The sequence below is a fragment of the Cervus elaphus genome, chromosome 13 (genome assembly GCF_910594005.1).
Source record: "Cervus elaphus chromosome 13, mCerEla1.1, whole genome shotgun sequence".
NCBI lineage: Eukaryota > Metazoa > Chordata > Mammalia > Artiodactyla > Cervidae > Cervus > Cervus elaphus.
The window spans coordinates 41,062,312-41,134,400 of NC_057827.1; positions in this window are offsets into that span (position 1 = coordinate 41,062,312).

Consider the following 72,089-nt stretch of genomic DNA (forward strand, 5'->3'; position numbering starts at 1 on the left):
ATGACTGAGTGACTAAGTACACAGCAGAATATTATATTTTTAGTACAAATATCCTTACATTTATCTAGTACAAAATCTTTTACCTGGTTTACTGGTCACAGTTATAAAACCCATCTCCAGTTCTACATTCTCTTTCTCTCCCATTCTCGTATTTACTCTTTACTGCATTACGCTATGTTCTCCAAACCCAAGTGAATCTATTTAAAATACTTGGGCCAGGCACATTTCCAAACTGTTGATTCTCTCTGTACACTTTATGCAGAACAAGCAACATAGACCCATTGTCTATACAAAACAAGCTTAAATAAGAATGGTTCCTTTGTAAAAAGATTTATTCATTCAATAAAAAGTGATCTAGGTTGGTCAGAAGGACCTAGAAATCACACAGAATGAATAGTTCTTCACGTAATTCCAAATTCTTTTGTACCTAAGCTCTTAGCTGCGGTCAGGGGCACTTTGATCTTCAGCTGAGGAAGGAAGTCTAGCTTAGACTTCACAGAGTTACTGAGTGATGATGATCCTTTAATAAACATGGAGACATTTTTAAAATTTCTACTGACTTAATCAACATATCACTCCTTACTCTTCAAATCTAAATTCATATTTGTAAAAGGTGTACTTTTTATTGGAAATTTAGACAGTTTGGAAATATTGTTACACTGCTTATTTAACTTATATTCATAATAATATGCAAAATGTTGGGCTGGATGACTCACAAGCTGGAATCAAGAAAAATATCAATAACCTCAGTTATGCAGATGCTACCCCTCTAATGGCAGTAAGTGAAGAGGAACTAAGGAGCCTCTTGATGAGAGTGGAAGAGGAGAGTGAAAAAGCAGGCTTAAAAGTCAGCATTCAAAAAACTAAGATCATGGCATCCAGGCCCATCATTTCATGCAAATAGAAGGGGAAACATTGGGAGTAGTGACACATTTTCTTTTCTGGGCTCCAAAATCACTGCTGATAGGGATTGCAGCCATGAAATTAGAAGATGCTTGCTCCTTGGAAGGAAAGTTATGACAAATCTAGACCACATATTAAGAAGCATAGACATCACTGCGGACAAAGTTCCTATAGTCGAAGCTATGGTTTTTCCAGTAGTCATGTAAGGATGTGAGTGTTGGGAGTGAGAGTGAGTGCTGAAGAATTGATATTTATTAACTGTGGTGCTGGAGAAGTCTCTTGAGAGTCCTTTGGATGGGAAGGAGATCAAACCAGTCAATCCTAAAGGAAATCAGCCCTGAATATTCATTGTAGGACTGATGCTGAAGCTGAAGCTCCGATTCTTTGGCTACCTGATGAAAAGAGCCAGCTCATTAGAAAAGACCCTGATGCTGGGAAAGATTGAGGGCAAAAGGAGAAGGGGGCAGCAGAGAATGAATTGGTTAGATCGCATCACTGACTTAACAGATGTGAATCTGACTAAACTCCAGGAGATAGTGAAGGACAGGGGAGCCTGGCTTTGGAGTCTCAACGAGTCAGACACGACTGAGCAACTAAATAGCGACAACATAAAACCTCTCAAGATTTTATTTTCAAAGTTGAGTCTTATTGCCTGTCATTTCCCCAAGTCTTACAGGTTTGTTATTTTTGTAAAGTGTTATCATAGGTTTTCTATTTTGTTCATCACAGGTTTGGAATTTGTAAAGGCAAGTGTCATTCTTTCTATTTTACAGATTTAAAAAATAAGGCATAACTTAAATAGTTTATCATTGGTTATAGCTAGGAAGTACTTATTCTGATTCCTATTCAATGCTATTAATTATGTAGTTATTGTCTTTTCTGGGATCTTATTTATTTGGGTTCACCCATGCATATTTTTCTTTTAGGTTGCTTATACAAAGATAAAATAATTTAAAATATTAGTCAATTAAAAGCATCTATTTAAGTGCTTCTTATGAGAACCATGAAGACATAAATAAATAGAACAGAATATAGATTCATTCTGGTTAGGATATATTTCAGTTAAACACAAGACAGAGACCCTTTAGCAAAGTTTTGCCATATTGTTATCTAGCAGGATATTCCACCATTTGCAGTATGAAATATGCCTTGGTTAAGTAACTACCATAAATAGGTAGCAGAAGAGAATGTTGTAGATGCTGGTTCAATCTCAAACTAAACTTGTTTGCTTAGAGAGGTTTGCTTGATCTGTTCTTTTGTTTGTTTTTATGGACTCTTTGTACTTGCTTTTTATCATTTAAAATCTTGAAGGTTTAAAAATATGTGAACCCATTTTGTGCATTTCAGCATTACTCAAGTTCTGAAGCTTTTAGTCATGTCATGTTGTCCATGAAATGTTTGATAGATGTGCTCTTTCCCTGAGCATTGTATTTGCTTCTACAAACATATCTCAAAGTATAAGGGATTTGTAATTTTCATCATAACTGACAGGACTGGCAGACACACTTCTCTCAATTGACTGGGTGCATATTTTGTTATACATAAATTATGAAAGCAGCATTTATTTCTTTACAATTTTACATGCTCAGGGCAGCAGAACAGATTCTAATATAGACTTTTTCAAAATTAAATGAAAATAATGTTTAAATTATTTTAGAATGAAACACGTTTCAATTTATTGTTGAAAGTACTTGAAGCAACGGGAATGATAAAGGTTAGTCGAAATGCAAAGCTGATAAACACTTTAAGTTAAAAACAACAGTTTGTGCTAATAGTGTACATACTGGTTTCAGTACACAGTGTTAAGCTGCCTTAACATCAAAGAGTATTCTGCTTTGTAGATTCCAGGTAGTAAACTGCTTTACGTTTCACGTTTCAGCTGGGTGCAAATTGAATCAGCTGAGTTGCAAAATCGAAGTTATCATAAAAGTGGTAACTGACCACTAACTACCATGTAATGCTGTAAACATAACCCTGTCATGAAACTACAAGACAGCCTGTTCTAGAACATGACAGACAGTTAGGAAGAACAGGGAAAGTCTGTGTATTTGTCACTAGGAACAAGAAAGATAAAAGGAACATGATCCTGTCTGTTCGTTGTTTGCCTCACAGTTTTAAGACACGCACTGTGCTCTTAATGGCAAATGCCTAGGGGAACGGTGCCTTTGTTTTAAATTACAGCTATGTATGTTTAAGAGATTGTATCGGCATTTTCAAGGAGTTGCTTCTCTATATTAGGTATTTTGTTTTAAGTGCAGCAAAAGGCCAAGCTCAAATTCATTCCTAATGAGCCATGTGTTAATGTCAAAGTCTCTGCTGTCCACTCAAATGCCAAATAACACATCTGACTTTATAATGAGCCAAACAGTTGTCTCTTCATAATCTCAGATAGCCTTCTATGAGATAGCTGCATCCAAAATTTATAGAACAGTGGTGGAGGGTGTTGCTGGGATGGCTGAAATCCAATCAAAGATGTAAAGTTTCTCATATTATGTCAATATTGTTGCCAAGTCTTTACCATTGAATCTCCACATTGAATAAACTGATCCAGAGAATTCCAAATGGAATGATGCCTGAATTTGATCTACTCTGTACACTAACTGGGTCAAGATCAAAACCAAATGACAGGCATCAAGGCAACCAGCCAGCAGTAGGGTGGTTGGAATGAAGGTAAAAGTTTGAAATGGCATTGCCAAACTTCTCTTTTCCCTGCAGAACAGTCTTTCCAATTAACCAACTAATTTTACATACTTCTAGGTTCTGAGTTTTGATTGGTTTCTGATTTAATGCTTGCTGACTTTCAAAAAGTTTAATGTTTATTTTGTCTATTCTCTAGGTAATATGCTATACCTATTTCTCAAGAAAATGGATACCTTCACATAGTCATGGATAATGAAAAGGATATTGAGAAATAAGAGGGTTTTAGGATGTTTTGGATAGAGTCATACATACACATTGCAACTGTGAGTTGAAATCAGATAATTCAGGGAAGTCTATAAAATAGCAAGGCATTTGTATTTTTATTTCATTTCCTAGTGAGCCAGTTGTATAGTTCCTAGATTGAATTTTTTCTCAAGTATTTATCCTTAAGTATAATAGGGAAATTAGAATGTTCACACATTAAGTTGAAAATATTTTACTTTAGTAGTGATAGAAATACATAAGAATTCATCAGAGGAAAATAAGAGATAAGTAGGAAAAAAATAACCTTAGAAAGAAATACAGTTAAATGTTACTGTCTATGATTGATGATATTATAAGAATTGTTATCTACTTTCTTGGCTTTTCCAAATTATCTGTAATGAGGCTGCATTTTTACAAGTTTTCAGTTGAAGTAAAAGAATATGCAGCTCCTGACACCACACAAATTAAGCCCAAAGTGTGTTCTGCTCAATGAAAGAAGGGGGAAAACATATTAAAATCATGTCACTGAGTACCTTTGCTACATGCTTTAGGGTCTTTGCTGTTGTATTTTTGCTTATTTTTAATAAGCTTTATTTAAACATCTTCTAGTAATGTATTTACCAGCTAAAGTTGTAGTTTAAAAAAACACAAATTCATTTAATGTATTCATTAATGATAAACTATATCATTTAAGATGATATAAAATATATCAGTATCTAGGAATTAGTAACAAACCCGATGCAAAACCTGTACAGTGAATTTGTAGAAACTGACAAGCTAATTATAATATTGGTATGGAATTCCAAAGGAGCAAAACAGCAAAGGTGGATTTGAAAAGAGCAAAAACTGGAGGACCTACACTGTCAGATACCAAAACTAATTACAAAACTATTGTGATTAAGACAGTATTGGCAAAGAAGAGAATATGATTGTTGAAAAGATCGATTTGCTTCAAAGCTAAAAGTAGGAATTGGCATAGTGATGCATCTCCAGATTGGGGTGGGGTGGGGACTAAGAAAGAGCAAGAGAGAGCAAAAGTAACAGAGAGCTTCACAAATCTATGTCTTTGGCTCTAATTTCTTTCTGGAATTACAGATGCATGTATCCAGCTATATAGTAGGTCACGTTACTTACCTCAAATTTAGCATGGTCCAAAGAGAACTATTTCTTTTACTTTTCTTACAAGCATATGTCTCTATCAAATCAGTTCAGTTCAGTCGCTCAGTCGTGTCTGACTCTGTGACCCCATGGACTGCAACATGCCAGTTATCCCTGTCCATCACCAACTCCCAGAACCTGTTCAAACTCATATCCATCAAGTCGGTGATGCCATTAAACCATCTCATCCTCTGTCGTCCTCTTCTCCTCCTGCCTTCAATCTTTTGCAGCATCAGGGTCTTTTCCAATGGGTCAGTTCTTTGCATCAGGTGGCCAAAGTATTGGAGCTTCAGCCTCAGGATCAGTCCTTCCAATGAATATTCAGGACTGATTTTCTTTAGTATTGACTGGTTTGATCTCCTTGCAGTCCAAGGGACTCTCAGGAGTCTTCTCCAACATCACAGTTCAAAAGCATCAATTCTTCAGCGCGCTCAGTTTTCTTTATAGTCCAACTCTCACATCCATACATGATGACTGGAAAAACTATAGCTTTGACTAGACAGACCTTTGTCGGTAAAGTAATATCTCTGATTTTTAAATATGCTGTCTAGGTTTGTCATAGCTTTTCTTCTTAGGAGGAAGTGTCTTTTAATTTCATGGCTGCAGGCAACATCTGCAGTGATTTTGGAGCCCCAGCAAATAAAGTCTATCATTAGTAAATGATTTTACATTTCATTCAACCAAATATAGGGGCATTACCTTTATTTCCTTTACTGTCCTAATTCTATACTGTGTCTAGTTGTGTAAACTGTATCATTATAAAAATGTCAATGTAGTCAAAATTACATTTATCTCTTGCATAAAACAAGGCAATAATTTCCCAGTTGATTTCCTGATGCTACTCTTGTCCACCTTTATATAATCTATTCTCAGCATAACAGACTCACATTTAAAAAAATATAAATCATACTCTATACAAAAATATTAATAATAATAGCAAACATAAGAAAATAATTGACAACTTTCCAATCTCTGTGCATTTTATTTTCACCTCCTATATTGCTACACCCAGATTCAGTAAGATACTTTATTTTCTAATTCCATGAATGTTTCTACCTTAAATCCTTTGAACCATCTGTATCCTTTACCTATAATGTCCTTTACCTTGATCTTTGTTTGGCTGTATACTTACTGTGTTAATCACAGTACATGCTATTTTCTCTACCTATCAGTCCATTTAAAGTAAAATCTTGTATACCTAAGCTATTTAATTTTCAATGCAATCATAATCTTATCATAATCTGATATTTAGGTACTTCTTTGTTTATAAAACACCCAGTAGAATGTAAACTCCTCATAAATAGGACCGTTGTTCTTAGCTGTGTCCCTGGCACCTAAAATAGTGCCTACCATGTGTTGTTTTTCAATATTTATTGTTAAAAGTTGAATGAATGATTGGTTGCAATGAAAAGGCATACTTTGACAAGACCGATGATTGGATTGGATTTTGGTCCTGGGGTAAATAGGAAAAAGTCAAGCCAGATCAAATATTAGAATAGCCACACTGAGAATAGCTAATGAAATATAAAGGTGTGTAATAAGAATATACAAAAACAATATTCTCATTGCTTCTGTAAAAGGAAGATTACTTTTCCTTTTGCTAATAAACAAGAGTTAGAGGGTAGACCTTGTTTCCCTAGTATTTGCACATTGCAGACCTAATGTTGGTGGCTATATTTCTATCTTCTAAATCTCTACATTTGCTAGAACATTAGTAATCTAGGTCTCTTTGGGAGCATTGGATGATATCATGAGTGAGGTCTGTAACTTTACTAAATATATTATCTCTAAGGGAAGTTATACAAGGCCAAAGTGCATTTAATTTTTAAACATGTGAATTGAAGAATCCAGTATTAATGAGGCCTTCATGATTCCATATATTAGGTAGGAAACTAAAGAATACCAAACATTAAGAATGAACTTTAGTTTCATACAGTACACTGCTTTCAATACATAATTCTGAGCTGCCTTAACATCAAAGAATATTCTGCTTTGTAGATTCAAGGTACCAAACTGCTTTATTTTTCAAGTTTCAGCTTGGTGAAAATTGAATCAGTTGAGTTGCTTTTTTTTTTTTTTTAACAAAACTAATATTTAGATTGACTGTAAATTTTCAAGGAGTTTTCTTCTGTGTGTTCCCAGCACCTTAAAATAGTGCCTTGTACTTTTTGTAGACAGTCGATAATTGCTCATCAGGGGATTTATTTGCTTTTTGAATGGATCCAAACTGCTGGAAGTAAAACTGCAAAATTACATTTGATAATGGAGAAACTTCTCAGACGTTTATCATGTTCCTTGAATCACAGCCTCTCTCAGCTTCTTTCCATGGGAGGAAAGGCATGGGGAGAGTGGCAATTATGCCAGTAATGTCAGGGTTCTCTTAGGTGGATGAGAGGTTTCAGGATCTGTGAAGAGTCTGGGACCTGTTACCATTCTATGGATGCCAGTGGAAAACACAAGATGCTTTAAAAGGCCCAGATCCTGTCAAAGTCTTTATGTTTTTACAGTGTGGATAGAGGACTGCCAAATTAAGAAATGCCTGCTGGGAAATTGGATTGATTATCAGTACTTCACAAAATCATGTATGGAGCTATATTTTGATACTTTGCTCAAGTCAGTTTTAACATCTTAGCATGAAATTCTGATGAATTGTATACACTGATTTTATTTTTTCTCATTGATATTTTCTCCGTGAAGGCAGATGCCAAAGAGAAACTTATAGTGTTCTTCCTCTTTCATAAATTTGTCTCAGATTGGAACAAAATAATTACAAAATTGTTCACTTATTTTGAGCAGCTGCATTGGTATAGAATCTTGATACTTGTAGTTTTTACCATTTTACTAACCCAATTCACTTGTATTAGGTTTCTGATTTGTCTTCTGTTCAAACTTAAATAGATATAATAAGTACCTGCTGCTTATTCTAACTGGGATTTAAATAGGATGCCCTGCTTTCACTGAATCTCCTTTGCAATCCTAATAATGAAAAATAGTATATAGTAAACATTACTTATTTTCTTTTCATTATAAAAACCATATCCTGTTCATACTGTATTTTATTTACTGTTTGTATTTCCACTGTCTAATTTAAGAATTGCTGATAAACCAATTAAATATGAATATTAAAGCAGTAGAAGAATAAATGTTTTAGGATAAGCAGCATTTTAACTAGATTCAAAATTATGATTCAGTGTTCATAAATTAAACTTCTTCCTTTAAGAAAAAAAGGAGTTGTATTGTGTTATGACAATGCAAAGTAAATGACATTAAATATATGCTTTAGATTTACAATCTAAAAACTAACTTGTAATAGAAGACAATTAGTTCAAGAAAATGCTTAGTTTCAGTTATAAAAGTATAGAGAAGATAAATAATTATCAAGTACATCTAAATCCATGTAGTATTTTACCAAAGACTACAGTTGAGGATATGGTAGTACTATTAATCATAATGAGCTGTGAATTACCATCTTTTGATTTTCTTTCTTTTTCTTGTTTACTTTTTGCCTAGCCATTGTTTTTGTATTCTCATCCTGTTTTTATTTTCCATATGGAGATAACCCAATATGAATTTCCCTTCTCATATGAAAGACACAAATATTTGCTAAGAAATAATGAGTGAGATCTTACTAGCTCTTATATAATATGTAAGTATATAGACAAGGATTTATTTAATCACCATAAATATGTCCATGTTTACATGTACCTTTAAACAGGGATTCATGTGCATTTAAAAAATAGCAATATGATTTTATAATTATTTTCTCTTTAAACTAAGAACACTTAGAATAACATTATTTTCAAATATACTCTGGTACAAAAATTAACTTAGTAATTAAGATTAACTGAGCAAAACAAATGATATTTAGTAAGGTTTTTGTATTTAATACTGTTAAAATTGTAATATACTATAGTTTCAGTAAATCCACTAAACCTCATATTTTAAGGTGCAACTGCTTCATGGTATAGCTCACATTTTACAAAGCATTTAAGTCAAGTCTAACTACTTTGTGGGATGAATTAATCACTTAAGAACCATTATGTGGAATATCATCCAAATATTCTTCTTCCTTAAAATCAGAGGATCAGCCTTGGCAAAAATGTTTCAGATTATATGCAGCACTTCAATGTATGATACTTGCTTGTGACTGCCATGTATTGTTAACAATTCCTGACATCTTTAATAAGGATCTCAACCTAGATCTCAATTAATGGCATATAAAATGACAAGTATAGAGGATTAGAGGAATCCACTTTCCTTATGATTGGCCAAGACTTAAAAGGTCCTTGTCATTTCCTGATAAACTTACACAATAACCAAAAAAAAGAAAAATAACCCTCTATGTATTTCTTCCTTCTTTCCCAAGAGAGGCATCAGTTCCTTGTAGAATGAGCTTTAAAAGTTGATACTGAATTGTCCGTATCTGAAATCTATTTGTTATGGAATTATCATAGTTATATCCCAATCACCAATTATCTCATTAGTGCTATGTTTTTTGACTATGTCTCAGTGCCCAATCTATTCCTTGTACTACCGTTGTCGAGAGTTCCCTTGTTAGACTTCCCTTGTTCAAATCTCTTGTCTGCCTCTTAATAGCTATTTGACTTCTGGTGTTTTATTTAATTTCTCTGCATCTCAGCTTTCCTATTTATAAGAAGGAGATGACAGTGGTGTCTAGCTGCTATATTTGAATTTTTGTGTCTTCCTCATAATTCATGTGTTGAAATCATAACTCTCAAAGATGATGGTATTAGGAGGTGGGGCCTTTAGGTGAGAAGTGTGTAAGTCATGGTGGCGGAACCTTCATGGGTGGATTCTGTGCCTTAAAAACAGGCTCCAGTGGGATCTCTTGTCACTTCTACCATGTGAGGACATAGTGAGAAGGCAGGAGACCAGGATGGTACTCTGACTAGAGGGCAAACATGCTGCTGACTTGACCTAGGGAGTTTTCAGACTCCAGAACTGTGAGCAATAAATTTCTGTTGTTTATAAAATACACAGTCAGTGATATTTTGTTTCGGCAGTCCTAATTGGCTCAGACACTAACTAATAAGTTGGTTGTGAACATTAAATGAAATAATATGCATAAAGGACTTAGCAAAGTGCACAGCATATACTAGGTCCTCGTTAAATGGTATTATTCTTCTCAACTCCATTTCCAGCTCTTTGTTAAGTAATATTCTTGGACTATCATGTAATGATACTGTGGCTCTGGAGAAGACTCTTGAGAGTCCCTTGGACTGCAAGGAAATCCAACCAGTTCACCCTAAAGGAGATCAGTCCTGGGTGTTCATTGGAAGGACTGATGCTGAAGCTGAAACTCCAATACTTTGGCCACCTCATGCGAAGAGTTGACTCATTGGAAAAGACCCTGATGTTGGGAGGGATTGGGGGCAGGACGAGAAGGGGATGACAGAGGATGAGATGGCTGGATGGCATCACCGACTGATGGACATGGGTTTGAGTAAACTCCTGGAGTTGGTGATGGACAGGGAGGCCTGGCGTGCTGCGATTCATGGGGTCGCAAAGAGTCAGACACGACTGAGCGACTGAACTGAACTGAACTGGAAAGCAAAAAAAAAAAAAAGATATTTGTCCCATGATGAGAAAGTAAGAGAAATAATAAACTAGTAAACTTCTGTTTAAGGTGCAAATTACTTGTGAATTAGCACTGAACATTTTTCACCATAAACACCTCCTACTCTGGATAGAGCATCATCTTGGAAAAAGAGATTTCCTAGCTCCTCCACATAATAGCTGTGACAGTGAGCAAGATATGTAATCTTTCCCAGCACTGTTTTCTCCTCGCTGAATAATGATCATACTCTTTCTTTTACAGTGCTTTTATGGACGTTAGTTGAACGAGTTTATACAAATATTCTGGTACAGTTTCTCATATATTTAGTAAAAAAGTATCTTTAGTAAATTGAGGAAGTACAATGAGTCAACACATAGTTGCACCAGGGTTGGGATCTGCTTTGCATTAAGGTCTTCAAGTAACAGTCCCTGATCTGTAAAAAGAGCCGTGTGGTACTTATATCCTTATGTTTCCCTTTTCCTGTGTATGAAGGCACACATATGTGCATCAGAGGGTGAGGATAGGATATATATTTTATATATTCATGTATATACATATATACCACTGGACATAGGGTGAGACCACAAGTGTCAATTGAAACCCCACATTCTTCCATAATATTGTTGGAAATTGAAACTCATAAAATCCACAGAGAGATGGTGGCAAGGTATCTGACAAAGGATGAAGTATTAGTAATATACCTTGTTTATCTGGTAATTTTTCCTCCCGTTTCCTATTTTTGAAACTGGCAGGTATCATGGGAGTCTTTAAAAAACTTATCCAACTGAGTGAGTATTACATCTGGATATATTCTCATTCCCATCATATTTTTTAAATCATTGGTCATTCAACTTTTCTAACACTCAGTCAGCTAAAAACAAAGTCTGTCTTAATTTATATTACTCTGGGACCTTAGGATCTATAGTTTGGGTGTGGTAAGGCATTAATTTTTATGTCCAAGCTATCAGCTCATTGATTTCCTGGGTATGCATTGCAATTAGAAGCTTGCAAGCGGAATGAAAATTTCCATAGAATACTAATTTACAAAGTTCAAATGAATAGTGTACCTTGTGAGGCTACATGGTTATAAAGAAGCAGATATGACTATTCACTATGTTATTCACTTATTCAGCAATTTGTTTTTTTTACCACCTGTTATGTGCTAGGTATTGTTAAGCATATTGCAGATACATCTGGAAACAACACCAACCAAAACAAGCTCCCTGTCTTCTTGGAAGAGAGAGTTAATAAGTACATAAGCATATCATAAATAAGAGTGTTTCAGAGGGTGATGAGTGCATGAAAGATGTCAGGGAGGGTGACTGGATAGGAAGAAGGGGAATGGAGAGTTTTCTTTAATAGAGTTCAGTTCAGGTTTCTTTGAGGAGATGACATTTGAACTGAGAACTGATTAATGAGATAGGTCTGGTCATCTGAGGATCTGGGTTAAGAGTCTTCCAGGCAAAGGGAGCACTTAGTGAAGCTGGTGAAATAAAAATGACCTTATCTCGATAAGGAGTAGGAAGAACCTGTCTGTTCAGTGTAGAACCTCTCTGTTCAGAACAAAATGAGGGAAGAAGATCTTAGCAGGAGATGAAATTAAAGGGGTCGGAGACATATTTTGAGAAGTCTTCTTAGTTATGAGGTGTTTGGGTTTCTTTCTAATTACTGTTGTTGTTCACTTGCTTAGTCTTGTTTAACTCTCTGCAACCCCATGGACTGCATCATGCCAGCTTCCGTATACTTCATTATCTCCCAGAGTTTGCTCAAACTCAGGTCCATTGAGTCAGCTATACCATTCAACCATTTTATCCTCTGTTGCCCTCTTCTCCTCCTGCCCTCAGTCTTTCCTAGCATCAGGATCTTTTCCAGTGAGTAGCTTTTTGCTTCAGGTGGTCAGAGTATTGAAACTTCAGCCTCAGTCCTTCCAATGAATATTCAGGGTAGATTTCTTTTAGGATTGACTGGTTTCATCTTCTTGCTGTCCAAGGGACTCTCAAGAGTCTTCTCCAGCGCCACAGTTCAAATGCATCAATTCTTCAGCTCTCAGCCTTCTTTATGGTCCAACTCTCACATCTGTACATGACTACTGGAAAAACCATAGCTTTGACTTTACAGACCTTTGTCGGCAAAGTGATATCTCTGCTTTTTAATGCACTGCCTAAGTTTGCTATAGTTTTTCTTCCAAGGAGCAAGTCTCTTTTAATTTCATGGCTGCGGTCACTGTCTGCAGTGATTTTGGAGCCCCCAAAAGTAAAATCTGTCACTATTTCCCCATCTGTTTGTCATGAACGATATCCATGCATCATGCCAATAAGCTTGTTGGTGTATGCCAGTACTTATCTAAAAATGCTGGCTCTCTCCTTGCCCAAATAAGGGCATATGATATTCATAAAATTTACTAGTATTAGATACTGAACTACTAGATCATTGTTTTATTCATTCAGTAAAAACTTATTATAGCTAAACATATGTTATACAATGTATCTTTTAGAATATTACAATGTAGAAGAAAAAATCACATGGTAAATCACATAGTAAAGGTATTACAAATTTAGTTGTAGAGAAAAGTATGGGCAAATTACATAGTAAAGATATTTACAAATTCTTTGAGTGCATAGTATAAACAATTCCACTGCTGAAAGAATAGAAAATCAACCTTAGGAATTCAGAAAAGTTAGATTTATTTGTATCTCTGTCCCCAGTCCCAGTGAAGATGTTAGATTCCTTTAAGAAACACACAAAGTATTTTTCATGGAGAACTTCCTCAATAAATATTTGAATATGTATGTAAATATATTTTTGTTGTTGTGCTGAGGCCTCCCCTGGTTTGCCTGCCTTCTGTAGTTCCCAATTATACTCTTGCTGGTATAATCAAGACTTGGTTCATTTGATCTCTTATTCAAATGGTAGAGTCTTATCTACAGTTTTTTGGCTGTCTGCTCAGTGTTGCCTTCTATTTAGAATCATTCATATTCACTGTTAATGTGGTGGTCTAACTGATATGCAAATCTCTTGAGACATGCTAGTATTTCACACTCATGATTTTTCTATAGTTAGTATAGCAAGGTCTAGTGAATAGATTTTTGTGATGTGTTTCCTGTTTAGGTACTAGAGGGTTTTTGGCTTAGAGATTCTGTTTGTGTTCCCACCCCCCGCCCCAACTTCTTTTTATACTAGTATTAATTAAGGGTCTAGGCAGATACTTTGAAATGAAATGTGTACCTGACGTGTGTATCTGAAAATGAAATTTTACTCAAAATAAACATTTGAAAACATTATGATGCATTATTACATCAAAATTAACAGTATTTCTTTACAAGCCACTGTTAATAACACTCCTTGTTTAAGATTTTATTTTTTTCTGATAGAAATTTCATTGCACTTATATAATGTGTATAATTGTAGTGGAAAGAATTCTGTAATTTTTGTTTTCTCTGCCATTTAAAAATAATCATTTTACTTTGGCTTTCATATCTATGGCCATCCATATAATAGCACTTAAAATATTATAAGTAATCTGTAATATGCCAATATTCACTCAGATTATAAAGATCTTAATGGGCATCATTCATCCATTCTAGTTGTACTGATTCAGAGTGTTTTATTTTTCTGGAATGTAAATTGTGGTCGGTAAACATTGGTTGAAGTTATGGATAAATGAAAAATGTACTAAAACTTCTATCAACCTCAGTAGCAAAGTATCGTGGTATTGTGTTTAAAAACAGCAAATTATAGGGACTTCCCTGGCTGTCCAGTGGTTAAGACTCTGTGCTTCCTGTAGGGGGCATGGGTTCAGTCCTTGGTCAAGGAAATATGATTCTGCATGCCTCATGGTATGGCCAATAAATAGATAAAGAAATAGATTTTAAAAACTAGCAGTCTTTTTTTTTCAGAACTTCAAGGATAATAACTTTGTAAAGGCTAGCAATTCATTACTTTCTAACTTTCATAAATACTGATATTTGCATTTATTACAATTAACATTTTAATTATCTTAGGATTTTCTGATAAATATCACTAAGTTCTATTTGTTTATGATAATTTTTTATCTGAATTCATAATTTACTTCTTTGAGAATTTTGACTTTGCCAATTGCATATTCAGTTTTCCTAATATACACCTTTGGCATAATGATTATTTTCTGTTAATTTAAAATATAATGCGTAGATGTAATAATTTTTTTTTATAGTCTTAATTCTCACCATTTTCTTCATGTGTTAGAGTACGTGTAAAACATCACGTCTTATGTTATTATTTCCCATATATGGTGTTCTTTGTGCAATATAATGTTAAAATTCTTTGTGAGCACTTAATATTTCTTCATTAATTTTAAGCTTTATTTTATGTATTACTTTTTTACCCATTTCTGTTTTTTTTTATTTTTAAATGTCATAAATATGCATTTGTATGAGTCTTTGTGTTTTTTTAAACAATCTTTTTCCTCATATTGCTTTCCTCATCATTCTTCCAACCTACCCAGCCTCTATCTCCAAATCTGCCTTCTTAAGCAGTCACTGTTACTCTGGCTTATATAAAACTATGCATCATGTTTAGCATACAGACATCTGTAAACATTCAGGCACACAATGTTTAGTTGATATCATATACTTATTTTCAAGCAATAATATGTTATACTCAATTAGAAATAAACACCTGTTTCCATAGCAGTAGTTATAGTGAAAGTCTCTATTTTTAACTCAAATAACACATTTTCCCAGTTGCATTCCCAATAATTCCTTGTAAACAGCCAGGAAGAATACTTATAATTTATTACTTCTGCATAAGTGACTGCTTCTGTTAGAGAACATAAAAAATAATATATTGAAATAATAGGTATGCTGATGCATTGAAGAAACTTTTAGGCCAAAACTTAAAACTCACAGAGGCAGAAAATAGAAAAATTAAAGGCTAGCCACCATGGTTACAGCATTACATGTTTTTACTTTAAGAGATTGAATTTCTGAGCAATTGCATAGTCAGTTCTTCCAAATTCAAAGTAACTATGTAAAGAAGAATGTACACAAGAATAAGAATTTCTTTAAAAAATGAACATGATTTATACTTTAGATTTTAAACAATGAAATCCTTATAAGCTTTGTAACTAATATACATTTTAATATGGCAAGTACATGAGAAAATAATTCTATTTCCAGTATTTCCTATTATTTCATTTAATGCTTTAGGATTTCAAAAAACAACCATGCAGAATAGGGGTATCTGGTTAACATTTAAATGTTTGGAAATGGATAAACATTTGAAAATTATTCTGGATATGTATATGCATATAGATTTTTAAAATAATCATATTGAAACCAAATTAATAAAAAAAAATCACACTCTCCACTGGAGAAGGAAATGGCAGCCTGCTCCAGTATTCTAGCTTGGAGAATCCCGTGGACAGAGGAACTTGGCAAGCTATAGTCCATGGTGTCGCAAGAGTTGGACACACTTAGCAACTATACCACCACCACCACTAAATGAATACCTTCTTTAGGATAATAAAAATGGCTAGTGGTTAAAAAAAAAAAAAAGAAGAAATATGTTTTCCTGGTTCTATAACCCTAAATTGACTAAAGAAATAACTTTAAGAATTCTTACCCAAAATAGACTTTGTGCATGCTCAGTCACTCAGTGGTGTCTGACTCTCTGTAGCCCCATGGACTGCTGCCTGCCACCTTCCTTTGTTCATGTAATTTTTCAGGCAAGAATACTGGAGTGGGTTGCCATTTCCTACTCTAGGGGATCTTGCCCTGGCCCAGGGATCAAACTCTCATCTTTTGTGTCTCCTGTGTTGGCAGGCAGATTCTTTATCACTAGCCCCACCTGGGAAGCCCCAAAATAGATTTTATGTTTTCATAAATCTTTAGGAAGCTTCCTTTTAGAAAGGAAGCATGGAAATTATAAAAGCAAAACAAACTTGCTTACATAAATAACTAAACAACTGAAGTATTCATTTAAGAGGTACTATCTGCCAAATTTTGAGGAATATAAAGAGGGATGTGGGGGACAGGGAAAGGAGTCTGATCTCTGGAAGTTTAAACAGTCAGTCAGTGTTTGGAGATATGCATGGAAATGAACAAAGTAATTCAAGGCTTTGAAGGCCTAATTTTGAAACTGTCATGCAGTGTTTTATTTGTATCACATACACACTGGGGGATGTTATATACATATTTCTTTGTAGGCCTTTCTGAACTCTTTTTTTGGCAGTCATTTTAAGTAAGAGGTCATGTTTCAAGAACATCATAAAATGGTCTCTCACTGCTACAGAAATATTGTATGGTATATTAAATCTACAAAAACATGTTTGACATGAATTTACCTTCATTTTTCAGTTCTCCATATTCAGCGTCTTTCCTACTCAATCAGTTGGTGCTTTCTCTTTTGAATAAAGTCACTTTTGATAAGATATGAGAAGATGTAAGCTCCAGGGACATTTTTATTTTAAAAATCAGAAAACCTTAACAGTAAAGGATTGGTCCAAACAATGAAAATTTCTGAGCAGAAGTAGTTCTTCTGTTTCCCATTGTCCGAATTCCTCCAAGTTTCTTTATTATATAAACTTTCTCATCCAAATTTTGAAGTAAACTGAGTCATTCCTACCAATAAGCTTAACTAATGCATAAATAAATCACTACAGGCAGATTTCAAGCTTTTGTGCTTTAAAAAAAAAAATTGACAAAGGGCTCTTTACAGAATCTTTCAGTGTTTAAGAGAGACTGGCTACCCTACAAACTGATAAAGTCAGTCCATCTCGTTTTCTTTTGAGAGGTAGGCATTCTTATCTCACTAGTCAAACTGGTTGATAGAGCCTAACCAGAGTTCAAACTGATCAAAAAGTAGTTGAAGCAGAATGGGAAAAAAATAATAACAGGTCTTCATTACTCATGGAAGTAAGTGGTTCACATTCTTTTCCTATTTTTATAATATTATGGTTACACTGGGACAGGTGTAGGTAAGCAGAGAGGAATGATATTAAAATCTCTCATTAACTGTGTGGTTTGAATAAGGAAAATAAAATATAAATCACTTTCCTTCATTACACAACATATTGCAAGAAAAAAAATGTTGGAGCAACGAAGAGCTTGTGTCTTTGCAAGAAAGAATAGTCAATATTTGCAATTCTACCTCCTAGTTTTCAATAAATAGAAAAAGATGTCATAGTTATGACTGATTTCATTTCCAGATTAGCTCCAGTTTTCTGAAATGTTTAAGTTAGGCATATAATTAACATTTTATATCAGCCATATTGTTATATAGTTCGCTAGGGTAGATGCATAAAAAGAAAAAATTGATTAATATGTACATAGAGTGATTCTGTTGTTCACTGAGGTTTCAACACATGCTAGCCTGGTGGCAGTCACTTCACAAGATGTGTGGCATGTAGTCAGGACACAGAAATGATTAAAATGAAATTCCTACTATTGGGGAACTTCTGGTTTAGTTGCAGTAGTAGATGCCTACAAATACGGAAGCAGTTGAAGTACAGAGGAGGCAGAGACATCATAGTATAACACCAATCTAACACAACTGAACAGCCACCAGGGTTCAGAGCTGGACAGTAGCTTTATAGCACGTACCACTTTATGTTAACTTCCTAAAATGTAGTTTGTGTTAATAAGTTTTACATAAACTTGAAAGGAAAGTGAAAGTCGCTCTGTCCTGTCTGACTGTTTGTGACCCCTTGGATGGACTCTTTGTCCATGGAATTCTCCAGGCCAGAATACTAGAGTGGGTAGCTTTTCCCTTCTCCAGGGGATACCCAGGGATCAAACCCAGGTCTCCCTCACTGTAGGCGGATTTTTTACCAGCTGAACCACAAGGGAAGCCCAGGAATACTGGAGTGGGTAGCCTATCCCTTCTCCGGTGGATCTTCCTGACCCAGGAATCGAACCAGGGTCTTCTGCATTGCAGGTGGATTCTTTACCAACTGAGCTATGCGCACGTGTGTGCTCAGTCACTTCAGTCGTGTCCGACTCTCTGCGACCTCATGGACCATGGCCCTCCAGGCTCCTCCGTCCATGGGATTCTCCAGGCAAGAATACTGGAGTGGGTTGCCATTTCCTTCTCCAGTGATAAAGTATGAAGTGAGTGAAGTGAAGTCGCTCAGTTGTGTCCGACTCTTTGCTACCACATGGACTACAGCCTACCAGACTCCTCCGTCCATGGGGTTTTCCAGGCAAGAGTACTGGAATGGGTTGCCACTGCCTTCTCTGAGCTGACCTATAGGGCTATACAAATATTGAAGGTAATAAATAATCAGTAGTAATAATAATAAATAATCAGTAGTAATAATCAGTCATAATAATAAAAACAATTCTGTATGAAGCTTGCACTGAGATAGACTTTGTTCTAGATAGTTGTTATACATTAACTCATTTAGTCCTACCCTATGGGATGATCACTATTATATACCCTTCCTTCAGATGAAAGGACTAAGGAACAAAAGCAGCAAAACATCTTTGTGTAGGATTATAATCCTGAGATTTGAGCACAGGCAGTAGAACTTAGCCACCATTCTAGACCTCCACTCAGTAAGATGATTGGAGCAGCTACACTTAATATTCAGAATTCTTGAGTAAGCACATCTAAATACACTTAAATACATTATTTTATAATTATGATTTACACTAACAAGTTACTAATAGATCAAGTAACTGGTTTACTGGCTAGTTACTAGTAAATCAAGTTTTACAGCCCATACATTTTATGTCTGTATAACTCCTAGGCATGAACTTTGTTGTTTTTTAAGTTTTCATTTTATATTCGAGGGTAGTTGATTAACAATGTTGTGTTAAGTTTCAGGTGTACAACTAAGTGATTCAGTTGTACAGGTATATGTGTCTGTTCTTTTTCAGATTCTTTTCCCAGTTAGACTGCTATAGAATATTGAGCAGAGTTCCCTGTACTATACAGTAGGTCCTTGTTGGTTTACCATTTTAAATATAGCGGTGTGTAAATGTCAATCCCAAATTCCCTACATACCCCTTCGCCACCCCATAACCATAAGTTCATCCTCTATGTCTGTTTCTGTTTTGTAAATAAGTTCATTTGTATCGTTTTTTAATATGCCACATATGAGTTATATCATATTTCTTTTTATGTATTAACTCTATGATAATCTCTTGAGTCTGTCCATGTTGATGCAAATGACATTATTTCATTATTTTTATGGCTGTGTAATATTCCATTGTATATATGTATCACATCTTCATTATCTATTCTTCTGTTGATGGAAATTTAGGTTGCTTTCATGTCTTGGCTATTATAAACTGCACTGCAATGGACACTGGGATGCATATATCCTTTCAGACCATCTTTTTCTCCAGGTGTATGCTCAGGAGAGTGGGATTGCAAGATCACATGGTAGTTATATTTCTGGTTTCTTAAGGAAGCTCCATATTATTCTCTATAATAGCTGCATCGATTTACATCCCCACAGTGTAGGAGGGTTCCCTTCTCTCCACACTCTCTCCAGTATTTATTATTTGTGGTTTTTTTGATGATAGCCCTCTGACTGCTGCGAGGTGATACTTCATGGTAGTTTTCTTTTGCAGTTCTCTAATAATTAATGATGTTGAACAGCTTTTCATGTGCCTCTTGGCCATCTGTGTATCTTCTTTGGAGAAATCTCTCTTTAGGTCTTCTGCCCATATTTTGATGGGGTTGTTTGTTTTGATGATATTATACTGGTGAGCAAGGCAGACAATCCTTATCCTCAAAGAGTTAACAGTTCAGTACAAAGTAATAGGGAAAAACTAATTTAATTTAAAAAAGCCAATTTGTCAAATGCAGTGACAGAGCATAGATAGAGGTTATCCCAGCCAGCGTGATTTATTTAGTGCTTGACTTAGTATAAAGGAATATTAGTGCTTGAGTTTTTCCAAAAAAAGGCAGTTTTGAGCTAAGACTTGCATGCGTGTAGAATTTAAGTGGGTGTGGAGTAGGTGGTATAAGGAAAAATAGGGAGTAAGAGAGACAAGCAGGAAGAAGTTCATGAGACTTTAGAACCTTAGAAATAAGAGAGGGCATGATGTATTCAGGAAATTCTGAAACTGAAGGAGTACACACTATGCCTCAAAGATATTCTTGTGATACAAAGTAAGGAAGTCCTTGAAAAATGATGGAGGCCTTACGCAAACGACACAAGGGTCAACTTGAAAGGAATCCCACTGGCCAAATCTGAGACAATCTTGACAAAAGAATACATGTTAGTAAAGAATTGTACCTATAGAATAAAATAAGGTTCCATGACTCAGTATCGATACATTAATGAGTAAATAAGTAGAAAAGGAAAACTCTTCCTTAAAGTATACTTTCAGATAATAAATGTAGAAAGCGTGATGGAATTAGAAAAATCACTATTCAGAAATTGCCATAACAGTACTTGCTTCAGTGCTTCAGGCAAGATTCATCAATGGATGTTACATTTAAGGAGCAAAAATATCATAAACAGGATGTTTACCTATCCTCAACATATATCCCCATAAGGTATTTGTTAATTCAAAGAGAAAATAGAGAAGCTGACAGCACCTCAATGAAGCGAGCAGTGTGTACATCACCTGCAATGGGACAAGTCAATGTCATATGCCTCTTCATATGGTACACCTGGGGGGCTACAGAGTCACTTCTGTCCTCTATCTGCCAGACATCCATAGCTTGCATCAAATCAAGGTGAAACAGCAGAGAAAGCTAGAATGAGGGACATTGTACAAAGTGGTCCTATATTCTTTAAAAGTGTCAAGGTCATGGAGGATACTTAAGGAACTGTTCCATATTAAGAATAAAGAGATCTGAAAACTATGTATCAAATGTGATTATGTTGTAAGGAGAAAGCCAGTTCTGACTCTGTGTTGGAAACTGTTACTTTGACTTGCTTTTTGTTGCTTTTATTATTAAAATCAAACTCAATGGCTTGCCTGGAGGACCCTGCCCCTCTGCTTGACTGTAAACCAAAGTGCCACTTTTCAGCTCATATCAGTTCAGTTTAGTCCCTCAGTCATGTCCAACTCTTTTCGACCCCATGGTTTGCAGTACTCCAGGCTTCCCTGCCCATCATCAACTGCTGGAGCTTACTCAATCTCATGTCCACTGAGTAAGTGATGCAATCCAACTATCTCATCTTCTGTCATCCACTTCTCCTCCTGCCTTCAATCATTCCCAGCATCAGGGTCTTTTCTAATGAGTCAGTCCTTCCCATCAGATGGCCAAAGTATTGGAATTTCAGCTTCAGCATCAGTCCTTCCAATAAATGCTCAGGATTGATTTCCTTTAGCATGGACTGGTTGGATCTCTGCTGTCTAAAGGACCCTCATTGCAGCACTGTTTATAATAGCCAGGACATGGAAGCAACCTAGATGCCCATCAGCAGATGAATGGATAAGGAAGCTGTGGTACATATACACCATGGAATATTACTCAGCCATTAAAAAGAATTCATTTGAACCAGTCCTAATGAGATGGATGAAGCTGGAGCCCATTATACAGAGTGAAGTAAGCCAGAAAGATAAAGAACATTACAGCATACTAACACATATATATGGAATTTAGAAAGATGGTAACAATAGCCCTATATGCAAAACAGAAAAAGAGACACAGAGATACAGAATAGACTTTTGAACTCTGTGGGAGAATGTGAGGGTGGGATATTTCAAAAGAACAGCATGTATACTATCTATGGTGAAACAGATCCCCAGCCCAGGTGGGATGCATGAGACAAGTGCTCGGGCCTGGTGCACTGGGAAGACCCAGAGGAATCGGGTGGAGAGGGAGGTGGGAGGGGGGATCGGGATGGGGAATACGTGTAAATCTATGGCTGATTCATATCAATGTATGACAAAAAAATAAAAAAAAAAAAAAAGAAAGAAAAAAAAAAAGAAAAATTAAAATAAATAAATAAATAAATAAAGGACTCTCAACAGTCTTCTTCAACACCACAGTTCAAAAACATCAATTCTTCAGCGCTCAGCTTTCTTTATAGTCCAACTCTCACATCCATACATGACACCTGGAAAAACCAAAGCTTTGAATAGACTGACCTTTGTTGGCAAAGTAATGTCTCTGCTTTTTAATATGCTATCTAGGTTGGTCATAACTTTTCTTCCAAGGAGCAAGCGAATTTTAATTTCATGGCTGCAGTCACCATCTGTAGTGATTTTGGAGCCCAGAAAAATAAAGTCTGTACTGTTTCCATTGTTTCCCCATCTATTTGCCATGAGGTGATGGGACTATATGCCATGATCTTTGCTTTCTGAATGTTGAGTTTTAAGCCAACTTTTTTACACTCCTCTTTCACTTTCATCAAGAGGCTCTTTAGTTCTTCACTGTCTGCCATAAGAGCGGTGTCGTCTGCATTACTGAGGTTATTGCTATTTCTCCTGGCAGTGTTGATTCCAGCTTGTGCTTCATCCAGTCCAGCATTTCTCATGATGTACTCTGCATATAAGTTAAATAAGCAGGGTGACAACATACTCCTTGACGTACTCCTTTTCCTACTTGGAACCAGTCTGTTGTTCCATGTCCAGTTCTAACTGTTGCTTCCTGACCTGCATACAGATTTCTCAAGAGGAAGGTCACGTGGTCTGGTATTCCCATATCTTCAAGAATTTTCCATAGTTTGTTGTGATCCACAGAGTCAAAGACTTTGGCATAGTCAACAAAGCAGAAATAGATACTTTTCTGAAACTCTCTCGCTTTTTCAGTGATTCAATGGATGTTGGCAATTTGATCTCTGGTTCCTCTGCCTTTTCAAAATCCAGCTTGAACATCTGGAAGTTCACGGTACACATACTGTTGAAGCCTGGCTTGGAGAATTTTGAGCATTATTTTGCTAACATGTAAGATGAGTGCAATTGTGCAGTAGTTTGAACATTGTCTGGCAGTGCCTTTCTTTGGGATTGGAATGAAAACTGATCTTTTCCCATCCTGTGGCCACTGTTGAGTTTTCCAAATTTGCTGGCATATTGAGTGTGGCACTTTCACAGCATCATCTTTTAGGATTTGAAATAGCTCAACTGGAATTCCATCTCCTCCATTAGCTTTGTTCATAGTGATGCTTCCTAAGGCCCACTTGACTTCTCATTCCAGGATGTCTGGCTCTAGGTGAGTGATCACACCATTGTGATTATCTGGGTCATGAAGATCTCTTTTGTATAGTGTAGTGTATTCTTGCCACCTCTTCCTAGTATTTTCTGCTTCTGTTTGGTCCATACCATTTCTGTCCTTTTTTATGCCCATCTTTGCATGAAGTGTTCCCTTTTTCCTTCATCTCTTTGCATAAATCCCTGAGGAACGCTTTCTTATCTCTCCTTGCTATTCTTTGGAACTCTGCATTCAAATGGGTATATCTTTCCTTTTCTCCTTTGCCTTTCACTTCCTTTCACAGCTATTTGTAAGGCCTCTTCAGACAACCATTTTTCCTTTTTGAGTTTTTTTTTTTTTTCTTGAGATCGTCTTGATCCTTGCCTCCTGTACAATGTCACGAACTTCCGTCCATAGTTCTTCAGGACTCTGTCTATCACATCTAATCTCTTGAATATATTTGTCACTTCCACTGTATAATTGTAAGGGATTTAATTTAGGTCATACCTGAATGGTCTAGTGGTTTTCTCTACTTTCTTCTATTTAAGTGTGAATTTGGCAATAAGCAGTTCATGATCTGAGCCACAGTCAGCTCCTGATCTTGTTTTTGCTGACTATATAGAGCTTCTCCATCTTTGGCTGCAAAGAATATAATCAGTCTGATTTCAGTATTGACCATCTGGTGTTCTCCATGTGTAGAGTCTTCTTTTGTGTTGTTGGAAGAGAGTGTTTGCTATGTGTTTGCTATGACCAGTGCATTCTCTTGACAGAACTCTATTAGCCTTTGCCCTGTTTCATTCTGTACTCCAAGGCCAAATTTGCCTGTTACTCCAGGTTGACCAGTTCATAGAGAGATAATTTGTCCCAACCCACCTGTGAATAGAAGAGTTTCACACACCCCTTCCAAAGGCTGGTCATTTCCTTGGAGATGTTTTGCAAGACTGAACATCCTTTCACTTTACTTCCCCACTGCCTCTCCCTCTCTAGTCTGCTTTTTGACTGCTTCTTTCTCATTGCTTCTTTCTGATCTATAAAATAACCTGGCATCCAGACACCACTAAGGTGGTTATTTTGAGGCACTAGCCTGCCATTTTCTCAGTCTGCTGGCTGCCCGATTAAATTCTCTTCCTTGCCTCAACACCTTGTCTTTTGGATTCATTGGTCTATCATGTAGCAAGAAGAATGACCTTGGACTTGGTAGCAATGCTTGATTGAATTCAGGCCAGGTCATTTGTTTCTCTTTTCTTTTGCCCTATAGGATATTAGTTAATAATTGTTGACATTCAAATGCTTTATTGCATTAATGTTAATTTTCTGGTTTTCATAATGATATTATTGAATTACATAATACCATTATGTAACATAACATCATTCTGTAAGTGAATGCCACTGACCTTAGGAGACACATTTTGAAGTATTTGCAAATAAAATGGGGTTTGCTAAAAACCCATTTTCAAGTATTTCAGGAAGAAAATAGAATCATAACAAATGGGGGAAAGGTTAAAATTTGGCAAACTTGAAAAATAAGTGTAACAGAAAATCGAGGGTTAGTTTTGTTTTGATTTTTTGTAAGTCTAAAATTATTTCAAAATAATAGTAGTTATTGTTTGCAATGAGAATCAGCTCACTGCTTAAACTTAATTCCTTTAATATTGTATGCAAAGTCAAAGTTTTATGTTATTTCCTGTTAAATGAACTTGAACTATTTTTATATGTTAAAACTTTGAAATTTATTTCACTTGTAATTTCTTATTTTGCTCCATATTTTCCCCTATCATTGCTTTATGAATCAAAAAATATAGAATATATAATGGTGTTTATAATAAAATAATATAATAAATTTCATATTTTACATATATACATTCTACATATTTCACACATATACTGCATGAATAACTGCATGCATATGTATTATATATACATGTGTCCAAAATTATTATGTATCTATAAACACACATTTGTTAGCCAATAGAGAAGTGAGACATCTAAAAGGATCCCTGATATAGGGAATGTATACTTAATGATTACAGGAGAACAATGAACGTACAATTGTAGTTGATTGATTTTTAAAAGAGAAAATAGTAAAAAAAGAAAAAAAAAGAAAAGTAAATAATGAGAGAGTTTTGTGACTTCTGTCATCAGTGAGCCATAGTTCCATTATTAAAGCAAAATATCTTAGAGACCCACAGTTTGGTTTTCTGAGATTATTTCAGCATCGAAGTAACCTCCTTTGAAAAGTCAGTACTCATACATTACTCTTCCCCTTTAATAAAACAGTATATTAGAATAGGAATGCTAGGATTTATACTACTATTAGACTTCAGTAATATATATTAAATGTAAGTCCAGGAAAATAAGAATAAGAGTCATATGTGGCTAACCTGTCTGTAGAAACAGAAGCGTCTACCAAAGAATATCTCATCTTGTATATGCCTTGGGTGCTACTTTTCCAGACCGTTTGAATGTTTTGAGGATTTAAGAATATAGCATCAATTAGGAAAAAAAAGGAAGAGATGTAGAATTGTTTCCTAAAACACACGCATTGTTTTAAATGCCCACATTTCTCTGTGGTACCACATGTAACTTGGTAACTCCTATTTTCATCTTACCTTTGGTTATATATGAAAAGCAACACTTTAAAGAAGTGAACTGAATCATTATAATTGAGTCTGTATGTATGTGTGCCCATGCATACATCATGCATGTGTGCTGAATAACTTTGCTTCAGAATACAATAAAATATTTTATAGCAGAGAATAATTTTTTGCAACTTAATGTCCATCTGCTCATATTTGGATATGAGCTTGAAAGACACAATAAATCAGGCCATGCCCAAGACAAAGGTGGATAAAGAGATACAGATAATGATGTATTCTTTCACGTTCAAATAATTTATCCAAACTACATAGGGTTTTAAAGATTGCAAATATATATATTATACTTTATTGCATAGTCAAATGTTATATAAAATTTAAAATAATAAGTTATATAATGATTAATATTTATGAAAATCTACTGAGGAAGACATTATATCCTGGCTTCAGGGAACAGAGAAACAATTATCTCTAGCTTAATTGCTTTCATTTTAGTGGAATGAAGATATACTGGACTAGCAAAAGCACACGGCCCTCTTCTTTAATTGAACTATGTTACTGAGTATTGTGGCTTCCCAGGCGGTGCAAGAGTCAAGAAATGCAGGTTTGATCCCTGGGTCAGGAAGATCCCCTGGAGTGGGAAATGGCAACTCACTCCAGTATTCATGCCTGAAAGATTCTCTTGGCAGAGGAGCCAGGTGGGCTAAAGTCCGGAGAGTTGCAAAGAGTTGGACATGACTGAGCATGTGCACACACCCACACATTGAGTACTGATTTACCCACCTATTGTCTAGTAGAAGTCAAAATTTGCCTCTTGTTGGTGTGTGGGTTGGAAAAGAATTTCCAGACATGAGACAGAATGAGAGGGAAATAAAGTTTCTTAGAGTGGGAGACGCTGTGAACACAGTGGGCCAGTTCAAGGGAGAGCCAACGTTGAACAGGCGTCCTTAGTCCATTTTTATACCCAGGGTACAAGGAACAGGATAGAGGTCTTGTAGGTCATGCTGATTTGATGAGGCGCTTATACTGGGTGGGGGAAGAGGAAGGCAGATACCTTCTCCCGTTGGGGTAGGAGGGGAGACAGATTATACTGCTCAGGAGGACCTGAAATTCATTAATAGTTACAAGATGGGGGGAAGGAAGGACAGTAAGGTTCCCTTTCTTTTCCATTCCTGCATTCCAAGGTCCTCCTTGTTTCCCCCCCAACCCCCGTTCTTTAGTCCTTGGGACACCACAAGGTAGAGGTTATATATACGATGGGGTGAGATGTGTGTGCAGGGGAAGAGAACCTATGAGGAATGTGAGAATTGCGGATATAGAAGTTTCAACTGAAAATTTCACGGAGTATCTTGGATACAGCATTCAAAAAGTTCATTTGCTTTGTCTTAGACCTTATCTCACAATGGCCTTATCTGTATTCCACTATTTAGTAAAGGGGTTTTGGGGGCAAATCACTTAACCTCTCAACCTCAGTTTTCACGAATCAGTGAATTTGGGATAAGAATGGTGTCAGTTTCCTAAGGTTGGAGTGTGGAGTTAAGGAGATAATATTACACAATAATATTACACAATAATCTGTATTACACACAATACAGAAAATCTACCGAGGAGGACACTGGCACATAATACATTTTATATCTTCTCATCTGACACATACACCATATACCCCAGGTTGCTGTCAAGTTCCTAAATTTTATAAAATAATGCTTAATAACAATTTTCATCTCTGTGAAAAATGAAGTATTTCCCATCATATCGGTAAACAAGGATGTCAGGATCATTAGTGACTCAGTGACTGCAGCCCTCCAGTGTGAGCTGGCAAGGAGATCCAACCAGTCCATCCTAAAGGAGATCAGTCCTGGGTGTTCATTTGAAGGACTGATGCTGCAGCTGAAACTCCAATACTTTGGTCACCTGATGCGAAGAAGTGACTCATTTGAAAAGACCCTGATGCTGGGAAAGATTGAAGGTGGGAGGAGAAGGGGATGACAGAGAATGAGATCGTTGGATGGCATCACCAACTCAATGGACATGAGTTTGAGGAAACTCTGGGAGTTGGTGATGGACAGGGAGGCCTGGCATGCTGCAGTCCATGGGGTCGCAAAAAGTCAAAGACTGAGTGACTGGACTGAACTGAACTGAACTGAACAGCCGGCTGGATTCCAATCCCTCCAGTGAGCCCCAAGAGAGATCAGGATGCAAAAAAACAAATCAACCAACAGGCAAACACAGAATACTGGCCCAGGGTAGCTGAGATGCATATGAAAGGAATGATTTCAGTGAACCCAGATTCTTACATCTTCCCAGCACATAAAAGTGTTTAATTCCTTAGCTTGGGATACCTGGTTTTCTTTAACAATAATCCTTTGATGTTCAAGCTACCTGCTCTTTGTTGTAAGATAACTTCTGGGTAACTTGGCTCCTCTCCTTGTCTCCTGGAGCAGTTTTCTCAGAGTTACTTGAGATGCTGTCTCCTGGGCTTGAAGTCCTAAAAATTCCCACCGCATAAAACATAATTCAACTTTTAGGTTTTGACTATTTTTTTAAGTTGACATCTCTTATTCCATATCACTTAAAACACATCACTTACCAGCCGTATTCATATCTCTGTAAGTAAATGGGTAGAAATAATCAATTGAAGGGAATAATTTTCCCTGATAGGGAAAGGGGAGGAGGGAAACCTTTGATTTTCTGTTAGATTTCAGACTAAAAGAAAACACTAATTATAGGATTGCAAAAAAAAAAATAAAAACATTGTGTGAGTAGGCATTATCTTTAATGAATAAATTGCTTGAACAGTGAGGACAGTATTCAGCTTTGATGCACTGGCAAATGGTTTGAATAAGCACTGAGAAAAGTAAATGGAAGGCAACCTGAAAAGAATACAGGAACTTGAAGCCACAAACACCTGTTAAATACTCTGAGCAACTTCAATGCTGATTATGTCCTTTGGTTTGGCACCCTTTGAATACATGGCATCGAAGCGGTTTCCTGCCAAGTGATCTAGTTAAATGAGTGTACTGTGTTTTCTATCCCAATTAAAAGCGAAGGGCTGGTGGCGTTTTTATAGCGTCATGGAGCACTTCCTTTTTTATTTAAATACCTAAAAGTGAATTCTGTTTTTCTCTCATCAAAAAAAACCTTAATCACAGTATCTTAGGCCAACACCTTTGCTTCCTTTTCTCCTCTGACCACCTGCCCGACCTATTTTCTTATTATTGACTATTTGTTATTCAGTTAAGGAGCATTGTTAGCAGTGCAGCCCAGCAGCCCAGGAACACTCAGTTCTATTTAAAACAAAAGCCTACTGTTGAATTCAATGTCAGAGCTGAGGTTTATAGCAGTGAAGAATTGCCTTGATAAATGGCCCTGACATTACAGTTTCCACGACTCCACCTTCACTGTCATCACAACACAGCGTAAGTGTTAAAGCATGGCCATTGCTGCCTCCCCAAAACATATTAACTTGATGCTTACTCTATCTCTGGATCCCATAGGCACAATAAATGGAGAAAATAACGCATTTACAAACTGATAAAACCCAGCAAAGCTAATAAAATCAGACACTTATAGCTTGGCTAATCGTGTCCTTTGAAGGGCATCAAATAACACATCATGTACTGCTCAGGGGGAAATCAAATTAGGTGCAGCAATGTCCCTTCAGAACTAATGCATTTGAATAGACAGGAGCTATTGTAGCTAATCAACTTGTATTGTAGGCGCTTTATCATTAATACAGTTAAGTGGAGCATTATGCAGTTTTTGTATGAAAAAGAGGAAAAGTTTTCCTTAAATTGTTTGCATTCTAAATCTTTTTCTTTATTTTTGCTTTGATTTTATTTTGAATAAATGTGAGTATCACAATGTGGTAGGCACCCTGCAGCTAGTGTTTAAGTATCACTTAGTCCATTGAGTACTGACCAAGTTACTCAGTTTCCAGAGACATGGTGCTTTCCATTTACCCCTCTTCCTACCCCCAGAATATTTCAGTTCAGTCAGTTCAGTTGCTCAGTCATGTCCAACTCCTTGTGACCCCATGGACTGCAGCACACCAGGCTTCCCTGTCCATCACCAAATCCTGGAGTTTTACTCAAACTCCATAATTCCTTAGAGTCGGTGATGCCATCCAACCATCTCATCCTCTGAACACTCATCCAGAGTGTTTAGCTCTGTCTTTAAATCAAAGTCTATGAAGGCAAAAAGTCTATATTCTTTATTCTCAAAATTCCTGAATTCAAAATGAATATTATTTTAATTATGTGCCATTTCTCTTCCATTAAAGTTATAAATTACATATGAAAAAAAATGTCTGCTTACCAGGAAGACAGTTAAGACTCACAAGACTAGAAGTTACTTTTGGAAAGAGGTCTTTAGAACCTAGGAAAAGGATCTGGGAGTAAAGGTCTTACAGACAATAAGTCAGTATCCTAAGATATGTGTCAGCAGTCTATGGCTTCTGAACCAGATCTGTCCCACCTGTTATTGTAAATAAAGTTTTATTGGACACAGCCACAATTAATTTGTTCTTTAACATTTTGCCTCTGGCTGCTCTCACATAGTTGTAATCAAGACCGTGTGGCCTGCGAAGCCAAAACTATTTATTATTGACCTTTTATAGAAAAAAAAATGGTGACCTCAATTTTAAGGGCATAGCTTTATGGATCTTGTTAAAGGAAAAAGGACGAAAGAAAATTAAGCATAATTTCCTTAGTGATAATAAGCCTATATTTTTAAGTGAAATCAAATAAAATCTTTGTCACAAAACGTCCAGGAACCAGCGAGTCCGTACGGATATAATAAATAATTTGATAAATGAGTGGAGAGAATAGACAAAACTTCTGGCAGAAGAATTCCAAATCATTTATGTAGATCTGTGCCATTAAGGAGGCAAGACATTTATTTTTCAGTCCTTTGATGTGAGTTGCATATAGAGACTTCCTCTCAAAGAATATAGAAGAGAAAGAAGGGGGATAAAAGAGTAACCTTATAGTCGGAAATCTGACAATGCTACTTCATCCATGTGATGAAAAGTCAGTAACAATGGTGCGAAGTCATCCTGATGGTATGTATCCTTGCTATGATGTGATGAAGGTGACATTTTATATCTATGATTTTCCTCTCAAAAACACATAACCTCAGGATAATCATGAGGAAAGCACCAGACAAATCTCAAGTGTGGGATATTCTACAAAATACCTGATCAATACCCCTCAGAACTGTCAAGGTTATTAGAAGCAAGGAAAGTCTGAGAAACACTCATAGTCATGAAGAATCTAAGTAGACATGACAACTAAATGTAATGTCATATCCTGGATGGGATCCTGGACCAGAGAAAAGATGAACATAGACTTTAGAAAATCTGAATAAAATATGGACTTTATTAAATGTATCAATATTGGTTAATTAATTGTAACATATAGTTCACACTCAACGTAAGATGCTTTTAAGAGGGGAAACTCAGTGTGGCATGTATGGGAACTCCATTTACTATCTTTATAATTTTTCTGTAAATCTAAATGTTGCTAAAAATTTAAGAAGTCTATATTTTAAATGTCTGGGAACTAGGATAGTATTTGATCATTTTCCATCTCCAGATCTTTTCTGTGATCTTTTCCAGAATCTGTGATCCAGATCTTTTCCAGATCTTTAACTCAAAATATATAAGGAAGATTATGAAGAAAGTGGGCTTCCCTGGTTGGCTCAGCTGGTAAAGAATCTGCCCTTAATGCAGGAGACCGAGTTTGATCCCTGGGTCAGGAAGATCTCCTTGAGAAGGAAATGGCAACCCATGCCAGTGTTTCTTGCCTGGAGAATTCCATGGTCAGAGGAGACAGGTGGGCTACAGTCCGTGGATTCACAAAGAGTTGGACACAACGAATACACACATGCACACACACACAGACACACATGAAGAAAGCACAAAACAAGAAATTACAAAAAATCTCAATCAATGTATAATATGAAACTCTTTCATAAAATGCTTAAGTATTGTAAATACTGCAAACAAAAATTAATTTTATGTAGGGAACTATACACCTGGACCCCAAAATAAATTTTAGCTTCTCTAGTACTATTTTTTGATATGTTCACTATACTAAGAAACTGCTAGCAGGTTTTAGTGACTTGACCAGCTCCTCATAATTATTTTCTAAGCAACAATCACACTTGAGGACTCATGTCTCAGCAAGGGATAGAAAGGAAAGTGACCGCGTCTCTTCATTCACTCTGTTTCCCTTACCCTCTCTTTCCTGCACTTCTGTTTAGGATTAATCCCTTCTCTTATCAGCACTAGAGAGTTGTGACCCCTAGTTGATCCCTAGCTCTAGTTGGGGAAGGAACAAAGTTATACTTGTATTTCATGGTATAGTTTCCTCTTTAGGAAGTTAGTAGAACATTGGAAGCATTGGAAATAGATATGCTGATTTTACAACATTTATTGTTAAAGTACATTGTCTGTTGTTTTCATTCTGAGTCATCAAGAATATGGGAAGAAGTTGATTTGTTCTGTTACACTTGCATGTTGCTTTTAGTTTGCAAAATGTATTCATGTTTATATTTCTGGCAACTTAGAAGTTACACTAGAAGTGCACAGCCAATGTAGATCTTGAAATTGTACATCTACCAATTTTTTTTCATATTATGTGATTTATTCAAAGTTACTTGAATAATTTCTTTCTGTTTTCATACTTTCAAAATAGGTCTGAAGACCTTAATGATGTCACTAACAGTATTAAGCCATCATTATATAAAAATTTATGTTTTCTGATTCCTGTTAATACATGACAGCTATAATTAATAATAAAAATAATATTATAGATGTTATTTTAATTCCTTGGATAGCCAGTTGTAACTCAAAAATATTAAATGGCTTGTTGATTGTCTTATAACTAGCAAATGGCACTATAGAGGTTGAGCATATAATTTATATGCTTTGGCATATAATTCATGCAGTTACTTATACAAGAAATAAGCTTAGTTTCAAGAAAAAAGAGAGGGAAAAAAATCAAAGGAATGATAAAACATATAGAAAATAGATTTGTTGTTCAGTTGCTCAGTTGTGTCTGACTCTCTGCAACCCCATGGACTGCAACACACCAGCCTTCCCCGTGCTTAAGCATCTCCTGGAGTATGCTCAAAGTCATGTCCATTGAGTTGGTGGTGCCATCCACCATCTCATCCTCTGTCATCCCCCTTCTTCCACCTTCAATCTCCTTCAGCATCAGGGTCTTTTCCAATGAATCGGCTCTATGAATCAGGTGACCAAAGTGTTGGAGCTTCAGCATCAGTCCTTCCAATGAATATTCAGGATTGATTTCTTTTAGGATTGACTGGCTTGATCGCCCTGGCAGTCCAAGGGATTCTAAAAGAGTCTTAAAAAAAAAAAAATAAAAGAGTCTTATCCAATGCCACAGTTCAAAAGCATCAATTCTTCAGCACTCAGCCTTTTTTATGGTCCAGTTCTCACATCCATACATGACTACTGGAGAAACCATAGCTTTGACTAGGTGGACCTTTGTTGGCAAAGAATGTCTCTGCTTTTTAATAGGTTGTCTAGATTTGCCATAGCTTTTTTTCCAAGAAGCAAGCGTCTTTTAATTTCATGGCTACAGTCACCATCTGCAGTGATTTTGGAGCCCCCCAAAATAAAGTTTCTCACTGTTTCCATTGATTCCCCATCTATTTGCCATGAAGTGATGGGACCAGATGCCATGATCTTTGCTTTCTGAATGTTGAGTTTTAAGCCAACTTTTTCACTTTCCTCTTTCACTTTCATCAAGAATCTCTTTAGTTCTTCTTCATTTCCTGCCATAATGATGGTGTCATCAGCATATCTGAAGTTATTGACATTTCTCCTGGCCATCTTCATTCCAGCTTGTGCTTCATCCAGTCCATCATTTCTCATGATGTGCTCTCCATGTAAGTTAAATAAGCAGGGTGACAATATACAGCCTTGATGTACTCCTTTCCCAGTTAGGAACCAGTCCATTGTTCCATGTCTGGTTCTAACTGTTGCTTCTTGACCTGTGAAGAGGTTTCTCAGGAGGCAGGTAAGGTGGTCTGATATTCCCATATCTTTCAGAATTTTCCACAGTTTGTTATGATCCACACAGTCAAAGGCTTTAGTGGAGTCAATGAAGCAAAAGTAGATGTTTTTCTGGAATTCTCTGGAAAATAGATAGTAGTTTAGAAAGTCATTTAAGTAGAGTGACAAGGATGATGGGAAGTAGAGAAGAAATATTTTGGCATCAGAATTATGAATAAACTGAGGCAGCTCAACCCAAGACACACAGAGCCAATATAAAGAATAGGGAACTTTTAAAATTAATACCTTGTTTCTTTCATATTGATTTGTTTATATTTAAAACATTTCCTTACTGTAACTACCCTACTAATATGATATAGACAGAAAGCAACATGTATATACTTTATGATTTCAGAGATGAAGTCAGAGGGAATAGACTGGTCATTAGAATGCATCTCTGTGCTGATAGAGACAGAGTTGTATTTTTTTTTCATAGAAACTACATTTTTTATTTCAAATAACAGACAACCTTCTTTGAATAATTTTGTTTTTGTGCTCTGAAACATTTTTATGGCACAACCTTGTCTCCTTGTTAGATGGTAACATCTAAATTATTCAAAAACAAGACTTGAATATTATTATAACATTACAAAAGTAGTTGACCATTGGAGGAAAAAGAAAAGGAGAAAAATAGCAAGTGGCCCCTAGATACATTTTAAAGGTATGTTGCATGTGAATAGAAGCTTGCCAATTAATATGTAGGAACCAGTTCTTAGTAGTTTCAATAGCTCTGGAAAGCTATCATATCTAGACCTGTTAGCAAGAAAAAAAATTTAAACACAAATGAAAAATTCAAATGTTGTATCATTCAAATAGTCAGCCATCATGGGTTATGTTAGTAGACTTTGCAGCTACCAGCAACCACAATTTTGGAATGTCACCTTTTTTAGCATGTGCATATATAATCTAAACATAATGTTGTCTAGAAAGGGAAATAATGATGCACTAATATCACAGATTTGTATTAATCTCCTGTATCTAGAAATATTATCCCCAATTCCTTACCATAGTTTACAAGAGAAAAGCAGAAACTTGTATCCAGGTTATAGGGAAATATAGTTTCCACAAGAGGAGACTTTTGAAATGATTATATTTCCCTGAAATAAATGAAATTTTCACCACTTCACTATAAGGGCCATTATTTTCATTTAAGTCTACTAAGAATCAGAGAGAAGCATATCCATAAAATCTAAATAATTATTAATACTAATGTCTTTTTACGTGTCCTGCTGAGATGAATTAGGTTTATTTTTCACACAAAAGCTCTTTCTTCTCCCCTGTGACTAAGGTTCATTGTCATCTCATTTCTCTTCGGCAACTCAGTGGACATTACTTGAGGTTAAAATCAAGTCAATTAATCAGGAGCTTCAGCTGGTTACAGAGAGTGGGAGTGTTCTGCTTGCCAGAACACCTGTGCTTGTCAAATGGCCTTGGAGCTTAATTGTTTCCAGGTGTAGCAATCCTTGTTCGGCTAACTCAGAATTGAGGATTTCTGCTGCCAGAGGACACACTCTATAAGTTGGAGTTAACTGGCAAGAGAATTAACCCTCAGTGAGGAGAGGCATACGTGCTGCTAATCATTAAAATGGAAACTTGCGGAATGTTCTTTGATGTTCAGTTGAGGAACAATCTTTTCTTATTTAACTAACAAATCCTAACAGACCCAGTCCTTACAAACTTCAGGTGTATTTACATATGGTGGTGCTAATTTTATGACGTTTACTCTATAACTATTCACCAAGCATCCTCTGTGTTTAAGGAACTTTAAATACAGCAGTGGGTAAAACAGAGATCCTCTGTGGAGGTTATATTCTACTGGGAGACATTTATTTCTTTATCTCTCTCTCTCCCTTCCACCAGAGTTAGGAACATCCTTAAGTTAGGCGGACATCTCTTTCACAGTCTAGTCTCATGAAATAGTCACACTATTTTTATGCTAGCTTTGATGCTTGGGATGGATTATCAGTTTGGTCTTGAAATGAATGGATTATCAGTTTGGTCTTGCTCTACAGTTTAACTTATTTTATGTTCAGGGTATCAGTTCAGTTCAGTCGCTCAGTCATGTCCGATTCTTTGTGACCCCATGTACCACAGCACACCAGGCCTCCCTGTCCATCACCAACTCCCGGAGTCCACCCAGACTCATGTCCATTGGGTCAATGATGCCATCCAACCATCTCATCCTCTGTCGTCCCCTTCTCCTCCTTCCCTAAATCTTTCCCAGCATCAGGGTCTTTTCCAATGAGTCAACTCTCTGCATCAGGTAACCGAAGTATTGTAGTTTCAGCTTCAACATCAGTTCTTTCAATGAACACCCAGGACTGATCTCCTTTAGGATGGACTGGTTGGATCTCCTTGCAATTCAAGAGACTCTCAAGAGTCTTCTCCAACACCACAGTTCAAAAGCATCATATCAATGTATGACAAAACCCACTGAAATGTTGTGAAGTAATTAGCCTCCAACTAATAAAAAAATTTAAAAAAAAAAAACAAAAAAACAAAAGCATCAATTCTTCGGCACTCAGCTTTCTTTATAGTCCAATTCTCACATCCATACCTGACCACTGGAAAAACCATAGCCTTGACTAGATGGACCTTTGTTGACAAAGTAATGTCTCTGCTTTTTAATATGCTATCTAGGTTGGTCATAACTTTCTTTTCAACAAGTAAGCGTCTTTTAGTTTCATGGCTGCAGTCACCATCCGCAGTGATTTTGGAACCCAGAAAAATAAAGTCAGCCACTGTTTCCACTGTTTACTCATCTATTTCCCATGAAGTGATGGGACTGGATGCCATGATCTTAGTTTTCTGAATGTTGAGCTTTAAGCCAACTTTTTCTCTCTTCCTCTTTCACTTTCATCAAGAGGCTCTTTGGTTCTTCTTCAGTTTCTGCCATAGGGTGGTGTCATCTGCATATCTGAGGTTATTGATATTTCTCCTGGCAATCTTAATTCCAGCTTGTGCTTCCTCCAGCCCAGCGTTTCTCATGATGTACCCTGCATATAAGTTAAATAAGCAGGATGACAATATACAGCCTTGACATACTCCTTTTCCTATTTGGAACCAGTCTTTTGTTCCATGTCCAGTTCTAACTGTTGCTTCCTGACCTGCATACAGGTTTCTCAAGAGGCAGGTCAGGTGGTCTGGTATTCCCATGTCTTTCAGAATTTGTTCAGGGTATCAGAGAATAAGAAACCCTACTTTGGAGCCAAGAATTGATGGCTTTGAACTGTGGTGCTGGAGAAGACTTCTGGGAACCTGTTGAACAGCAAGGAGATCAAACCAGTCAATCTTAAGGGAAATCAATTCTGAATACTCCTTGGAAGGGCTGATGCTGAAGCTGAAGCTCTAGTATTTTGGTCATCTAATGCAAACAGCTGACACATTGGAAAAACCCCTGATATTAGGAAAGATTGAGGGCAGGAGGAGAAGCGGGCATCAGAGGATGAGATGGTTGGATGGCATCAGTGATGCAATGGACATGAACTTGGGCAAACTTCGGGAGATGATGAGGGACAGGGAGGCCATGGGGTCACAAAGAGTTGGACATGACTGGGCAACTCAACAACAGCAACAACTTTGGAACCTGGTTTCTCTCATATTTTCCTATCTGATTTTCCAGAAATAATGCTCGAATTCTTTTTTACTAGCCATCATATATTTATTTCCCAGTTGATTTGGGAAAGAAAATGTATCATTTTAACTACTCTAGTTCTCTCTGGTTGCACTCCACTTTATTTCTGAAAATAATAGCCAAAATATGTTTACATTTTAGAGGGTTACTATTTATGCCTTCTCCAGTGAAGAATCTGTGGTTCCTCTGTGTGTGTGTGTGTGTATGTGTGTGTGTACTCAGTTGTGACTGACTCTTTGTGACCCATGAACTGTAGCCCACCAGGCTCCTTTCTCCATGGGATTTCCCAGGCAAGAATACTGAAGTAGGTAGCCATTTGTTCCTCCAGGGGACCCTCCCAACCCAAGGATTGGACTTGTGTCTCCTGCATTATCAGGAAGATTTTTTTCCATGAAGCAGTAGTTTTAGCAGCAGAAGCTTTGGAGAAGATCTTTTGAGTTCAGACTCCTTTATTTCATTTTCCCCCTCCCAGATGGTATTGCTAGGGTATATTCTCTGAGGGTGGTAAAACAAGGAAAAGGAAGGTTATATCTAGGCAGTCAAGAAGTCCATGTGATCAATATTCATGAGGAGGATTGCTGATTAAAGATTCTGGCTCTCTGCTCATCTATTTTTCTTTTTTTTTATTTTTTGCTAGGTGAGTATGTACCTCGTAGCTTGTTCATAGCTAACAAGAGATCAGAAAACTGGAAGTAAATCTTACCTCTGATTAAGCCAGAAGCAGAAACATCATAGGATCGCATCTCTTTTTTAAAGATCTTCATTTATGCTATAACAGTTCTTCCCTTCTAGCAAATTCTGTGTGAATTAGCATATGAGAAAGGATGGCTGTGATGGCAAATTACATCTCATTGTAAGGTTGGAAATGAATTAGTTTCTAACTACATTGATGTGAATCTGTGATTATCTCAACAACTCTTTTAAATACTGAAAAAAATAGTTTTTTTTTTATTATTGTTATCATAAATGGCATCCAATTCTTACTGGTATGGATTGCTTTTAAAGGCCATGAAACTGTTTGCTTCTCAGGTAGAGAAGTTTCTGTTATTTTTTTTAATGTATTTTCTTCCTAGTATATTTTATTCTTATTTAAGTGTTCACTGCATTTTCAATTCTGAAATATGTTTCAATGTTTAACTTAAACTGATTGTTCCTGAGAGATCTACTCAAGTCATATATATCTCTGCTTATTTTTTTTTTGTTGTTGTTGTTGTTCAGTTGCTAAGTCATGTCCAGCTCTTTGCAATCACATGAATAGGAGCACAGCAGGCTTCCCTGTTCTTCACCATCTCCTGGAGCATGCTTGAAGTCATGTCCAGTGATTTGGTGATGCCATCCAACCATCTCCACCTCTGTCATCCCCTTCCCCTGCCTTCAGTCTTCCTCAACATCAGGGTCTTTTCCAGTGAGTTAGCTCTTCTCATCAGGTGTCAAAGTATTGGAGTTTCATCTTCAGCATCAGTCCTTCCAATGAATATTCAGGGTTGACTTTCTTTAGGATTGACTGGTTTGATCTTCTTGCAGTCCAAGGGACTCTCAAGAGTCTTCTCCAGTATCACAGTTGGAAAGCATAAGTTCTTCAATGCTCAGTCTTCTTTATGGTCCAGCTCTCACATCTGTACATGACTACTGAAAAAACCAACTTTGACTATACAGACAATTGTCGGCCCAGTGATATCTCTGCATTATAATACACTGTTTAGTTTTGCAATAGTTTTTCTTCTAACTGTCTTTTAATTTCAGGGCTACAGTCAACATCTGCAGTGATTTTTAATTACTATATTATTGCTCTCTACTTGAGTTCAGTTCAGTTCAGTTGCTCAGTCATGTCTGACTCTTTGTGACCCCATGGACTGCAGCATCCCAGGCCTCCCTGTCCATCACTAACTCCTGGAGCTTACTCAAACTCATGTCCATTGAGTTGGTGATGCCATCCAACCATCTCATCTTCTGTCATCCCCTTCTTCTCCTGCCTTTAATCATTCCCAGCATCTGGGTCTTTTTGAATGAGTCTTTCAATCAGGTGGCCAAAGTATTGGAGTTTCAGCTTCAGCATCAGTCCTTCCAATGAATATTCTGGAGTGATTTCCTTTAGGATGGACTGGTTGGATCTCCTTGCTGTCCAAAGTACTCTCAAGAGTCTCCTCCAACACCACAGTTCAAAAGCATCAATTCTTCAGCCCTCAGCTTTCTTTATAGTCAAACTCCCATATCCATACATGCCTACTGGAAAAACCATAGCTTTAACAGATGGACCTTTGTTGGCAAAGTAGTGTCTCTGCTTTTTAATATGCTGTCTTGATTGGTCATAACTTTTCTTCCAAGGAGCAAGCATCTTTTAATTTCACGGCTGCAGGAACCATCTGCAGTGATTTTGGAGCCGAAAAAAATAGTCTGTCACTGTTTCCACTGTTGCCCAATCTATTTGCCATGAAGTGATGGACCAGATGCCATGATTTTAGTTTTCTGAATGTTGAGTTTTAAGCTAGCCTTTTCACTCTCCTCTTTCACTTTCATCAAGAGACTCTTTAGTTCTTCTCTTTCTGCCATAAGGGTGGTGTCATCTACATATCTGAGCTTATTGATATTTCTCCCAGAAATCTTGATTCCAGCTTGTGCTTTATTGAACCCAGCATTTCTCATGATGTACTCTGCATATAAGTTAAATAAACAGAGTGATAATTTACATCATTGGTGTACTGCTTTCCAGATTTGGAACTAGTCTGTTGTTCATTGTCCAGTTCTAACTATTGCTTCCTGACCTGCATACAGATTTCTCAAGAGGCAGGTCAGGTGGTCTAGTATTCCCATCTGTTGAAGAATTTTCCACAGTTTGTTGTAATCCCCACAGTCAAAGGCTTTGGCATGGTCAATAAAGCAGAAGGTGGTGTTTTTCTGGAACCCTGTTGCTTTTTGATGATCCAGTGGATGTTGGCAATTTGATCTCTGGTTTCTCTGCCTCTTCTAAATCCAGCTTGAACATCTGGAAGTTCACAGTACACATACTGTTGAAGCCTGGCTTGGAGAATTTTGAGCATTACTTTGCTAGTTTGTGAGACCAGCGCAATTGTGCAGTAGTTTGAACATTGTTTGGCATTTCCTTTCTTTGGGATTGGAATGAAAACTGACCTTTTCCAGTCCTGTGGCTGCTGTTGAGTTTTCCAAATTTGCTGGCATGTTGAGTGCAGAACTTTCACAGCATCATCTTTCAGGATTTGAAACAGCTCAACTGGAATTCTGTCACCTCCACTAGCTTTGTTTGTAGTGATGCTTCCTAAGGCCCACTTGTCTTCACATTCCAGGATGTCTGGCTCTAGGTGAGTGATCACACCATTGTGATTATCTGGGTCATGAATAGTCCTTCTGTTTATTCTTGCCACCTCTTCTTAATATCTTCTGCTTCTGTTAGGTCCATACCATTTCTGTCCTTTATTGTGCCCATCATTGCATGAAATGTTCCCTTGGTATCTCTAATTTTCTTGAAGAAAAAATTATATCTCTAGTCTTTCCCTCTATTTCTTTGCACTGATCACTGAGGAAGGCTTTCTTATCTCTCCTTGCTATTCTTTGGAACTCTGCATTCAAATGGGAATATCTTTCCTTTTCTCCTTTGCCTTTTGCTTCTCTTCTTTTCACAGTTATTTGTAAGGCCTTCTCAGACAACCATTTTGCCTTTTTTACAGTTCTTTTTCTTAGGGATGGTCTTGATCCCTGCCTCCTGTACAATGCCACAAACTTCCGTCCATAGTTCTTCAGGTACTCTATCAGATCTAATCCCTTGAATCTATTTCTGACTTCTACTGTATAATCATAAGAGATTTGATTTAGGTCATACCTGAATGGTCTAGTGGGTTTCCCTACTTTCCTCAATTTAAGTCTTAATTTGGCAATAAGGAATTGTAATCTGAGCCACAGTCAGCTCCTGGTTTTGTGTTTGCTGACTGTATAGAACTTCTCCATCTTTGGCTGCAAAGAATATAATCAGTTTGATTTAAGTATTGACTATCTGGTGATGTCCATGTGTATAGTCATCTCTTGTTTTGTTAGAAGACAGTGTTTGCTAGAAGAGGGTGCATTCTCTTGGGAAAACTCTATTAGCCTTTGCCCTGCTTCATTCTGTACTCCAAGGCCAAATTTGCCTGTTACTCCAGGTATTTCTTGACTTCCTACTTTTGCATTGCAGTCCCCTATAATGAAAAGGACATGTTTTTTGGGAGTTAGTTCTAGAAGGTCTTGTAGATCTTCATAGGACCTTTCACCTTCAGCTTTTTCAGCATTACTAGTTGGGGCATAGACTTGGATTACTGTGATATTGAATGGTTTGCTTTGGAAGCAAACAGAGATCATTCTTCATTTTTGAGATTGCATTCAAGTACTGCATTTTGGACTCTTTCGTTGACTATGATGGCTGCTGCATTTCTTCTAAGGGATTCTTGCCCACAGTAGTAGATACAATGATCGTCTGAGTTAAATTCACTCATTCCAGTCCATTTTAGTTCGCTGGTTCCTAAAATGTCGATGTTCACTCTTGCCATCTCCTGTTTGACCACTTGCAATTTGCCTTGATTCGTGGACCTCACATTCCAGGTTCGTATGCAATATTTTTTTTTATAGCATTGGACTTTACTTCCATCATCAGTCATATACATACCTGGATATTGTTTATGCTTTGGCTCCCTCTCTTCAGTCTTTCTGGAGTTATTTCTCCACTGATCTCCAGTAGCAATGGGCACCTACTCACCTGGGGAGTTTATCTTTCAGCGTCCTATCTTTTTGCCTTTTCAAACTGTTTATGGGGTTCTGAAGGCAAGCATACTGAAGTGGTTTGCCATTCCCTTCTGCAGTGGACCATGTTTTGTCAGAACTCTCCACCATTACCCATCCTTCTTAGGTGGTCCTACATGGCATGGCTCTTAGTTTCATTGAGTTAGACAAGGTTGTGGTCCATGTGATCAGATTGGTTAGTTTTCTGTGACTGTGGATTTCAGTCTGTTTCCCCTCTGATGGAGAAGGATAAGAGGCCTATGAAAATTTTCTGATGGGAGACACTGACTGAGGGGGTAACTGGGTCTTGTTCTGATGGGCAGAGTTATGCTCAGTAAATCTTTAATCCTATTTTGTATTGATGGGCGTGGCTGTGTTCCCTCCCTGTTATTTACCTGGGGCAAACTACCATGGAGGTAATGAAGAAAATGGCAATGTCATTCAAAAGGTCCCAGGCATGCACTGCTACACTCAGTGGCCCCAACCCTGCAGCAGGCCACCACCGACCCACGCCTCCGGCTGGAGACTCCTGAATACTCCCTGGAAAGTCTGGGTCAGTCTCTTGTGGGGTCACTGCTCCTTTCTCCTGGGTCCTGGTGCACACAAGGTTCTGTTTGTGCCCTCCAAGAGTCTGTTTCCCCAGTCCTGTGTAAGTTCTGGTGGCTCTATGGTGGGATCCATGGTGACCTCCTCCAAGAGGGCCTATGCCATATCCAGATCTGCTGCACCCAGAGCCCCTGCCCCTGCGGCGTCCGCTGCTGACCCGTCCCTCCAGAGGAGACGCTCACACAGTTCTGTCTCAGTCTCTGTGGGGTCCCTGGGTCCTGGTGTTCACAGGGTTTGTTTGAGCCCTCTGAGCATCTCTGGCAGGTATGGGGTTTGATTCTAAATGCGATTGTGCCCCTCCTGCCATTTTGCTGGGGCTTCTCCTTTTTCCTTGGATGTGGGGTGTCTCCTCAAAGTCGCTCCAGCGCCACGCAGCTGCCCCTCCAGTGCCTACCTTCTTGCTGGGGCTTCTCTGCCTCTGGACGTGGGGTATCTCCTCATGGTTTCTCCAGCACCACACAGCTGCTGCTTTCTCTACTGGTACTATCCAAATTGTGTTTCATAGAACACCAGTGTCTTGTGGGATATTAATTGCTCTTACTCAAAAAGGAACTGATCCTTTACCAGAAATGACGTCCATTCTGAGTTTTAATATATGTCTCATATTTTTTTCCCAACTGACAGGCTCTTTTGAATGACAGTGGGGGACATTGTTGTTGGTTATATGTTAAGCATCCATCCTCCCTTCTATACAAAAAGAACTCTGAATTTCCCCCAAATGTCTGATCTCATTTCCCAATTGTGTCCAATGTATTTCAGGAGAGGCTTGATCCAGATTGACCTAATGCAGTTATGGTGGTCCCATTCTCATTGCTTAGTCATTCTTGTGTGATAAAATGCTAGCAGTGATAAATGAAGGTAAATGTACTCTTTCCTCTAAGACATAAAGAAAAAGGTTACTTTACTTTGAACTTTGTCATATCTGAGTATCATTTTTGCAGTTGTTGCAAGCCTCTTTCAAACAAGGTTGCAAAATTTTGTATTAATATCAGTGGCTTTTATAATGACTGCTGATTGAGGTGCAAGAGTGAAGGAGATGGAAGAAAGATTTGGACACTGGTGAGAAAGATCCAGCAGAGAAGAAAATTAACGGTAGAGGTGAGAGTTGAGGATGATTGCTGAAGTGATATTTTTGAACAGGTAAGAAGAGCTAAGAGATAAGGAACAAATAGATTTAGATAGGAATATGGATAACCCATGTATGTTGTCAGGCAGTTGGGAAGAATTTGTGGAGATGAATGAGAATAGATGAGAGTATTTAGTGGTGGGAGTCTTGAAAGTTTTCTTCTAATTTTTTCAATTTCTGGAGTACTGTATTTTTTATAATTTGTTCAAGATCACATCACTCATAAAGGGAAGAAACAGATTCAAACTCAGGAATCTGTTGGTATGTTTTTCCTATGAACATTGTAGCACCTGAGAGTAGGCAGGTATTAAAGACAATGTTGCCAAGAAAAGATTAAAAAAAAAGACCCTCCTTTATTAATAGAACCTCAGTTATTTTTGTGGTGCAGATGTGCACACATCTAGGCATTCAATTGTAATTGATCTAATACAAATATCACAATTCTCTTTCTCACTTTTCCAGCATCACGCGTGGTCCAACTCTGGACAATGAATGAGGTAGAAGTTTGCTATGAATCTCTCTGGAAAATGTTTCTTTCCCAGTTAAGAGACCAATGTGGTTTGCACTAGCTCTGTCTGGTGTCTTCCCCTTATGGCCACATTGAGCCTTCATGGCGGCTGGAGCAACAGCGGCCATCTTGCCCTTACTACAAAAGAATAGACGATTTTAGAAAGCCCTATATTCGAGGTTGGTGACTTAGAAAGAAAAAAGCCTAGATTCCTAATGGTATCATAGAACTGAACTACTTGCTAGAAAAATAAATGGCAATTTAAGTTAGTGTTATTGGGAACCATTAATGTAATTCTAAATGATATTGCCAGAATTCCATCATTCTTCAACTTCTGAGAGAAAATAAAGAGAACTGAAAACTGTCAGTTATGATAAAATCCTCAAAATATAGATATTAATTATGAAATACTAATCTCACAATTCTGCTGTTTTCTAAGAAATGCAAAAGTAGTTGTAAATTTTTAATCAGGATAGGAGATAAATCCTGTTACTAAATGTTTAAGTAATGCTTGCCCCTGGTCATTTAGAAACCTTATTCATTTCATGTACAGCTGACACAGTGTATTTTAAAATTCTTAAACAAAATTAACTTTATATTTACTTGAATTAGAAGCAATTAGACATCAAATTAAAAGTTTGAAAATTAAGATGCGTCTAAGTGAAATCTATTTTTTTTAATGGAAAATCCCCCCTAATACCACTTTACAGAATTACATAGGTCAGTTGGCATGTCAGGAGAAAGTATTTCCAAGCATATTTCGAGACAAGATTTTATGGTATAAAATTGAAAAATAATTTAAAAGTTGCTGCTGGCAAAGTGAAAAGAAGAAAGATTCTGAATGTTTCCTAATTGAGTCAATCCATTGAATTACCCAATTCAGAAGCTAATTTACTTATGATTTCTTATTATGCAAGATGATAAGTGGCCATATTGGTTAAATGACTTTGACTTGAATTTGCTGTTACTTTTAGCCAAAGTGTCCTAACTGATAGAATATTCTAATAACTCTAGAAAACACTATATTTAACAATATTAAATAATCTTGTTTGGAGAGTTAGTTTTAATTTTTTTGTTTGTTTAATGCAGAACTTTACTAAGCCTTTAATATGGTAAGATACATTTTGAATTCCCTAAGCAAAGAGTAACTATACACAGTGTTTTGTATGTTTATTTGGTCATGGAAGTTGTTACCTGAGAGGTGCTTCTTCCCACAGACAGTACCTAAAACACATATTAAATGGATCTAGCATTGACAGAATCAATGTCTTAGCCCTGAAATAGAAGGGGAAAAAAGCAAAACATCTAAAAATCTTGGCATGAGTTTAAAATTGGTCTTCCATTGATGGTTGTGCATCTTTAGACGGGCATCTTGATTTCTCTGAGGTTGTTTCTTTAAACTGGGGGCAAATAATAGCACCTGTGTATGAGTACTGCTGGGAGAATCCGCGTGTTGACATTTATTGACTACCTGGAACACACTGAGTGCTCAATGATGACATTCACGGTGATGGTATTATTAGTACTACCAGCAGTGTTAATGGAATTATTAAAGAGATATTTTAACATTAGTATATATTTCATTTATCTGTGTTGTCTCTGACCCTGAGGGGGCCAATAAATTACTGTTGCCATATTTGATGATTATTTTGCTTGTGTAGTATATTATAAATCTGAGTTTTATTGGACCAGTGAAAGAAGGAACAAAGAGCCAAGTTCATAAGTTGCTTTTTTTTTTTTAATTATCAAAGTGCTCCCAGTGAGAAATTCCCTGAATCTGTAGCTTGATAGAGAATGCCATTTGAGTTGTGGGATTCCAGTTATTTGTCTAGCATTCAGTGTTGAACATGCTATTTTTCTCACCTAAATAAATGGAGCTGTAGAGTCAATTTATTGTATTATTGGTAGGAAAACAGGGCTGTTTCAGAGAATTCTACTGGCTTTCCCTTACCATTCTAACTCTGGCGTCACAGGCCAAGGATTCAGTTTAGGGGTTACTCCAACTACTATGTTTGTCCTTCAAAATTTCCCTCACAGACTGGAAAAATGTCCACCGGGACATTAGACCCAGTGGAAGCACTTTAAACCAGATCTTAGCCAAGCAGAGCTTAGGACCTGTTCCTTGTATTTACCACTAGATCCTCATGCCCCCACATGTGCTTCATTCCAGCCGGGAGCCAGGATGATACTCAGGTCTCTGGGTGTCAGTGTCAACTCAGCGGCTGTGCGCAGCGGTCCTCACAGGTGATGCTAGTAGTAAAGAACCCGCCGACCAGTGCAGGAGACATGTGAGATACAGGTCCCATCCCTGGGTGGGGAAGACTCCTGTGTCTCCTGCATTGGTAGGTGGATTCTTTACCACTGAGTCACCTCAGTGAAGCCCTGTATCTTTAGAAGGTACCTCCTAATTAATACCACTTTAAATATTCAGTCTTACTCTCTGCCCTCTTTGATGAAACAGAATTCTGTCTTACACATAGATAACTCCACAGGCCCTTACCTGTACTTTCTAGCTAATACTTGCAACATCTTCAGAATATAATCTCTTTCCCTCCTGTTGGACCCACCGTATGGGTTGGTAGACCCTCTATATCCCTAACTAAAAAATGTTGAGCTGGAATTAAGATTGGATAATTGATAGATATAAATCTTTAGGAACAAATGAATGCCTCTTATTCATTATTTTCTGCTTTCCTTTTGTATATATGATATTGAAAAACTTATTATTCTTTTTAATTGATTTCCTTTCTATATTGTAATTTTTTTTTCTATCTTTCTGAAGATGAAATTCACTTGTTTGGTAATGTTTGCTATAAACTATCATGGTATGGAAGTGAATTCTGTTTTGGATTACTCAAGAAACACCAATCTAAATGTTTTAAAAACTTTAATATCTTTTAAGTGATGATGTATTATATGCTTTCCTAATTGTTCAAACTTGATTGACTGAGAGGAAGCCTGCTTCTTTTGACTACAGACTGGAGGCTCTGTAGTCAAGGTGAACTTAAATCCTGAATTTGTGGCTTATCAGCTCTGTGGCTTAGGTATATTATAAAAGACCTAACATAGTTTCCACATCTAAATAAAGGGAATATACTCTATCTCATAGAGCTGATGTGATTATTCATAAACTAATTTGTACAGTAAAAGCGCTTAGCGTAAGACTTGGCATAGAGTAAGTGCTAAACACGTAGTAACTACTGCAGGATTGTAATGAGAAGTCCTATCTTTTCTGAGTTATTCCTATTCCAGCGCATACTTTATCATCAACTCTTAGCTCGAATTCTAGATTGTCCATAAAATATTCACATATAGTTATGGATAAAATGATTTTAATTTGCCTAACTCTAGAGAGATTTTTCTATACCTTGTCACTCATATCACTCATATACTTATTTATTATATTTTGATATTTATATAATATCTTGTATCTTAGAATATCATATGCACCTTTGGAAAAAGCATTCTGTTTTGAATATATATTATTCTCTACCCCATACCTCACGGTATCTTACATATATCAGGTGTTCAAAATATATTGATTTGAGAGAATAGCATTGAAATATGTATATTACCATGTGTGAAATAGATCGCCAGTCCAGGTTCGATGCATGAGACAGGGTGCTCAGGGCTGGTGCACTGGGATGACCCTGAGGGATGGGATGGGGAGGGAGGTGGGAGGGTGTTCAGGATGGGGAACACATGTACACCCATGGCTGATTCATGTCAATGTATGGCAAAACCACTACAATATTGTAAAGTAACTAGCCTCCAATTGAAATAAACTAATTACAAAAAAACAAAAACAAAATATGTTATCTGAAAGAATTAAACTGATGAGCACTAAATCCTAGTGATTTTATCAACAATAAAACAATTATAACTACTATCTACTCACCATGGTCTTATAATGTTAAAGTGAGATAGAAATTATGTGAAAAGTAAATTAGGGGAAAAAGTAAAGCAAATGTAGAAGGTAAAGTAAAATCATTATCATGTGCATTTGTCTCAAAATTTCAGATGGTTACTTTGTTGCTCATTATGTAATGAGTTTCATAACTTTTAAGGACAGAGATGTAGTACAATCATACTGTTGAACAATGCTAGAGTCAGCCCTCAAACACGTGTGTAGTCCATAGCAAATTCTTAAACTTTTGAATGAATCAGGAAAAAAAGACAATTTTTACAATTTCTTCCTTCTAACTTTGATCATCTTCTCTCCGTAACTAAGTGAATCAAAAGAAAAAAGTGTGTTCTCATGATGATGGACCCTTCATAAGACTTGTAATTCAGCCTCTCTTTCTAACTCAGACCTTTACGTATATAAACTATATGATCCCTTACTTGTCTAAGTAGAGTATGTGGGTGAGAGTGGCTTCATTACTCTTCCTCTTCTTCACATAGCTTAGTAAGCATCACGTAGCTTACACTTAAGTACACCTGCATATACGTTTTAATTATATATGAAAAGAGCTTGAGAGTTATTCTTTTAGACTTTCCTTTGATATTTATCCCCAAAGACTCTTGAGAATCCCTTGGACTACAAGGAGATCAAACCAGTCAATTCTAAAGGAAATCAACCCTGAATATTTATTGGAGGGACTGATGCTTAGGCTGAAGCTCCAGTATTTTGGCCATCTGATGCAAAGAACTGACTCATTGGAAAAGACCCTGATGCTTGGAAAGATTGAGAACAGGAGGAGAAGGGTGAGACAGAAGATGAGATGGTTGGATAGCATCAGCAATGCAATGAACGTGAGTGTGAGCAAACTCTGGGAGATAGTGAAGGACGGGGAAGTCTGATGCACTGAAGTCCATGGGGTCTCAAAGAATTGGACATGATTTAGCAACTGAATAAAAAAAAGCAACTATTTATTTTTTTGTATTTGCAAACTACTATAAAGTGGGAATGAGAAAGTATTATTGACCCCACCTCCAACTTATTTTTGAAGAATCTTTCTAACTTAATGCCAGACATGGAGTAAAATAAAGCATATTCACAGTAGAAATGAAATCAATCAAGCATTATGGTATCTTCTCAGATACACACACAAAATACTGACAGAGATTCACTTTTTGAGATAGTCTTTGGATCTATGATTAATGATAACATAAATAAACAAGTATAGTTTAGAATTGGGCATTTTATTGGTTAGCAGTTAGTATTTCCAAACTATATTTTCTTGAGTGTTTTCAGCATTTCTGTTCTGATAGTTCCAAGAACATTTTACTAAGTTTACCAATGATTTATTTCTAATTAGTTTGAAGTAATAGAGGGTTTGGCCCTATTCCCTTATGGGAAAATATCTAGTTCCAGAAAATTCAAAGAACCACTTAATCAGTGGGTGCAGGTTTTAAAAATATAAATGAATGTCTCCCTAGTTGAATAGTTTACTTAATATATAGCTTCTGTTTTATAAGAACAAGAATATATTATTTTTTCATCCTTTAGAAAAAAGCACAATAGCTAATATAATACAAAGTTCAACTGAAAAGGTATTTTTATTTATTTGACTGTCCTGGGTCTTGTGGCATGCAGGATCTTTTAGTTGCAGCACATAGGAACCTTTGGGCTTCCCAGGTGGTGCTAGTGGTAAAGAACTGCATGCCATTGCAGGAGACATAAGAGACTCAGATTCGATTCCTGAGTTGGGAAGATCCCCTGGAGGAGGGCATGGCAGCCAACTCCAATATTCTTACATGGGGAATCCAATGGACAGAGGAGCCTGGCGGGCTACAGTCCATTGGGTCTCAAAGAGTCGGACATGACTGAGTGGTTAAGCACAGCACTGGATCTTTTAGCTGTATTGTGTGGGATCTAGTTCTCGCACCAGGGATCAAAACCAGCCCCCCTGCATTGGGAGCATAGAGTCTTAGCCACTGGACCACCAAGGAAATCCCTACAGAAGATATTTTTAGATTATCATCTAATGTCATTGATATACTTGTGATTAATAATAGGAATCATGATGACTAGCAGTAAAATAACAGAATAGAAAAAGTCATTACCTGGCATGGATTCATAATACTGAATTAGATGCTATGCATAGTTGGATTGAAATAATTTTTCCTTTGATTATTTTTTGTTTATGTCAATCCCTTTCTAACAAGATGTTGAAGACCCAGTTGACTGTCCTAAGCAAATCCAGTACTTCCAGGTTACAGAATTAAGTTATCATTTTTACATTTAATGAGTCCTCCTCATCATGTGCATTGTACTAAGTCACTTTAGTTGTGTCTGACTCTTTGAGACGCTATGGACCATAGCCTGCCAGGTCCACCTGGGCTTCTCCAGGGCTTCTCCAGGCAAGAATACTGGAGTGGGTTGCCATGGCCTCCTTCAGGGGATCTTCGCGACCCAGGATTGAACCTGTGTCTCTTATGACACCTGCAGGCAGCTTCTTTGCCACTAGTGCCTCCTCATCATACTGCCTTATTTTCAGACTTGTGTGAACTTCCCTTTTGACACAACTACAAAGTGTGGTCATATGTCATTGTTGAGAGAATTAGCAAAATCCACATGTGACTCCTTTGGGAGGAGATACCTGGAAGATTGTGCCTGGTTTCTCCTGGATTTTACTTTTCCTGTGCCTTTTCCCTTTGCTGATTTTAATCTGTAACCTTTCACTATTATAAGCCATAACCACAAGTATAACAGCTTTTCTGAGCCCTGTGAGTTTTTCTAGTGAATCATTCAGCTTGCTTGTGGTCTTGGGGACCTCTTTTCATCAAATAGTACTAGAATTTCTGGATATGTATCTGGAACCAAAACCAAAAACTTAACTCTTACCTCACACCATAATAAAGATTCAATTTGGAATAGTAGATCTAAATGTTTAAGCTAGATATAAAGAGATAAAACTGTAAAACTTCTAAGTAGATATTAATAGAATATGGCTTATTAACTTGTGAGAGACAGGTACTCCTTTTATAGAATGTGGAAAGCAAAAATCACAGAAGAAAAACTGATAAATCTTACATTATTAAAATATAGATGCTTACTCTTGAAAAGGCATAGTTAAGAAAATGAAAATCCAAGAAGACTAAGAGAAAATGTTTGCAATACATACATAGACTAGTATGGACTGAACTGTGTCCCCCCACCCCCACCCCCCTGCCTAATTCATATCTTGAATCCTAACTCTCAGTATGACTATATTTGGAGACAGGGTCTCCAATAAGGGAGTGAAGTGAAAGTCACTCAGTCATGTCCAACTCTTTGAGACCGCATGGACTATACAGTTCATGGAATTCCCCAGGCCAGAATACTGAAGTGGGTAGCCTTTTCCTTCTCCAGAGGATCTTCCCAACCCAAGGATCGAATCCAGGTCTCCCTCATTGCAGGTATATTCTTTACCAGCTGAGCCCCAAGCGAAGCTCAAAAATACTGGAGTGGGTAGCCTATCCCTCCTCCAGGGGATCTTCCTGACCCGGGACTCAAACGGAGGTCTCCTGCATTGCAGGTGGATTCTTTACCAACTGAGCAATAAGGGAGTAGTTATAGTTAAATCAGGTCATAGAGTTTAGGCCTTGATCCAGTATAGGATTAGTATTTTATAAGAAGAGACACCAGGAATTCACTCTTTCTCTCTCTCTGACCTATGAAGACACAAGAAGGCAGTCATCTGCAAGCCAAGAAGTCACTAGGAATCCAGTCAGCCAGCAACTTCATCTTGGACGTCCCAGCCTCCATAACTCTGAGAAAATAAAATCCTGTAGTTTATACCATGCAGTCTGTAGTATTTTGTTGTAACAGCCGAGGTGACTAATCAGATGACACAGGAATTATATCCAGAATAAAGGGCTTCCCTGATAGCTCCGTTGGTAAAGAATCTGCCTACAATGCAGGAGACGCTGGTTCGATTCCCAGAACCCATTCGATTCCTGGGTTAGGAAGATCCCCTGGAGAAGGGATAGGCCACACCAATATCCTTGGGCTTCCCTTGTGGCTCAGCTGGTAAAGAATCTGCCTGCAATGCGGGAGACCTGGGTTCCATCCCTGGGTTGGGAAGATACCCTGGAGAAGGGAAAGGCTACCCACTGCAGTATTCTGGCCTGGAGAATTCCATAAACTACAGTCCATGGGGTAGCAAAGAATTGGATACAGCTGAGTGACTTTCTCTTTCACTTTCAAAGAACCCCAACAACTCAATAAGAAACCCTGAAAAGGGGCAAAAAATTTGGACACAGGCACTTTTGTTTCAGAGATGAAACAGAAGAAACAAATGCCCAGCTAGAATTTGAAAAGATAGTGAATAGTTGTTAGTTAAGGAAATGTAAATTCATACTGCAATGAGATACTGATAAATAACCACTAAAAAGGCTTTACAAATATTAACAATATCAAGTGATAGAGAAAATGTATAACTTTTAGCTTCATTTATTGCCTTTGTGAACTTAAATAATATGGCAGCTTTGGAAAATGCTTGGCAGTTTCTTATAGAAAATATTATATACTTATTCTGTGATTTAGAAATTCTATTACTAAAAATGTATTCAAGGAAAATAAAAGCATGTGGACAGGTAAAACTCATATATAAATGCTCATAGCAGCTTTACTCATATGAACCAAAAACTAGATATAATGTTAATTTGTATCAATAGGTGAACAGATAAATAAAATGTACTATATCAGTATGATATAGTTAGCAGTAAAAAGCAATAAACTATTAATACCAGTGCATAAAAACTATATGGATAAAACTCAGAAATATTATGAAAGGAGAAAATAATCAGGCATAGACAGTATATAAACTGTATGATTCCATACACATCAAATTCTAGAAATGAAAAAGCTTATATGGCAGAAAAAAATCAGTGATTTCTTGTTATGACAAGAGGGTACAGGTACTGATTGTAAAATGGCACAAAATGAAATTTTGGTGATGATGAAAATATTCTGTATCTTGATTTTTGCTAGTATGGACACACTGTGTACATTTGTCATGTTCATTTGAAGTTTATACTTCACTAGGTGAGTATGTTATTTGTAAGTTATACCTCAGTACATTTCATTTTAAAAAGAGGATGTGTCATGTGTATTTTATTTGCATATGCAGCTATTGTTTCTATTTATACCTGAGAAATTGCAAACACTGTCTCTTCCTGTAGAGGGCAATGTTTTAAGGGGGTCGTTTTATATTGTATGCATTTTGATTTTTTTTTTCTTCTTTTGGTAGTGTGGTGTGGCATGCAGGATCTTAGTTCCCTAACCAGGGATCTAACCAATGCCCCCTGCAGTGGAAAAGGGGAGTCTTATCCACTGGATTGCCTGGGAAATCCTTGCCTTTTGAATTTTGAATTAAGTGAATGAACCTATTTTTTTGAATCAGGTGAATGAGCCTATTTTTTTTTTATTGTATGTTTTCTTTATATTCTAAAATTTAACACCATTCCTGGAACAGAGTAGACACCAGTAAATGTATACATTTTTAAAATTAAGGCTAAGAATTGAATCATGACTCATAGTTTACTGTATATTGAACATATAGAGATAACCTTCAAAACATCACAGAAAAATGATTTACTGGATATTATTTCAAGCATATAATATTTTAGGATAACAATGGAAGAAAATATTGCCAAGTATCATTTGTTCTTTCAGTATGCCACAAACTGATCCACAGGGGTCAGCAGTGATGAACCTTAATACAATAAAAATGTTTAAAACATTGGCATATCTTCTAGATGAACAGAAGCTCTTAGAGTCCATAAAACGGAGCATTCACTTGAGTCAAAGCATATGTACAATGTATAATGGTTAAGATAGTTTCTTTTCATAGAAAATGGAATAAAATGAAAAACCAACATGTAATTTATTGACAGCACTCCTGAGGGCTAGTGAATTCAGTTCTTCTTATAAAATACATCTTTGTATTTTATTGGCTACTATTTTATTTTCATTTTGCTGCTTGATTATAGAGGCATTTATTACCTATCTACTATGTGTGAAGGAACTTTTATATCAATAGAAAATTACCTCATTCCTATGATTATAGGTGTTAATAAATCAAATTATACTAGAAATAAATTTAGTAGTCAGTTTTTACTTCTATTTCAAAATTATAAATTTAAAGAATATATTTCAGTATTAGAAAATTTACTTTCAAAACATACTTTGAGACTCTCTAGGAAGGTTTTTGATTCTGTTCTGTGATTCATTTGCTTCTTTTGAATTTGTGCTGCACCTGCAATATTTTGTGTATTTTTTCCTCACTGTGTTCTTTACAAGGGACACTAACAAATTGAAATGTGTAAAAAAGAGAGCAACATGTGTAATTAGTAGATAGAAAGCTTTATTGCTGATAGTCAGTTCTCTAAAAGATCACCAGAAAAAAAACAAACACAAAATTTGTGGATGTGACAAAGCTGAATTTATTAGACTAACTCCAGGAAGGGTGAACCAACCTTGAGAACATTTTAACATTGTCCAAAATAGGAAGAGTAGTGAGGGGATGTCTATAGTGTTTTAGGACATGAATTCAGTGATTTTAGGATGGTGAACAGGTAGAATGGGCAGGGTTTATAACAAGTTTTCTTTGTCTTGGTAGGCCGGATATAGTGATGGTCTTGAAGAGACCCTTAGTCAGCAAAGTATTGTCCTAATAATTAAGATATTCACTTTGGTCACAGCCTTGCTTAGCTCGTGAGTGGATGCTTAGTCGCTCAGTCAAGTCCAGCGCTTTGTAACACCATGGACTGTAGCCCACCAGGCTCCTCTGTCCATGGGAATTCTCTAGGCGTGAATACTGGAGTGGGTTGCCATACCTCCTCCAGAGGATCTTCCCAACCCAGGGATTGAACCCAGGTCTCCTGCATTGCAGGCAGATTCTTCAACATCTGAGCCACCAGGGAAGTCCATGAATATTGGAATGGGTAGCCTATCCCTTCTCCAGGGGATCTTCCTGATACAGGAATCAAACTGGGGTCTCCTGCATTGTAGGTGGATTCTTTACCAGCCTTCCTTAGCTTAGGGAAGAGTAAATCTGTTTTGTCTCAGAAATGTTTAGCAAAAGGACGGAAAGTGTATTGGTTTTGTAATCAGTTCAGTTCAGTTCAGTTCAGTTGCTCAGTCGTGTCCGACTCTTTGCGACCCCATGAATCGCAGCACGCCAGGCCTCCCTGTCCATCACCAACTCCCAGAGTTTACTCAAACCCATGTCCATCGAGTCGGTGATGCCAACCAGCCATCTCATCCTCTGTTGTCCCCTTCTCCTCCTGCCCCCAATCCCTCCCAGCATCAGGGTCTTTTCCACTGAGTCAACTCTTCTCATGAGGTGGCCAACGTATTGGAGTTTCAGCTTCAGCATCAGTCCTTCCAATGACTACCCAGGACTGATCTCCTTTAGGATGGACTGGCTGGATCTCCTTGCAGTCCAAGGGACTCTCAAGAGTCTTCTCCAACACCACAGTTCAAAAGCATCAATTTTTTGGTGCTCAACTTTCTTCCCAGTCCAACTATCACATTCATACATGACACTGGAAAAACCATAGCCTTGACCAGATGGACCTTTGTTGGCAAAATAATGTCTCTGCTTTTAAATATGCTATCTAGGTTGGTCATAACTTTTCTTCCAGGGAGTAAGCGTCTTTTAATTTCATGGCTGCAGTCACCATCTGCAGTGATTTTGGAGCCCCCCAAAATAAAGTCTGACACTGTTTCCACTGTCTCCCCATCTAGTTCCCATGAAGTGATGGACCAGATGCCATGATCTTAGTTTTCTGAATGTTAAGCTTTAAGCCAACTTTTTCACTCTCCTCTTTCATTTTGTGGCATTTTGTGATCTCATTACGAAGCATTTCTTGGACTTTTTTGCATTCCATTGTTTGGGGGTATAGCTGATATTTTGGCTTCCTTTTCTTAATAAATTAAGCTGTGTATTTACAATCCAAAGTCTTGTAGAAACTGGTATACAAGGAAAGCATGTCTCAAAAGTCTTTGTGTTTCTGTCCTTTCGTTTCCTCAACAAACGTAAACGACTGAGTTAAATAACTATTGACTTTCCCAACTCCCCAAGTTGTTTCAATTTGCACAAATGAGGAATGTTTTCTTTGGAATAAAGCTACTAATTTGGATGCAGGGCTTCTCTGGGCTAAGTGCAGATGTACTTTTAGTGTTATAAATATCATTCTTGCTATTTTATTAAAATGAGCTATTACATAGTCTCGAGTTGTGTTCTAGCCAGATATCCCTTGACATGATATAGATACAGATATAGGTATTGATGATATAGATAAAGATACAGATATAGAACTTTTCTGGCTCTACATTTGTTATCTGAACATTTATTATTTCCATAATACTAATAATAAAATATTTGTTAGTCTCATAAATAGTAGCATTTTTAAGTTTCAATATTATTCAAAATTGTGTACAGAGGTGTTTCTGTTTTTCTTTCCACTAAGTAGGAGATGTTAGAGAAAATAGTGCTGAGAAACTATTAATTAAAAATATTCATTGTTAGTTTTGAAATGCAGTAGAAAAAGAGCTAAACAAATGGACTCCAAAGTTAGGTTCCCTGCATTCAATTCTCTTACTCCATGGTGTTGGTGACATTGGGCATTATTTAACTTTAACTCAGTTATCTTATCTGTAAATTAATAATAATAATAATAATTCCTAAGTATTGTAGAAAAATCAAATTATATAATAAATATGAAGCATTTCACAGTGCCTAACATACAATAGACACTGAATAATACTAAATCTTATGGTTCCTGGAAATCCTCTTTCCTTTTCTGTTCCATCGAGCTATGTACACCCAGAGAAACACATTCGCACAGGGACACATGCATACATTTAATATCCACACTTAGCTTTTGACCATGAAGCTCTAACTGTGCAATCTGGTTCTAATTTGGTAGTTGGGGGAAGATTTTTCCATAAACTTCATCAAATGACTTGTTCAAGGACTTATTTAGAACTTTTATATTGGAATTGCTGCCAAGAATGGGTTACAAATGCACAGCAGAAACAGCTAAATATTATAGTCTAGAGAACTGATTCAGCATACCTTCCTGTAGAGCAGTGCACTCTCTTAATGGTGAATTAAAATATTGGTTTAGTTAGGAACTTGCTATCTGTGAAGTTAGAAACCTATGCTTAATGTTCTCTCTAAGGAGAACTAACTTTAAGTTTTCTGCTACTTCAGAGTTGTGGAGTGCTATACAGAAAGTGAATTAAAAGTTTTAAACTAAAAAAGTAGAAGAAAACAAGTACTTGTCCTTTAGAACAAATTATCTGACTGGCATATTAAGTTTAGAAAATAGGAAGTTTGTAATCTGAACTGGAGGAAATGTAGTTTTCAAATCAAATTAAATTTTGATTAAAATTAAATATGAGCACAATATATACATTGTCATTTTCATATTATATACTTTGTTGCATAAGTGAAATATTTAATTAGAAATAGAACACTTTTAATACCTTTGGAGAAAAAAAGTTGTAAGCCTTTGAATTTGTTTTTCAATCTTCAAAACTTTTTCTTTTAATTCTCTTTGCAAATTCAAATTCTCCACATTTCTAATGTGAATTTTAGTACATTATCTTCATAAAAATAAATCAAGAGGCAAACTTTAGGGAAAAAAATCTAAATTTCACAAAATCTTCTTACTGCTATGCTATCAATTAATGTACCTTTTTATAATTTATATTTGATTCTTGAGTTGGTTTGACTTTATACTTCCTTTGTCACACATATTTGGAAAGTTCTTGACCCATCTTGCCAAGTCACAATAAGTCCATCAGTAGAATGAAAATATGACTAGCACTGATAGATTTCAGTCACTATAACAATTGATGATCAGAGCTGCTGAAATTCTTCAAATAACTCATTTTCCTCAGTGTCAGTTCATTGGGCGGGAAGTAGGGGCTTCTTTGGAGCTTTCCAGGTGGCTCAGTGGTAAGGAATCTGCCAGCCAATGCAAGAGACATAAGAGACAAGGGTTTGATTCCTGAGTCAGGAAGATTGTCTGGAGTAGAAAATGCAACCCACTCCAGTATTCTTGCCTTGAAAAGTCCGTGCACAGAGGAATCTGGCAGGCTACTGCCCATGGGTCCCAAAGGGTTGGATATGACTGAGCAACTGAGCACGTGTGCATACACACACACACACATGCACACACACACGAGCTCGTTCAATGTAGGAGAGTGGTGTATACCTCCTCCATTTGAGGTTCTTAGTGTCTTCTTTGCTAAATAATTGCAGTCTCATATGTATGTGAGTGTGTGTGTTTAATGTCCTGTGATATCACAAAGGTAATTACTCATTCTGACTTCTAGGGATTCCATTTAATTTGTATAATTTCTCATTGGCTTAACTTATGTATCGTATCTTATTTCTCATGGAAGAGAAAAATACAGAATTGTTTCAGTATTCTTCCTTCCTTCATTATTAATCAACTGTACAATTTTGAAAAGCAAAAGATTTTGTTCTGGCACTCAGTTAAATTTTTACCAAATACATTGGTCCATTTAGAGTTTGTTTTCTAGCATTTCTAGGGTTGTTACAGAGAAGCCTTCATTCTCAGGCAAGACTCTTTTGAGGGCACTACTCATTATTCTGAATAAAAGGTCTTTCCAAGGTGGTTGCTATGGGCTCTGGGAATTGTTTGACTTATTTTTCTTTAGTTCTATCCTTAGCCTTGTGGAGTTTTACTCCACTTATGTACAAATTGAATGCAACTAAAGTCTCGAGGAGACTCTTCTTCATCTCTTAGTAACCCCTCCCCACCCAAGTGCTGCTCTATGCTACAAATTCTGGTCACCTCAGTTTCTCTAAATTCTGAACTTTGCCTCCTGAACTCAGTAAAAGTCACAAGATTGGAGTTCATTTCCCATGCTGAGACCTGGAGACCATTCCAGTAGCAGGAAGATGGCATAACTGTCGGGCTCATCTCATTTGTTTTCTTTTCTCTCAGGAATCACAGTCCCATACTGCCTATTGTCCAGTGTCTGAAACAATTATTTCACTTTTTCTTCTCCTCTTGTTTTTTAGTTGCTTAGAGCAGGACAGTCACTCTCTTGGTAGGCATTTCTTCATGAGCCAAAACTGAAATCAGGTTGCTAGTTTCTTATGAAATTAGATATAAGCTTAACATATAAAATGGCTTCCCTGGTGGTTCAGATGGTAAAGAGTCTGCCTACAGTGCAGGAGACTTGGGTTTGATCCCTGAGTTGAGAAGATCCCCTAGAGAAAGGAATGGCCACCCTCTCTAATTTTCCTGCCTGGAGAATCCCTTGGATGGAGGAGCCTGGCGGGCTACAGATCCATGGGGTCGCAGAGTCAGACATGACTGAGTGACTAACACTTTCACACCTAACATATAAAATTGCAATTCTACACCTGCATAAATTTACCAAAAAGAAATTAAATCACGTCTATAAAGCAATCTATACACAGATATTCCTAATATCTTTATTTATAATGGATAAGTTTGTTAGGCTTTTGGATTATTTAAAATCTTGATTGGATTAGTAAGCTTTCATATATTTATATAAAGGATGATAGCTGACAATATAAGAACACACCACTGATACATGTTACATGGAAGAATTTCAAAAACATTTTGCTGTTAAAAAAAAAAAAAAAAAACTCAAACAAAAAAGTAGAAGCTGTATCATTCCAGTCATGTGAAATTCTAAAACAAACAAACCAAAAATGAACAAACAAAAAGAAACCCCATAGTGATAGAAATTAGATTGGTTATTGCCTAGGGGATGGGGTGGGAAAATTGAACACTTAGGTTCCATGAAAGATCTTTTTAGAATGATGGAGAATTTTATCTTATTGAATTGGTGACCCCACACTCTGTAAATTAAACTTAAATACATTTGTAAATAAAAGGTAGCTTAGACCAGTGTGAAGGTTATAGAGATGGAATGAATAATTTGAATTTAGAAAACTTTAGGTGGTTAAAACAGGCAGGAATTAGTGACAGAAATAAAAGTGAAAGAGGAGAGATAGGAAGTTTTCAAGAGTGACTCTGAGTTTCTTAGGTTGAATAGGCATACATTCACTGAAATAAGAAACCCTAGAAAGAACTAAACTGGAAAAAACTGAGAGGTTTTAGGGAGAGGGCTATAGTTTGAACTTTAAATTAGTAGAAGTATTTTTAATATAGGCAAGTGTAAATATCATGTACTAGATTTATAGGATTGCAGCTCAGAGCTATGTGCTGGAGAGATCTGTCTGTCATTGGCATGTGGGATTAATTAAAGTGAGTATAGACCAAGCTGCTTGAAAGACTGAGAAGAGAATGGACTTTGAAAATTTTCTCTTTTTATTGATTTTGTTAAGAGGATGCAGATAAGGGATGGATTTGTTCATGTGTTGGTTTCATCATTGATTTGGCAAATAATTTCATATACCTTTTATTTACCAGATATTGTAAGCACTATGGCTAAACAGTCCATAAAAATGAAAAAAGAGTCCTTACACTTATGATCACAGATTTAGAATGGCACCAGTTTGACTGTAATTGTGTAACTTTTCCAATAGTTCATTCACTATTGGTATATAATCAATAGATTAATATACTTATGTTGCTATACTATTGGGTTTTTATCAGGTATATGCTAAATGACAACAAAAGGTAACAGATTGGAAGCATGATATTGATGGTCAAAGGAATCTGAGATGGATAAGAAGGGATATGAAAACAAGGAAAGTCTATGTTATGATAAATAAGATTATTCTTTAAGGAAAAAAAAATAGTAAAGGTTTATTAAGATGCCTTCTGATAGGCACAACATGGTTGCTCCTTACACAATACAATGCACTCAACTTTTATGTTCCATCTATATATGAAGGCTCTCTTTGTAGTTACCATTTCATACAAAAGCTGGTTAAACAAACACACATACATATGCATGTCATGCCAGAACTTTTCTTAATATACTCTCCTGCTCTTTTTCTCTATTGTTAATTTACAGGATAATTACCAAAATAAACTGTTTCTTTATGCCAAGAAAAAATATTTTGTAGGAAGTTGAAATTGAAATCAAGATTGAGACAAGCATATTCTCCTAGAGAAGTGTAACAGCTCTCTCAGGGTGAGAAGACTTCAAAATCAACCAGAAAACACAATATGAACACCAAAATATTTAAATGCATCATTTATTTGTAAAACAGATGCATTTATTATGTTTTATGACAATGGATGATTAACAGAGAAAATTTTTAAAAGTTATTTTAAAAGGTGCAGTTATATTTAAGAAATTAAGTGTTTATTATAGTATTATATTAAAATTAAGCCTATTGAAGTGGCAGGTATTATCCATAAATAAAATAGTAAAAGTACTTACTAATCCTAGAGCTAGAGTGATAGCTAATGGAAAAGGGCAACCATGTGGGCTGGCTTCTTGTATCAGAAAACTTTGCTCCATTTGACAAATGTCTCTTGTCAATTTCTTGATATATTTATAATTCTAAGTTTATTACAAATACTTACACAACTGTTATAAGGAGTCAATACTGCATTTAATTATTAAGTAGTTACAATATTTAATATGCTTACTGTAAAATAATTTCTGATATTATAAAGCTCCCTTAGTTTATATTTGTTCTTTAGTTAAAATATATCTCATCATGATTACCCTACTTGCATAATTTGCATCAAATACCAATTAAGACACAGATCCTCATTCAAACACATACAGTTTTATGTAATTTTTCCTTTTTACAAGTGACTGCGTTGATACACTGTTCTTTGTGTAGTGGAATATTACCAATCATCTCCTCTCTGAGTTTATAGCCTTTCATTTTTAAAGATCATTATTTACGATTTATTTTGGCAAAAGATTGAATGAGGTAAGAACTGTCAAATATGGTAAAAATCATAGGCTTTGAAGTTAAGACTGTCTAGATTCAGTCCCTAGGTGAACTGTCCAGTAAACGTATGGCCTTTAGTAATTGCTTTTAACTTCTCTAACCTCAGTTTCCTTATCTATAAAATGGAGAGACTAATAGTATTTCTGAGCATTTAAAACATGGCAGGCAAATGTCTGAAAGGTTTTGATGTATTAACTTATAAACCCCCTCCATAACTCTATGAGTTATTATCATCAGTATTCAATTCAGAGACATCTGAAAACTAAGGGAATACATAATGTATTGCACTTTGAATCAAGTAATGGTGAGTTTATATAATCTTAATCATAGAACAGTACTGATCCCACAGTCCCACCATGAGATCTGCCACTTAGTAGAGAGCTTATTACATGGAATGAGTTCCAGAAATATCTATCTTCCTATTTTTCATGAGCTGTTGGCTCAACTCAGTTAGCTAGGTAGGTTGTGATATTCTCTTTTTACCTTGCTTTTGTTAAGTAACCTCCTCGCGCTTTATATATATAGTTGAAATGTCAAAATGAAGAATTAATAGAGTAAAATAAAATCTGTTATCCCTTCCTCTCAGTTACAATCCAAATATGGTCATGATTTGGTATATTTCTGTACAGTTGTTTTTCTTTATATACTCTTGACTTTACACACATAGAAGGTCATGTATAAATGCCTTACTTTCATTAGATAGGTTGATCATTACACAAATATTAGATGATGCTATATACTCATTTAAATTTTTTATTTATTTAAAATAAAGAACTTCAAATATTTCTCTCTATCCACCCTCACCTCCTGCAACCACCAGTCTGTTCTTTCTCCATTTTTTAAAAGGTTCCATATATATATATCCATATATATCCATATATAAAAGGTTCCACATATATATATATATATATGTCAGAGATTATATAGCATTTGTCTTTCTCTGCCTGATTAATTTCACTTAGCATAATGTGTTTGTGAAGGATATTTGTGTCTATAAATATACTCTTTTATAGATTTATTGGTCTCACAAAGGTCAAAGTTTCTATTTTGAAGTAAGACTCTGATGACTGCTCTAAAATATTTGATAGAGCTTTCCAAAATCTGATTTATCTCAGGGATGATGTGTCAATTTTCACTTCTTATTTAGGTTGTTTTTCCTGAATCTTGGTTTGATGAGCAGTTTTCAACTGTATCCTGGACATGTTGGATGTTATATTAGGAGGTTCTTGATGTTCCTTAAATCTTGTTTTGGCAAGCAAGTGCCCTGTTTAGGTCTAGTCTGTAGGTTCTGGTGGCCCTCACGAGATGCAGTGAGGTTCTGTCAGTGAGTAGATAAGGTGCAGATTTAGGGAGGTGTAGGCGGAGCCGGTTCGGCCTGTCAAGGCCTCACTGGTGATGATGCCACAGAAAAGCTGGCCTAGGATATCATTAGATATGGGTTTGAATGCCGAGTTTCTGCTGTTTATCGTCTTTCCTTGGTCAGAGAGATCAGGCTTTTCCTGTATTTTATATTTTGTTTTTGTTGTTATTGACATCATTGTTCTTTTTTTTTTTTTGGTCAGTCTTTCTGTTCAAGGTTGGAAGGCTCCCTGACACCCCATTTAGCAAGTATGGAATATAAAAATAAAACCCAGGAAACTCACAGGTGTCCTTTTAGTCCTGTAGACTCTCGTCAGCCTACTTTCTTTCTGTCTACTTGGCAGAGTCTTTTTACGATTGCCTTTTGAATTTTTTCTAGGGTATTTTGTTGAATTTAGAAACATGGAACAAAGGAAATTAATGATATATTTTTAATCCTAGAACTGGAAACTCAAAGCATCCATTTTTAATTGTTTGTTTTCTGTCATTAATTTTGCTTTTAGTTATATTAAATCCTCTCCTCCACATTCTTTAGGTTTATTCCATTGCTCTTCTTTTAGATTACTGAGTTTAATGTTTAATATATTCAGTTAAATCTTTGTTTTCTAATGGAGTTGTCAGTGCAAGATCTTATTTTTCACAGGAAACAAATAGTGTTGCATCTCAGGAATGTTTATGTTCTAGGTTTTCCAGTTTATTCTGAAAAGAGATGACTAGTTTACCAAGTGAAAAACAGGTCCCATTTTTTCCGTTGGTAAAGAGTTCACACTGGAGCGGGCAGCCAGCCAGGAACTGTTTTCATAGTCCTTTTTCTTCCGGGGGTGGCCCTGTGACTATTTCTAGCCAGTAGTGTGAGCAGAGGCTTTTGTGCCACATCCAGGGCTAATCAGTAAAAACCTTTAGCACATGCAAAAAAGAGCATAGCCCCCATGAGTCCATATTCTTGAATATTTGAAAGTTGCCTTCCTTTGTTTATACTACTCAGTACTGTTACCTGAAAAACTTCAGTTCCATATCACTATTATACATGTTTACATCTGCAATTTTTGTAAATCTTATTGACAAACAGTATAAGATTCTCTCATTTGCAAATGAGTTATTTAGTAGAGTCTGTCTTCAAATTTAACTGAAAGGCTTACATTTTGATTACTACTTCAGTATTATTTTCTAATTGTTTTTATTGCATTTAAAGAATATAATGTTACACAACCTGCTCTTTGAAATTTGTTAGTATCTTTATGAATTCATATGTGATTGCTATTACTAATACTGCACAGGTTGTTACTTAAAAATGAGTAATCCATGTAAGTGGAGTACAGTATTCATTATTTGTCTATTAGATTAAGCCTTATATATGTGATTTATTCAGTTCCTCTATATACTTAATTTGTTCTCATTTGTTTTACTGATTTCTGAGAGGAGTGTGTTAAATTTTTCAAATATGGTTTATGTGTTTGATCGTTTCAACTTTGCTTGTGTACTTCAAAGTGATGACTAAACACATTAAAAATCACAAGTATGTCACCCATGTGTTTTTATCTTCAGTAGCATTTTTTTTCTTATTTATTTTCCCACATAATACTATTTTGTTTGACAGTAATAGAATGATACTTACCATAACTTAAGAGTATTTTTAAATTACTGGGATAAGACCTCTCAACTTGAGTTCTACCTAAGTCCTCAACACAATGTCGTTAACTTTAGGCCTAATGCTGTATAGCAGATCTCTGAAATTTATTCATCTTGTGTAACTGAAATTTTATACCTTTTCAAAAACAATCACCTCTCTTCACTCTTTAGCAACCACCATTCCACACTATGTGTCTGTGAGTCTGACTGTTTAATATACCTCATGTAGTGGGATCATGTACCATTTGTTCCTTAATGACTAGCTTATTTCACAAGATAATTGTTCATCAATGCTGTTGCATGTGAAAATATCTCCTTTTTTTAAGGTTAAAAAATCATCCTCTGTGTGTATGTGTGTGTTTATCCATTCATTTCTCAATGGATATTTAGATTATTTCTGTGTTTTGGCTATTTTGAATAATACTGCGGTGGACATGGGAATGCATATCTCTCTATAGGATCCAGATATCAATTCTCTTAGATACATACCCAGAAACAGAAATGATTGGTCATATGATTATTCTATTTTGAATTTTTTGAGTGAAGTTCATACCAATTTCTATAGTGGCTGTACCATTTTTCATTTCTACCAACATCGTACAAGGGCTTTTATTTATCCACATACTCTTGTTATCTTGTGTCTTTTTGATAATAACCATCCTAGCAAAACCATTATTTGTTTTGACTTACATTTCACTGATGATTAGTGATTTTAAGCATTTTTTCCTACACCTATTGGCAGATGTTTGTCTTATTTGAAGAAACACCTCTTCAAATTATTTGCTCATTTTTAATTTTTTTTAACTATTGAGTTTCGGGAGTTCCTTATATAGATACTGATGCAGATACAGTTATAAAACATATAGATATATATAAATGCTATTATATATATATAATTTTATATATATACACACACACACATACACACACACACACATAAACAGGTATATCCAAGTTTTGACTCAAAATATACATAAATTCTAGACTTTAGAGCAAGTTTAACTTATAAATTAAAAATTTATTTTTCATAAAATACTAAATACTTCTCCACAGTATTTCCAGTAAAGCATACTTTAAATTGGTGAACTAAACTAGGTCTCCTTTCAATATATTTCCAGTTATTTTCAGCTGTTTATACCAGAGATGTGTTTGAATTTTAAAATTTTATCTGTTAAATCATTGTTGATAATATGAATATAGTTATCTCACAACTGGGATGCTTTCCATAATCAAACAACTTAATAGCATCAAAACAATTAGTTAACTATAATTACCCAGAACATTAATTAAATATGTGGCAAAATTTAGATCCTGAAATATTGTTGTTTAAAAAATCTACCTAGTTTTGGTTGTGTTCAGTTCAGTTCAGTCTCTCAGTCGTGTCCGACTCTTTGCGACCCCATGGGCTGCAGCACGCCAGGCCTCCCTGTCCAATACCAACTCCCGGAGTCCACCCAAACCCATTTCCATCGAGTTGGTGATGCCATCCAACCATCTTATCCTCTGTCGCCCCCTTCTCCTCCTGCCCTCAATCTTTCCCAGCATCAGGGTCTTTTCAAATGAGTCAGCTCTTCGCAGCTCTTCAGGTGGCCAAAGTATTGGAGTTTCAGCTTCAGCATCAGTCCTTCCAATGAACACCCAGGACTAATCTCCTTTAGGATGGACTGGTTGGATCTCCTTGCAGTCCAAGGGACTCTCAAGAGTCTTCTCCAACACCACAGTTCAAAAGCATCAATACTTCGGCGCTCAGCTTTCTTTATAGTCCAACTCTCACATCCCTACATGACTACTGGAAAATTCATAGCCTTGACTAGATGGACCTTTGCTGGCAAAGTAATGTCTGCTTTTTAATATGCTATCTAGGTTGGTCATAACTTTCCTTCCAACAAGTAAGCGTCTTCTAATTTCTTGGCTGCAGTCACCATCTGCAGTGATTTTGGAGCCCAGAAAAATAAAGTCCGGCACTGTTTTCCACTGTTTCCCCATCTATTTCCCATGAAGTGATGGGACCAGATGCCATGATCTTAGTTTTCTGAATGTAGAGCTTTAAGCCAACTTTTTCACTCTCCTCTTTCACTTTCATCAAGAGGCTCTTTAGTTCTTCTTCACTTTCTACCTTAAGGGTGGTGTCGTCTGCATAGCTGAGGTTATTGATATTTCTCCCGGCAATCTTGATTCCAGCTTGTGCTTTGTTCAGCCCAGAATTTCTCAAGATGTACTCTGCATGTAAGTTAAATAAGCAGGGTGACAATATACATCCTTGACATACTCCTTTTCCTATTTGGAACAAGTTTGTTGTTCCATGTCCAGTTCTAACTGTTGCTTCCTGACCTGTGTACAGATTTCTTAAGAGGCAGGTCAGGTGGTCTTGTATTCCCATCTCTTTCAGAATTTTCCACAATTTATTGTGATCCACCCAGCCAAAGGCTTTGGCATAGTCAATAAAGCAAAAATAGATGTTTTTCTGGAACTCTCTTGCTATTTCTGTGATCCAGCGGATGTTGGCAATTTGATCTCTGGTTCCTCTGCCTTTTCTAAACCCAGCTTGAACAACTGGAATTTCATGGTTTACTTATTGCTGAAACCTGGCTTGGAGAATTTTGAGCATTACTTTACTAGTGTGTGATATGAGAGCAATTGTGCAGTGGTTTGAGCATTTTTTGGGATTGCCATTCTTTGGGACTGAAAAGAAAACTGACCTTTTCCAGTCCTGTGGACACTGCTGAGTTTTCCAAGTTTGCTGGCATATTGAGTGCAGCGCTTTCACAGCATCATCTTTCAGGATTTGAAATAGCTCCACTGGAATTCCATACCTCCACTAGCTTTGTTCATAGTGCGGCTTCCTAAGGCCCACTTGACTTCACATTCCAGGATGTCTGGCTCTAGGTGAGTCATCACACCATTGTGATTATCTGGGTCATGAAGATCTTTTTTGTACAGTTCTTCTGTGTATTTTTGCTACCTCTTCTTAATATTGTCTGCTTCTGTTAGGTCCATACCATTTCTGTCCTTTATTGAGCCCATCTTTGTGTGAAATGTTCCCTTGGTATCTCAAACTTTCCTGAAGAGATCTCTAGTCTTTCCCATTCTATTGTTTTCCACTATTTCTTTGCATTGATTGCTGAGGAAGGCTTTCTTATCTCTTCTTGCTATTCTTTGGAACTCTGCATTCAAATGGGTATATCTTTCCTTTTCTCCATTGCTTTTCCCTTCCGTTCTTTTCACAGCTAATTGTAAGGCCTCCTCAGACAGCCATTTTGCTTTTTTGCATTTCTTTTCCATAGGGATGGTCTTGATCCCTGTCTCCTGTACAGTGTCACGAACCTCCATCCATAGTTCATCAGGCACTCTGTCTATAAGATCTAGTCCCTTAAATCTATTTCTCACTTCCACTGTATAGTCTCAGGGGATTTGATTTAGGTCATACCTGAATGGTCTAGTGGTTTTCTCCACTTTCTTCAATTACAGTCTGAATTTGGCAATAAGGAGTTCATGATCTGAGCCACAGTTAGCCTCCTGGTCTTGATTTTGCTGACTGTTTAGAGATTTTCCATCTTTGTTTGCAAAGAATATAATCAGTCTGATTTTGGTGTTGACCACCTGGTGATATCCATGTGTAGAGTCTTTTCTTGTGTTGTTGGAAGAGGGCGTTTGCCATGACCAGTGCGTTTTCTTGGCAAAACTCTATTAGCTTTGCCCTGCTTCATTCTGTACTCTCAGGTCAAATTTTCCTGTTACTCCAGGTGTTTCTTGACTTCCTACTTTTGCATTCCAGTGCCCTCTAATGAAAAGGACATCTTTTTTATGTGTTAGTTCTAGAAAGTCTTATAGGTCTTCATAGAACTGTTCATATTCAGTTTCTTCAGTGTTACTGGTCAGAGCATAGACTTGGATTACCGTGACGTTGAATGGTTTGCCTAGGAAACTAACAGAGATCATTCTGTCGTTTTTGAGATTGCATCCAAGTACTGCATTTCAGACTCTTTTGTTCACTCTGATGGCTACTCCATTTCTTCTAAGGGTTTCTTGCCCACAGTAGTAGATATAATGGTCATCTGAGTTAAATTCACCCATTCCAGTACATCTTAGTTCACTGTTTCCTAGAATGTCCATGTGTCCATGTTCACTCTTGTCATCTCCTGTTTGACCACTTCCAATTTGCCTTGATTCATGTACCTAACATTCCAGGTTCCTGTGCAATATATTGCTCTTTACAGCATCAAACCTTGCTTCTATCACCAGTCCGATTTACTGGGTGTTGTTTTTGCTCGGCTCTGTCTCTTCATTCTTTCTGTAGTTATTTCTCCACTGATCTCCAGTAGCATATTGGGCACCTATTGATCTGGGGAGTTCATCTTTCAGTGTCCTATCTTTTTTGCCTTTTCATACTGTTCATTGGGTTCTCAAGGCAAGAATACTGAAGTTCTTTGCCATTCCCTTCTCCAGTGGATATTTTCTTTTTTCTGTATTGTAAGGACTTTTGTTAAATTTATCTGCACTAAATATAAGCCATAGTCAATCAAGTATTAAAGTATTTTTGGCTAGTAACTTTGAAATTCAGTGTTTTGATAGAATAATATCATATATGTAAACAATTGACAGTTTAATACTTGAGAAAATTATTACAGATTTTTTAACCTCATAATAATATTTAATCCAATATGATCAGTGACTACAGACTAAGACAGTACCTCTCCATTCAATCTTACATATTCAGCATATAAATCTATGTTGAAATAAAAAAGTATAATATTGTTTTTGGTTTAGGTAATTTGTTTGAATTTTTAACTTTAAATTTCCTATGACCTATAGTTGTCAATGGCAGTGTACACTACCTGGATAGAAATTTCATACATGGCAGAAGATGCTGTTTATTTTATCTTTCATAGATTGGATTCTATGATGTCCCTTGGAGACCTTTTTTATTGGGTTTTTGTTCTTAGGCAAAGTCATATGACTGAATCATAAACTACAGCAAAATTATTATCACAGTTTATGTTTAAAACAATTAAGGTGTCTATAAGGTCACATCTGTTATAGTTACATGCCACTGATATTCAATCAGATATTATTTCTGCTATTGCTATTTGAAATATCCTGTTCACCCATAGGCCAAGGTGCTACAATAAAATTTACATGATTTAAATTTTTGTCTCTTATATTAATTTCTTAGAAAGTGTTTTCTGGAGTGAGCAAGATTCAGCATTCTCTCTGCTCCTGGGCTATGCTGTGCTCTCCTAAAAATTCTGTGATAAAAGTACTACTCACAGTTCAAGCACTCGTTTAATTTCCCAAAGCAAAACCTTTAAGTCACAGCCACAATTTTTAAAAATCATACTGGAAAGCATAATAGGTAAAAAACTTCACAGCTGGATATAGAAAAAAGGATCAAAACCTCAACTTTCTTCACATTCTACTGAATATAAAATTACTTTCATACATAATTATGAAATTTTAAAGGAAATTAGTTACACATCAATAAAACTATAGTTCCTCTGAGAAAGCAATTTCTACTTTTTTCTGAAACTGGACTTTGTAATTACTTGAAATAAAACAAAAGAATGTCCAGAAAGTTATTGCATTTCCTCAGATATACAAGAAAGAAGTAAAGTTGATACATTTAATTCTCTGCCCCAATCCAAGGACAAACTCTATCAACATCTCCCACCAGAGTAGTGCACTAATTACAAGTGATGAAACTACATTAACAAATCATTAATACCAAAGACCATAATTTGTGTTAGGGTCCACTCTTAGTGTTATACATTGTGTGGGTTTTAATAAATGTACAGTGATAAGTATCCAAAATTATATTATCATAAATAATATTTTCACTGTTCTAAAAATATGTGCTCTATCAATTCATCTCTGCCTTCCATCTATATGGGTGTATGTTAGTTGCTCAGTTGTGTCCAACTCTTTGTGATGCCAAAGACTGTAACCCACCCTGCGTGTCTGTCCATGGAATTCTCCATGCAAGAATACCGCAGTGGGTTGCCATTCCCTTTTCCAGAGGATCTTCCCAACCCAGGTATCGAACCTGGGTCTCCTGTGTTGCAGGAGATTTTTTATCATCTGAGCCACCAGGGAAGCCCATCTTCATTCTAACCTCTGATCTTTTAACTGTCCCCACATCTTTGCCTTTACCAGAATGTCATATAAATGGAATAACACAGAATATAACGTTTTCAGATTGGCTTATTTCAGTTTAAATATACATTTAAGTCTCCTCTATGATTTTTCATGGTTTTATAGCTCTGTTTTTTTAAGCACTGAATAATATTCCATTGTCTGGAAGTACCAGAGTTTATTTATCCATTGATCTTCTGAAT